At 44.0% G+C, this 72,089-nt stretch overlaps 1 long non-coding RNA gene across 2 annotated transcripts; it reads right to left on the bottom strand.

The window, feature by feature from the left end:
* Nucleotides 1–36,201: 36,201 nt before the first annotated feature.
* LOC129784956 (uncharacterized) lies at nt 36,202–56,395 on the bottom strand. Of its 2 annotated transcripts, none has more exons than XR_008748277.1 (3): nt 56,331–56,395; nt 40,577–40,862; nt 36,202–37,028 (listed from the first exon to the last, which is right to left on the bottom strand). It is a non-coding gene; the product is annotated as an uncharacterized LOC129784956 (long non-coding RNA). The 2 variants fall into 2 exon arrangements; XR_008748276.1 differs by lacking the exon at nt 56,331–56,395 and adding an exon at nt 50,842–51,063.
* Between the last annotated feature and the right edge of the window lie 15,694 nt (nt 56,396–72,089).

Here is a 72,089-nt window from a genome sequence, read left to right as displayed (position 1 = left end):
GGTGTTTTTTTTCTTTTGGGTGATTTAATGAAGCACTGGAGAACACATCCCAGAGAAATTGGCCAAAAAATTTTGGATCTCAGGCAATTCCCTCCTTTCTCTTCCCTCCTTTGCCCAATTATTACATGTCCTTTTAATATTATCATTATTATTACTATTATTATTACTATTACTACTACACTGTTATTATTATTATTATCATTATTATACATTTCCTACAGTTTTCTGCATTGCCATTAGCTGTTTGTGCCTTTTAGGCAATGTTAGTTTAACTCTGCATAGCACATCTATATCTCCTTTGAACAATAGAGTATACTGGGATGACATTTAAACCACCTGACTGATCTTTAGGTGAGCATCGTGATGTGAATAAGGGTGTTTGTGTCTTTCCAAATGAATGCTCCAGGGTCTTAGCCAAGACGAGCATACGCCACTGCATGGATTCTGCTTAGTCTGTATTTAGAAGGACCTCAGAGAGACTTCAAATATAAAAGCAACACTGTGAGAAACAGTGAAGGTGTCTGTTGGCACTGCCAACTGGTGTGTTGCAATTGCCCCCTGAAAGAGACCATGTTTCATTTGTGAAGCACTGGTATGGAAGTGTCTGTCCTGCACTTGGAGGGTGACCTTGGAGGACGTGATCAGCTTGAAGCTGAGTACTCGGTCATGTGAGTCACTGGAGCTGCAAAGTCATTGTACATACCTCCACGGACATCAGATGAAGGTCTGGGCATCAGCTAGGAGAGAAGCGCAGTCCCATATTGCACATTCATGCAATGGGAAGTTATGGGATTACTCCTGGTGAGGAAGGGTGGCATGGTCAGGTCCCTCATACCAGCCTTCCTGCACATGTTGCTGTCTTGCCTGGGTGCTCACTGCTACTCCACAGGCATTAGGGCTTGTAAGAGTGAGTAGGAACTGTTGTGAAACTACACCTGAGAATTATCTGTGTAGGTGACTACAGTGTTAGGTCTCAGATATGTCACATTTCTAAGACAGTTCACACTATCCTTGTTCTTGACCTGTAGGGAAAAATAAGTGCGAAGGCAATGGACCTACAGTGATGGGCACCCGCTGAAATTGCAAGAAGCTTGTTGACTCCATGCTGGTATTTCTTTGGATGCCAAGTTCCCTTTCTTCTTTAGGTTCTATGGGAGAAAAATCTGTCCTTGGTCTTGCACATCAACTGGAAGTACTGTAGCTGTGTTGGCCTCAGGTGAGGCCCAAGAGTCCATCATCGTTTCTTAGTCACAGAATGAGATTCTGAAGATTTAGTGATAATTGTCCTCTGTGTACAAGCTATTTTCAATACCTTTGTTTAAGAAAAATGTCAGCAAAGGACATTGATCAAGGATCAGCAATCATTTTGAGATGCACTTTTTGTACAAATAGTTTTTTAGAAAAATGGTAATGGATTTACTTTACAGTAGCTTACTCCTTTCCAAAGCACTTCCAAGCCCACAGGAAACCTGATGTCTAGTAAAGGTTCTTGAACAGGGATTGAAGGTTTTGACACAATCGTAATAGGAACCTTTGGTCCATGGAGATGAATTAAGTATCTCACTATCGTTATTCAGAAGAGAAGGTCCAAGAGACCTTGGAAATCTCTGAAAATATTTAGGAAAACTATGTCAAGATACACCATAAAATATTAGTATTCAGACCTAAATAGCAAGAATTGTTTTATAGCTGCTGCAGCTGCTGTACCTTAAGTCAAACTTTTTCAGGAGTTTCTTTTCAGGAATATTCCTTTTCACCGTTTGAAATTTATCTTCTTTATTCTCTTGCTGCCTGAAGAGTGGCTGGGAGAAACAGGGCAGTTAATGGAATTGAAGTGAGGCTCACTTCATCCTCTACAGAAATTATTTTTTTTCGCCAGTTGCATTTTTGTCTGCAGTGACTAGTGTGGCATTGCTTGATCCCTCTTGGTGGGGGGGAGGCATAAGAGGGGAATTCCAGGGTTTTTTTGTATTTGGGGTGTTGTCTACCCATCTCACTTCATACATCTCTGCAAAATGTCTTGGCTAAACTTTCTGAAAAGTATGAAAGACCGACACCATCCCATATTTAAGGATTTTAGAAATAAACCCAACCAAAGCAGTTCTCAGCAGTTCCCATTAATATGGAGTTTCTTGGCATTGTCATCACTGGGCTAAATTTGGGTTCTTCTATCTCATTTTGGGTCTACTCACCTAAGCATGCTAGCTTATGTAAACTACTTCTGAAAGCTCAAAATCTAAAGTCAGGTCCTTAAATAAATGTATTCACAGACTAAACAGATGTGAGATGCAGGGCATAAAGGTCAAAGATGAGGCTGGCTAGCCCAGACCTACCCAGAACATGTGCTCAGGAAGAGATCCTGCTGGACCTAGGAGGGGGAAGTCTCATCCTTCCCATTTGCATCCAGGGTATCTTCATTTCTGTCTTCTCTGAGCTCTCTGAGATATTAATTTCTTTTGCTTTAAACAGAGTATCAATTTTAAGCAGGCAATAATGTATTTAAAAAGAAAACATGATAAATAAGACACTGGAAATGGTTTCACAACAAGCAGCCAGGGCACTATGAAGTCAAGGGAGGATCTAAAAATCTGCATGCAAACACACCCTTACTTGCTGTATGTTGTAACTCATCCTAAATATATTCCTGAAAAACTCAACAAGAAATGCTGACTTCTTTAGTGAGAGACATCTAAAATCATGCACTGTTAAATTTTATTCATTAGGCTATCACCTCAAGAGCACTCATTTGCAAGTGTATCCCTGGCCAGCCTGTCATCAGACCTATTACAGAGACAGTTTAGAGCAGCTACAGGAAAAGATGAGAAATACTTTAACCCCTGATTGTGTGTAACCTTTTGAGTTGTCTGGGACACAAAAATTCTACGGGGGCTGAGCTCTCTACAGCAAAGCTGGTGTCTGTAAATGAATTGAGTACAAGTGAACTTCCTGACTTGAAATTTATTTTGACTTTGACAAAGAAAGTGAAAAAATAAATGTAGAAAATATTTTCTTCCAGAATTTTCCCAGTGCCTTTCTCTCCTCCCCAGATTAAGAACCTAGAACATAAAATGCTTCTAGGTAAGGGTTTTATATTCATATTTTTCCTCTCTTGCACCCTCATTTTGCTTGTTTATCAGAGAAAAGAAGCAAAGGAGAACAAAGAGGGATAAAAAGCAAGTGCTGAAATGTAGTGTTTTGTTCCTCTGAAATGGGCTTATGCAAAGGAATTTGTGTGATAATTAATTTCCTACCATATGTGGGAGATTGGGTTAGATCTCTTCCTGGCCTAGCTTCCCATGACACTGGGAATCTATAATACTTTCAGAAGTCTTTTAAATAAGGGCAGTTTCTGGAGCTGGAGAAACCTGGAGGTCTTCCTTTGTGCAGTGAGCATGATATAGGCATGCAAGGAGGAGGTGAGAAAGGAGTAAAGAGGACTATGTTTGGCTTGACATCTTTGACAAGGGGCATATAGACAGTGCTGGGTGTAGGGAGGGAGCCACAGAGTCGTCTTCTTTCTCAGGAGACTACCATGAACCCAGCTCGGGTCATTTCTTCTACTCCCATGAGTTTTTCTGCAGGAATGACATGGTTTCTTTATGAAGGATAGAAAACACCTCTATTTTAGCCCAATTTCTACCCTGAAGGCTAGATCATGTCCCTCTAAGGGCTGATGTGGGTGAGGGTGAAGGACTCCTAGGCCACTGTGCAGAAGGACCCACACGCCTACCAAAGCAAACTCAGTTTTCTGAACTCCTCCTGGAGGAGGGACCTGCTGTTTGCACTTAAGGAACATGCAACACCACCAGTACGCATTGTTCTTGGTATGTCCTTGCTCACCAAGTCACCCTTCAGTTGCCCACAGTGGGCAGACAGATGTAGCTCCTGGAGTCTGCTCAGGAGTGTTGCCAGGAGTCTAGACACCAAATTTGGGTGAGCTGAATCACCCTTGTGATGCCTTACCCATCTAACTTGTACTTGTCCTGCCTAACCAGTTTGGATGCCTAAAGCAGATGGTTTTGGCATCAGCCTGCTGTGGAGATTAGGTGCAAGTCCCTGATCTGGTGAACAGTTAATTGTTTGTACAGAACTGGAAATCTCCAACTGAATGGGCTGAAAAAGCCAGCAGCCTAATGAATGCTTGGTGTCCCTGAGAACCCAGCACCCCAGTTGCCTTTGCAAATCAAATTAAGCACAGCTAATCTGATCCTAAATCTCTTCCATCCTAGGTGAGAGTTCTAACCACAGCCCTGTGGGCTGTCTGCCTGTCTCTCTCCTCTTTCATTTAAAGAAAAACTGTAAAATAACTCTTTTTCTTCTTATGGAAATGGGAGGCATTTCTAAAATCCTAGGAATATTTGCAAGGCAGGAAATGCTTTTCCTGCCCAGCCGCAGTCACAGGTTGTGATCACAGCCTTCTAAGACCAAATACAGGATCTCTATAATTATGTGTTATACTCAAATGGGTTCATTTATGAATATATTATGAATTTTTTTAACCTCTGAAGGGTTATTTCAGTGTGAGAGCAGCCTCAGACCTGATGAATATACCTTTTGTGTGCAGTTCTGTAAGTACAGTATTTCTAGGTTAACAGTCATGGACTTAAAAGCCAGCTGAGATCTTGGAGGAAACTTTATTAAAAATAGTCTATCTGTCTGGAATAAAACCCCAGAGTTTGCAATGTAAAATAGTTGCTTATGAAAAATGCATTCTTCTTAAGTGAAACAGAACATAAGCTTTCTGGCAAAAAGCCATAAGTTCAGTTTCTTTTCCAAATTCTGTCAACAAGCAGACAACAAAAAATGCCTGTCACATTTATAATTTCACATTCTGCACGGCTTTGTGAACAGATTAACTACAGATCAGGAAAAGAAAATTTCCAGCACATTTCAAAGAAGGCAGCCAAAATGGGACAAGGTGTCAAGCCTACCTCAAAAAAAGATGTTTCCACCCCTTTCAGGCACCCAGGGACTTGGACTGTATCTGGGGACCACGTGCGTTTCCACCTGTAGGCAACTGTGTTATGTGTAGCAGTGGAGATGTCAGTGTGTAGACACATTCACAGAGGGTTGTAATTTGAAATTGGGTTTATTTCCCTTCTGTTGTCATGTAACGTTGCTGGGAGTGAGCAGTAAGAAGGTGGGTCCTGGGAAGACTGGTGAGAGGACCAGACTCCACCTTCGTGACAGCAGGCCGCCTAAGCATCCTTCTTGCTGGGAAACCTCCTCCTTTGCCTCTCTGCCATCATCCTTGGCACAGTGCTGCTGCACATGGCAGTGCTGGATCAGGCCTTTCAATAGCTCTTGTTTTCACCTCTGACCACGTTGCAATGGTTGTTTCATCACCTCTGTTTTTAGTAGAGTGTTGGTAAGGTATGGCTGGTTGTTTCTTATACACCTCTGGCATTTTAACTGAGAGGCAGGGGGGTTTTAGTGGTATCTAAAGTTATTCCTTGAACAGCAAGAGTCACTCGGTAGCTTTCATGGGGCAGAGGAAGGCAAAATATCCTTTTCACTCAGAATAGATTTTTACTTTGGCCAAAATCTTATGTTCTTTTCCCTTCTGTTGACTTCTTTTGTTAAAAAAAAAGAAAAAAAGGAACTGGAAAAGCTTTTCAAAGTGCTAAGTTTTGTAGTTTGGATGCTTTGCATCTTCCTTTTTCCCCTGAAGAGAAAAGCGACCCTGGAAACCGTCCTTCTGATGTGCAAACAGCATTTCCTTAGGCCAGGGGATGATGTGAACTCCTGTTTCCTGCATCCTGGGGTTGTGTATTATGGGAAAAAGACACTCCAGCGGTGACTGGGAATGGGGCTCTCCACCCTATGGGGCTGTGAACACTGTCCAAATGTGGTACCCTTGAGTGGAGTGAAGCTTGATGCCACCCTGAGATTTCTCAGTGACTGGCTTATGTGGCTCCTTGCCCACTGGGCTGGTTTGTGGCTCCTGTTTTCAGGAGCCTTTTTTTAGGGAGCCCAAACACCTTGCTCAGCTCTGTTGTATGAGGCAGTGAGTGCCTGGGAACAGAGTGCTGTGCATCTCGGTGCTGTGACGCCTGTGCCCTTTGTGGGTCTTGTCCCAGGTGCCTTAGAAAAAGTCCATCTTGGCTCCAAAAGTGCATAATGTTACTTAGCTCTTCACCAGCACTACTGGAAATGTCGGTTCCCCCCACACATGACGAGGCACATATGGTGTAGAAAATGGGCAACTCAATACAAAACTGCTTCCTCCTTCTGACATACTAAACCAAAAGCAAAATTCAGCTCATTTTGCCCTTTCTTGAAGGCATAGTAAAGAGTACAGGAAGGTTTTATTGCAGGTGCTTAATTGTGAATAGTTCTGGAGGAAAAAAAAATAATTGGTTTTCAGCATCTTGTGTTTCCTGCATATGTTCTTCCACTGCAATTTAATGTCACCTCCCTAGCCTTTACAGTTCCATCAAATTCATTGAGTTATAATAGTGCTATTAGTCCTGATGACTATTTTACTTTTTTTGTTTTATCAGAGTATGGTGTGCAATACTTTAGGCAGTGAGAGTGGATAAGTTAATAGATTGTTAATGAGTAAGGGCATTGCAAAGTCAGCGGTGGGAAAGAAAAGCTTGCGTGGCTGGAGAGTGACCCTTGTGAAGAACACAGAGCAAACCAGCTTCTCATCAGCCACAGAGGATGTAGCTAGGACATATGACATCGAGGGGGCACCAAGATGTTGTAAAACAAGGGTCAGATAGGGAAGAAACCCTAAGAGAGAGATACTCTGACCCTGAGAAGATGGCCTGCAGGCTATCACTCTGATGTTCACTGGATGACTATGTGGAGAGAGGATTGCTTGTCTTTCAGGAAATATCCTTTCTGTTGTGCTTAACAACATTGCACAGGTTTAGGAAGGTGTGGCTTTTAGGACGTGTATGTGAACTAGAGTAACAATGGTAATAAAAAGAAAATTAAAAAATGATTTTTCTGAAAGCAGGACTGCAACAGTGGGCCAGAACCTAAGTGTGTTATTTTGCAGCACGTTTACATGATAGACCTGAACCATGATCCCTCCAGACAGCAATTCTGTATTTCAGAATGATTGTTCTGTAACAAGTGCCACACTATCTTATTCTGCCCTAAGAAGCACTTCTGTCTTTGACAATAACGACTATATCAAAAGCATAGTAAAAAAATCCTTAGATTAACTATATTTAGTATTTCCTAAAAGCAAAACATCATGTTAGGTGATTCACTTCCATTTGTTTTGAGGTATAATTACATGTGCTAAATTGTGCTCAGGAACGTGATTAAAAGAAATTTGCCCTCCAGAGAAAAATGTAGGAAAGATTAAAAGGCTTGGGTTTTTTTTTTCATCTGTAAAACAATGTCCTTTTTTTTTTCTTTTTTTTTTTTTCTTTTTTTAAGAGGGTGGCATTACATTTCGGTGCTAGAGACATAAAACAAAATTAAATAGAAAATATATTTTACAGGGAAGCTGAAACTGATGGTGAGAAAATTTGGTCAGAAAAAAATACAGAGGAAGTAAGTGGAATCACACTCCAGCCTGACTCATTTGAAAGCTCCAGGCCCTTTCCTCTGAGATTAAAGCATACCGCTACGGGGGAGAGGGCCTGCAAGGCGAGGGTTAACCTTATGATAATGAATTAAATTTCAAAAGAAGGTTTGAAACCCCTGAATGTCTGTTTTGATGTTAATTGCAAAGCAAGTTTAGCGCTATTGAAGTATTGGCAACCTAGAAAATTCCCAGAATAATGCTGTTCAGACAATCTTGAGGTACCTTTTTGAAGCTGTTGTGTAAGTGCAACTGACATGGTCTTATTTCTCTTGCAGTAAATGGCAAAATGGACAATAATGATATATTAAAGTTTAATTTTAACAAAGGAGGAGAGAATCAGTAAAATGAAATTCCCTTGTCTGATTTGCACATCCCATTGTAGTAAGAATTTAGTTTGTCCACCCTCTGAATCAAGTGACCATCTTCTCAAATGTGTAGTATGTGGTATGTGGTGTACCTCTCAGGATGGAAGAGATTCATGTTCATATTCAGGATTCAGGTTCCAGCGATAATGATTTTAACTCAGTTATTTCATTTCACAAGGTGAAAGCACGGGTTTCCAGCAGGGCTTTGTTGAAACCTTTTGCAATGCACAAGTGTGAGGGTTGGATTCCAGTGAAGGTGCTCAGTCCTTAGCAGAGAATCCTACATGGTATTCCCATGTCCTCCCAGATCTTCTTCCACACAGCAGCTATGAACAGTTCCTGCTGAGCTTCAAATGCCACTGATTTTATTTACACCTTCTCTGATACTGTGGAGGTACTTTGGAGAGTTTGAAAAAGTATTTTCGCTTACGGAGAAAAAGTTCTCCGTGGCAATATTGCTCCAAGTCACTTGCTTTGAAGAACCCTTTCACCAGTTTTTCCTCAAATATACTCATTTCAGCCTCAGCAAGGATACTGGAAATACAGCATATCTGTGATTTATATCTCCATGCAGTGAGTGCTTCTAGTGTCAGCACTAAAGAAAATGAAATTTCTGCAGAGTAAATGGAGTCATAATATTTTGGTAAGGTGGATGTGTAAAATCATATCATAGAATGGTTTGGGCTGGACAGGACCTTAAAGATCATCTAGTTCCAAACCCCCTGCCATGGGCAGCATTCCGGGGATCTCTTCCTTCCAAATAAGTCAGAAATCTACAGTATATGCCTGGAGTTCTAAGGAGTGGTATGAACTTGAAAATCAAGATTTAAATAAGGGCTAATTTTTTTAGTAGCTATCATCACTGTATAATCTCTATGAAAGAAATTTAATGCATGCTTAGTTTTCAACCAGAAGGTCATGTTTCAACATTAATCTTATACAACAGAACAATATGAAGATGTGAGAGAAGATACACCTGAAATCCAGATTTTACATGAAACACTGAGTATTTCTACTGCCAAATCACCAGAACTATACTGACATTATTTTTTCTTCCTTTGGCAATACGTATCTTGTAAGATCTTCTGTTTTGCATTTGCTGGTGTGGAGTTATCATAAAGATATCCTCATCTTCTAACTAATGTGCAAGAAAATCAGGGGAATTAAGTTAATTATATGCATATGGACAAATTAGTGCCATTCTCATGTTTGGAAAGAGATTGACTCCATGGAAAAATGTCCCAAAGCATATAGTGCTGAATAAGCTGTTTATTTTCCATAGTACTTAGGACGCTTTGAACCCAGACTAACATTTTTGGACTAAAATACACTTTTATTTTGGAGCACAGTTTGCACATAAGGGGATATTCTGGGATACTCATTGTGAAATTGTTTATTTTACAATTAGAAGGCTTCTTCATGGAGACAGACCAAAGGTTTCTCTGTAATTTTTTCATGATGTCAAAAACTTAAAGAGAGGGTAGATGTTATTTATTTCTGTCAATGTGTGTTTTATGCAGCAAAAAAGGGCTCCTTTCTAAAAGGAAAATCATGTCTAAACATATTTAGGATAATTATTTGAGTTTTGAAAGCAAGTCGTGTTAGGAGAGATTTCACAAACTTAATTGATTTAGCATGTAAAGGAGAAGGTTAAGGAGTGGCTTCATCAGATTTTACCCAGAGAAAGTATTTGGTAATACTTTTTTTTTTTTTTTACCAGCTAATGGACAAGCCATTAACAGCAGCCAAATAGCTGGATGTTGAAGCTAGGCATACTCAGACAGAAAGCAAAGCAAACCTTTTTAACAGTTATTAAAACCATTACCTCCTAGAAGAGTTTGCCAAGATGTGATAGAATTATTGTCACTTACATTTAAGTGTGGTATTAATAATACTGAAATGAATTGTGGAACTGCTTGTCAAAGGATGTTGCAGATACTAAAGCTTTCCATGGGTCCAACAGGCATTTGGACAAATTCATGGAAGAAAAATTAATTGAGAACAGCTAAACTCCCAAAAAGACTCTGATTCAGGAAATCACTGAACCACAGGGACTGTTGGCCATGAGGGCAAGAAATACATGGCCTGATTTTCATCCATCTGGCTAGACTCCATCCCCTTTCCTTCCCAAAATGTTGGAGCCTTGTCCATAATCACCAGCTAGGAATGGTCTCTGGCCTGGCTGTCTCCCAAACAATGCCTCAGCATTATTTGGAAGAGCTGGCCAGGGCCAAACCCAAGCCAAGGAGACTGCTAAAAGTCAAGTGGTGTGAATGATCTGGGGCAGCACTGGAGCCAGCATCGCAGTTCTCATCATTTCACTGGTACTGCTATAGTCAAGGAGACTGCTTCTAGTGGGGTTTGTGGAAGATAACTGAAAAAAGCAAGTAGCTGGTCAGGAAACTTAAATTCCATACAGAGTTTGCAATTCTTCCAGAAAACCAGCAACTGTATGCAGGCTGAGTGAGATTCAGACCACTGTTTTTTTTTGACCTCGGGCTGTCCCTGGGGTAAATTTCCATGGCCTTTGTGCCGGTGGTGGCCAGGTAAATGCTCACAGATATCCCTTCTGTCCTTAAAAATCTCTGGCTATAGGGATTTAACATGTTACTGCTGTTGTTGCTTCAGTGGTTTTGGAGGGGCTGCACTGATTAGGTAAACCAGGAAAAAAGCTGCTGCCATGAAGGACCTCATGTAACCAAGTCACACGGTATAGCAATGGCTGTGCATTGTTTGCATTATGAGCTTTCACATAATGAAGAAATGGCCGTAACTAACATCATGTAGACCGATTGCACAAATAAGGAGCATGAGCACTTGGTCAACACATACCTTGTTTTTTGTAAGTCTCATGCTATTATATTATATTATTATTAAGGGTTTAAATCCTTTTGTATTATCTGAGGTATGTGCTTCAGTGATGTATAAAAAGAAAAAAAAAGAAAAAGAAAGCATTAATAATAAAGAACATCAAAATGCAGTAAAATTATGCTCTTTGATAAATTTTAGGCAAAGAAATCATAATGAAAGGACAAGGATACATGATTACCTCACTGTTGGAGAAAGATCTAAAGAACTTATCAGTCTTCTTTGAAATGACAGTCATAATACTTTCCATAGCAGTTTGGGGGTCTCTCTCTCATCAACATTTTTCAACAAATAAATGCAGTAAGAAAAGGCTCCTTTAATGTAATCCTTTAAACAGAGATCCTTTTGTTTTATGGACATGCAAAGAGACTTCAAACAAGCCATTTCAAAGAGAAATCTTGGCTACTGCTTTGAAGAAATTACTGTTTACAGATATCCTAGATTATCTGAATGCCTCTTTGGATTAAATATTATTTAAGTGATACCCTTTATTATTTGAATTTATAGTATTTTCATTTTTACACACCAAGTTTTTCACATCATAGAACTTTCCCATTGTGGAAAGAATAAAACAGTCAGTGCAGAAGTTTTTTTTGTTATACTGCAGACCAACAGTCATAATAGCTAAAGCCTCACCTCATTTTGCTTGGACACACTCCACCTTTACATTTAGGTCATGGCTAATATACTGCCAATTTTGTTTCAAATTCACTGATAAGGCTGTAGGATTCAGTGTGTAATAATTAGTCCTGTGACTGCTTATCAGCATCATTTCTCATCTTGGCATTAGTAAGAATCAAAGAGAGTGAAGAGAAATGGTGTGGAAATAAGAATATCTGCTGGCATTGATTCTGACCAATAGGAACCAGATTCTTTCATAGGAATGAATTTAAAATACCATTTCCAGCACTTCATGGAAAGATATAGGTCCTGTTCTAATGTTTTCTGTATTACAGGCTGATAAAATTCAGTACAATTAAAAGCCTGGATTAGAAACCGTCTACCTTTAGAAACAAAGACAGCACTCTGCCCTTTATTCCAAATCTTTACCACTTTCATTCTGACATATATTCTGACATGCTTACTCTAATCTTTTAAGAAGAACCACCAGCTGTTTAAAGTTCTCATGGGAACTACTGAAGACTAATAATAACTAATCTAATTTCTCTGACAGTTGACTTTGATCATTTTGAAATATATTGTCATCAAATATGTCCAACAGTCATGTGTTTGGGTAAAAGGATGCTTTCCTGTAGATGTGCCATAGGTGACAGTCAAAAGATTGAGTGCAAGTAATTCTGCTTCACTGACAATAGGCATTCAAACATTTTCTTTTGCAAATAATAAAAATAAATTCTTTACAAACTATATGGTCAGGCAGACAATACCAGTGGATCCTAATGCCAAACTGTAATTTAGACCATGATGTTTTGGCATTTCCACTGGCATGATCACTTTTTTTGACCAGAAACCTTGCTCAGACAGTCTTGAGCTTTTTTGTATTTGTCCAGGGTTTCCAGATGTTCTGTCACCAGCTTGGAGTTAACAGGCAATAAATCTATCTGGGCTGCTGTGCATCCAGAAACCTTGGTCATGTCCATGGTGTATGTACAAGAGAAGTCTGATGCCTTTGGAAAACATTGCACTTACTGTGCCTGCACAGCAATAGATCTCACTCCCACTGTGCTGGCCAGTTTTACTGCACATGCATGTATTGGCTGTACACTGCAGGTACAGTAAACTTGCAATTCTGGGAAGCACTGGACTTGCATGATGTGACTGTAGCTGTTTGATGTACATAGTCATCATGAAATGTGTTAAGACCAGCTAGAGGGAGCAGGCTGGGCGTTCCCACCGCAGTAGCTGCAGACTTCCTGGACATGTGGATGTGTATTTTGTATATTTTGTCTTGAGAGATCTCAGATGTGAATATGTCAACCCAGACTTAAGGGGTGACATGAAGAATCATGAATTTACTTGTTGCTGCAAGTGCATAACATAAGCCAAGCAATGTGTGAATAGAAAAAAATATTGTTTCTGTATAGTCCTTAGAGGACCTAAGAAGAAATGGCACAAACTGAGCTGTAGGACTGTGAGCATTCAGTTTTAAAAATACGAAAACTCAGAAAATCCTTAGTTGAGATTCTAATTTTGTGGTTTACCAGCCCTCAAAATTCATCACATATCAACAGAAATCCCTTTCCACCCACCTCCTTTCTTTGCATTCACTCTCAACCAATGAATGTAACTGCATTTCATCAGTTGCAATTCGTGCTATGCAAACTACTTCCTTAGTTTTATGACTGCAGAAATAGACTGGGGAGACAGACTGGCAAATGGAGCACTTTTCCTCTGAGAACTTCATCTACAGTCCTAAAATCATGCCAGCACCTGCCTGTTTAGTGAAGTTCTCTGTAATAACCAAAACATGTTGTTCAAGCTCTTCAGGTCCAAGTGGTAAAGTCAGTATAAGAAGGTAGCCTGGGAAGCCTCAGTGCTGTCTTTCAAGTCTTTACAGTTTTTACCTTTCAAATGTGATTTGAAATAGAGTTCTGGATCTCTCCTAGACACTGGAGAGCATAAAGGCTTTTTTTCCCCCCACCCATTTTCTGATAAATTGCCCGCTCTGTCCCTTCTAGACCAAGACTGAGATTATGCCATTATGGTCCATATCTGCAAGTTCAGGTTGAATTTTTAGTGATGATGACTATATTCAGGTGATGATTTAAAAAATTTAACCATTTTTTCCTATTTTTCAGCAGAAAAGGGAGGCATGGAACAGTACAAATTAATTAGAAGCCAGCAGGCAGAGATATATTAGAGTCTCTTTGAGCAGAATCTCCACATACAGAAAGGAAGGGTCAGGTTTACCTGGGGAGAGGTCCTGGCACGCTAGCAAGAGGTCCTGGCTCAGCTAAGGAGGGAATAAAGGCAGGGATGACAAACATCTGGCTTTCTGTGTGAAAATAAGTGGGTGTTATATTCTGAAGGAGGAGATGTGTCTCTTACTGTCTTAATAAGCTGTATGTGCTTTTGTGCTGTCCATAAGTAAAATAATTATGTGGTGATAAATGTGCATAAACCTTATATTTCCCCCCATTTATTAGACGTAGTGACTGTACAGTTAAAGGGTAATCTAGAAAGATCACACCTCTGGGGAGATGCCAGGGGGGTGCCTTTCAGGCCACCCGAGGAGCCTGAGCTGGTGGGCTGGCTGTGGGTGCACTGATGGCTTCCTCATCATCCTCCATCTGTTTATCCATCATTCCCCTGACCTTTGGAAGAACAGAGCTGTCTGAGGCTTACAAGCCATATCCAAAAGTCTTGGTTAAGAGGTGCTACAGAGACACAAAAAACTGTTACTGTCAAATCATTCCTGAAATGACCAAGATTTTAAATGGTGTGTTTGCCTATACTGAAGATGAGAAGGTTACTGCTTTTGAGTGGGGAGGGTATACTTACCACAGGCTGATCCTATGTCTAGTGTTATTTTTACTCCTTCCCTCCCATTTCAGTAGTTGTTAAAATCTGCCTCAGTGGTAAGTTTTAGGAAAAATTCTGATTTTCACATGCTCAGCAAAGACTCACTTGAAATTTCAATTTGCACCCTGAATGACATATTTGCTCAGAGCATGCTCCAGTGCAGGGATGTACAGGACCTTCCCAGCAATGGCAGTGCACTGCCAGGTCTGAGAGCACAGGACTTGTTCCCACTGTGTCCCTGAATCCCACTGAGCCCAGACAGTACGGATGTTGCTGCCTGAACTGAACTGAAAGAGAAGGGAAAGGAAATTAGGAGAGGGAGCTGGATAGGATGAAGGTGAGTTGTGAGGGAGAGAAGGGGTGGATAAATAAGGGAGAACTGGAAATGCATAGCAAAGAGACTGGGCAAGGGAACTGGGAATGGCTAACAATGAGATAAGGGCTGGGAAAGGAGAGGAATAGGGACAGGGCTGGCAAGATGAGGAGACTAGGACTTTGATAAGTGAAGAAATGATATGACAGGCCCAGAGCAGGGACAGCTTGGAGGGGAAAGGACAGGAGAGCTCCAACAGGGAATAGATGTGAAGGAGAGAATGTGACAACTTAGTCACCAAACACCTGGCTAAAGTCTTGTCTCCCTCAAGCTGTTCTCACTGGGCATGGCAGCCTGGACCACTGCCAGGGACTCAGCTAGCGCCAGGGATGGGGGACACCACCATGACATGGTGTTCATCTTGCTTTTCTAAAAACAAGCAAGCAAATGCCCCCCTCAAATTTAAATACATAAATGTTTTCTGTTAAAAGACTGCTACTGAGGTTGCAAAGTGAGTCACTCAAAAGTCAGGGCTAGCTATGCAGTTGTGGTTCATTTTCCTTGGAGATGGGCACATGAGCAAATCAAAGGCGTCTCCATGTTTGGGCAGTCCTAACTGACATTTCCTAATCTCTGGTTTTGCTTTTGCTTTTCCTGAGAAAACTCTTCAGGAACTTTTACAAATAAAGGCTTGGGGCTTGTTTCCTGTTTTTTTCCCCAAGACTTTAGATAGAAAAAAAAAAAAAAAAGAAGGTATTTGTAATACAAGAAGTGTTCTCTCAGAATGAACAGAGCAGGAATTGTTAGCATAACACTGAAGACAATACTATTATTGCTTAACTCTAATTGTATCAAAATGAACAGGCAGTCTTAATTCTGCCATCCCCTATTCTGTGTGCCTGACTGCTGCCTTTACAAAATATTTTTAGCATGGTTTTGTGTAGGTGACGGCGTGTGTGTAAGAGAAAGATATGTCATCTTTTTTTATTAGCCCACTCATCCACATACTGTGATGAAAAAACATGATGAAAAAGTGTGTTTGTACGTGTACAAGTATGTCTGTCTGCATAAATTAGAGGTTTGGCATCTGAATCAGGCGATGTGTTTCTGCAGCAGAGTTGCCTTTCTCCTCCAAGGCTGTTGAGCCAGTTCCTTGTCCTGAGCTGTGCAGCCGAGAGGCAGTGGTGGTGCTTCTAGCCCTCTTACACCATTAAACATATTTGTTAGTTAGAACAAAGCTATGGAGCCAAACCCAGCTTCAGCCCTGGCTAACTGGAATCTTTCCATTGACCTTAATAGGACTGCGATCAGACCCCAGCTATAAACAGTTCAAAAGAGATAATGTAGAAGCTTATTTTGTTTTCCTTTGGATGGCTTCATGTGTTGTACTTAGCCATGTTTTCTTAGCATTGTGTTCACCCTGTAGTTGGCAGGTGCCACTATTTAACTTTTACCTGCCAACTTTGCAGTCATCATGTCTTTGTGTTGGCCTGAGTGTTGGTAGGCTGTAACAAGACTCTGGGTGTGCTGGTGCTTGCAGGAGAGATCTTCTCCTTATGCTGTTCATCTTTCTTTTCCTCTTTACCAGTCATCTATAACCTGAGCTGCTTATATGAGCTAAGCTTTGCTTTGGGGCTGCAGCTTTTCATGAATGTTGGAGAAGCATCATCATGTGAAGAGGGTGGAACAAGGCACAGTTAAAGGATGAAAAGTGCCTGTTTCTAAGACTTGAAATCTGACAGAAAAGGAAGGAAAAGCCCTCAAGGAATCAGGATGGAGGTTTGTGGATTTGGCATGCAGTTTTGTTGTCATGTGTGCAGCCTGGGGACATGTGCATGAGAGGAAAGGCCATAGACTGTCAGAGCTCAGCTCTCTGCCAAGATGCCAAACCTCAGGTGCTTTGGCAGGTTCAGAGACATCAGCACCCCACGTCCCCCTACTCTGGGGCAGAGAGGCCAGGCAACCCCAACACTAAGCCCTCATGTCCCACTCTGATCTCCCAGGTGGTACAACGGCTGCTCTGTCAGCGAAAGGATACGTTGATCCAAGGAGGCTGAAGATTCCTGTTAGATAAGCCCTTCCTTTTTTTGCCACTCATCTGTAAAAAGGGGTTCAGATGGGTGTCAGTGGCCTGTTTTCTTGGGGTTTGTCCAGGCCTTATCCAGCACTTAGTGTTTCCAGGTGAGCTCCCATCCCAGCATTGTGCAGCCTGCCCTAGGGACAATCCTTATTGCCGCCTCAGGTGGAATTAACTTAAAGAACACCCCTCTGCCCAAGAAGTACATCATGGAATCACAGAATGGTCAGGGTTGGAAGAGACCTCTGAAGATCACCTAGTCCAACCCCCTGCTAAAGCAGGTTCACCAACAGCAGGTTGCACAGAATCGCATCCAGGCAGGTTTTGAATGTCTCCAGAGAAGGAGACTCCACAGCCTCTCTGGGCAGCCTGTCCCAGTGCTCTGTCACCCTCAAGGGAAAGAAGTTCTTCCTCACATTCAGGTGGAGCTGCCTGTGCTGCAATCTGTGCCCGTTGCCCCTTGTCCTGCTGCTGGGCACCACTGAAAAGAGCCTGGCCCCGTCCTCTCGGCACTCACCCTTAAGATATTGGTAAACATTGGTAAGGTCCCCTCTCAGTCTTCTCCAGGTTACAGAGGCCCAGCTCTCTCAGCCTTTCCTCATCAGGGACATGCTCAAGTCCCCTCATCACCTTCGTAGCCCTCCACTGGACCCTCTCCAGCAGTTCCCTGTCTCTCTTGAACTGGGAGCCCAGCACTGGACACAGCACTCCAGATGCAGCCTCAGCATGGCAGAGCAGAGGGGGAAGATCACCTCTCTGGACCTGCTGGCCACACTCCTCCTCAGGTCCCCCAGGACCCCATGGGCTTGCTGGCCCCCAGGGCACACTGCTGGCTCATGGGCAGCTTGCTGCCCACCAGAACTCCCAGGTCCTTCTCCACAGAGCTGCCTCCCAGCAGGTCAGCCCCAGCCTGTGCTGGTGCATGGGGCTGTTCCTCCCCAGGTGTAGGACCTTACACTTTTGTTGAACTTCATTAAGGTTTCTTCACATCCAACTCTCTAGCCCAGGAGTCCTCAAACTTTTTACCAGGGGGCCGGCGCGCGGATGAAGTGGCAGAGGCCATCTGCGGCTGCTTGGTTTCCCCCCCCAACCCCCGGCGGGGGGGGAGCAGGGGGGTCTGTAAATACCGGGGGCTGGATTGAGGACCCCGGGGGGCCATATCCAGCCCGCAGGCCGTAGTTTGAGGACCCCTGCTCTAGCCTGTCCAGGTCTTGCTGAAAGGCAGCACAGCCTTCTGGGGTATCAATACTCCCAAAATGTTCCCAAAACACTTCTGCTTCTCTGTTCCTTGCACTGGGAAGGTGGTGAATTCCTCTGGGTTTGGAAAAGTAAAGCGTTAAACTTCTTGGGCTACAGTTGCTTCTGCAAATGGTGTCACTTAGCCAAGTTTCATGGCATTAGCCTTCTTGGCTTGATATCACCCTTTATAAAATATATATTTTCTTGATAGGTCAAGCACCAGTAATTCCCTTGGTTCCATAAAGAACAATGAAAGAATGTGTTTTGATGCCCCAGGGAACTTGCAGTGTCCAGTGTTTTAAGGAAAAGGCCCTCACTTCATGCAGTGCTTTGGATTATTGTTCTTGAATATACTGTTTCACATTATTTATTGCTGCAGATATTTTTTTTTATTGTCTCACTCCCAGGCAATAAAACATATTGCTGTAGCAAAAGAAAAAGGATCATTTAACTTTAGGGATGTTTTGGCTCTGCTGATGGACTTCATGGTGGCCCCTGGCTCTCCCAGCAAGGGGCAAACTGGAAGTCCAGACCCGCACACTACGGGGAGCATGGCTCTGGCCCCAAGCACCATGGCTTGTTCCTGTTTCTGGTTAGCCTGTCATCAGCTCTTGAGGCAGAGGAAGGTGGACTGTTACTTTCTGAGCAAGATTTTAAGGAAGGCATGTGTGAATTGGATTGTAAATAATAGACACAGGGGGGTCTGGCATTCTTGGGTGCAGTTGTATTGACTTCAAGAGCACTTATCCTGATCGTTGCCCATGCACAAACAGATTTTGGCCCATGTGCAGGCTCTTGACTTGCACAATACAAGGAAAAGTGATGCCAGAACATAAATTAAGAAGCATGAATGGGTAAAACACAAAGGAGCTTATTTTGTGCTAATAGTTTAGCAAAGGCATTCAGACACTTCTAAAGTTAGAATATTGTGCTGCCAAGAGAAACAGTGCAGCAGGGGAAAAATACCTCACTGGATAGCTGTCTACCAGCAGACACGTCCTGTTTTTCAGCCCAGACAAATACACTGTGACTGTGCCAAGTATACATTTTGGGTTTCTTTGCCTTATGTGGGATAAATACTTCCTCCCTTTTCCAAAGTTAGTATAGTAATTAACAAAAAATCAAAGCATTACCTGATAATAATGCGGTGCTTTATCTGTAGTAAAGACTTTCAATCCCAGAAATTACCTTTTCTCATCAATTAGCTGAAACCTTGCTCAGCCTGTAATAGAGAGTGCCTAATTCATGTGTGGCTTCTGATTGTTCTTCCCAGCAATGCTAATAGCTTCAGTTAGCATTGTATCAGAGGTACTGAAAAGCAGAAATGTGAGAAACAAAATAGATTTGGCAAATGTGTATTTTATGAACAAAAATTCTGCTCAAAAATACATTGCCTTGCTGACACTAAGAACTCAGAATTTAGTAAAAACCATGTTTGAAGTTGCCATACAGCTTGGTTTGAGCTTCCCTGTGCTTATTTTATACTACAACTGTAAACATTAGATCATGTAATTAAAGACCTTATCAAGTACATATGCAAAAGTATACTGAATGAAAGACACATTTGCAATCTTACTTCTGGCACTTCTCAACTTCTGAGTGTCTGACACTGCAGTTTCAATGTTCATGCAGTCTAATATTTGTGTGTAACATAGGCAGTATTTAATGTCCCCCAAGTAACAACACCTGTCACTGAGATATCAGAGTCTCAGATGTGCACTGTATATTCTAAGCAATTACCATAAGCAACGAGTCTTCGTCATTTTCCTATTGCACAGGGCCCAAGGTTGGCTGGGTCCCATTGAACAACCCTCCTGTATAACCAGATTACTTGTCCTCTCTGGCATGGAGCTCCTTGCTGCAGGAGCCAGTGGTATAGCCCAGAAATATGGGGTGCTGCTGGGCTCAGCCAGCCTTGGCGCGACTTACTCTGAGCCTGTTTGCGAAAAGAGGGGCTGCCACAAGTGAAATGAACAGGAGGCTCTGCTGAGTGGCTGAAGGATTGACAACAGGGGCAGGTTGATGGTTATTAATGAGTTCATCGCTAATAATAAGCACACTGCCCCAGGTCAGGTCTGGGGTCCCGCTGGGCAGGGTGACAGCAGGGTGAGCAGCACCATAGCCACCACACTGGGGCTGGGGTTGAGCCCCAGGGCAGGTGCTTGCCAGTGCTGTGGTGGAGGAGTTGGAACTAACGGGGCCTCTGGGACAACCCTCTGCTGCCTGCATAAGCCCCTGGGGTTTGAGAGCAAGGCTGAGCTTGGATCTGAGCCTGCCAGGGTTGCAGGAGCTGCCATCACTCGCTGAACTCCTCCTTGTACCTGTTTCAGTAGCATGGCTGGAGCTGGGCATCCAGCTGGGCAACCTTTGCTTCGCTGCCTCCCTGCAGGCACCCACCACCCTGCGGTACATCCAGGAGCATCTCAGCGTCTCAGAGGTGGCAGTGGATTAAGAAGCTTTTCCTCCAAGCAGACTAAGAGCATGCAAAGAGTTAGGTATGTGCAGAGCCTCTGAAGAAACAGGGTCTTTGTTGGCAGTGTGCCCCTTTTACCTTTAGCCTAAGGTTGCCATTTCAGTATATAAATCAGTGAAAGTTTTGGCAGTGGATTAACTTGATATAAACCACATAGCATTCCTCCTCTACCAACATGTCCGGTCTGTAATTTATATTCTTTTTTTGATAGATTTCTTTTCTGAGAACAATTTGCATCATTCATTTTAAAGATAGATTGTTTTGCAGTGTTTGATAGATCAACCCCAGCACTCAGAAAGCTGCCAGCCAGATGTACAGCCTGCAAAAAAATATACTCTTGTTCAAGGCAGTGGTGGTGGTATGAGATCACCTTATATGGAGCTTGCTATCTTCCCCTGCTAGCAGAGAACTGATTTCTTTTGCCATGAAAATTCCTCAAAGCAATCCTTTATCACTTGTGAAAGAAATACAAAATGGGAAAGTACAAGCCAGTGCATTCAGAATGAGGAATTATTAACAGTAATGTAACTTAATGGCATTACAGCAGGGATAAATTTGGATTCTAGGCTCTGGAGTTGAGGTTCAGGAAATAGGAATCTTCATTTAAAGATGCAACACAGAAATTAATTAGGGTGAATAATATGATAATATATGAACAACAGCATTCAGAAATTTCTAAGTGTTTCAAGGCTCTGCTGAACCAAGCACACATCCTAAGAGACAGCGCTGCCTTAGAGAGTCTATAGTCTTGTGAGTCAAGGCTGATGAACAGGGAGATAAAGGAAGGATTAATATGCTCATTTCCAAACAGGGAATCAAGTCACAGCATGATTAGGAGCTAAATTTACAAAAAGAGTGCAGGCTTTCCAATGTTTTGCTGTCAGGTGCTTTTCTTGCTGGGGGCCAACATAGTGCCAGCAAACTCATGGCTCCTGAATGGCTGCATGGAAGAAGTGCCAAAGGATGGGAACTGCTGAAAAAAAAGCTCATGGTGCCCATGAGATGTGATTCATCCTCAGGGAAACAGTGAGAGGAGGGAGAGAGGGATGGGGACATCTCTCTGAGGAGACCTCAGTGCTTGTTGCTGCATTTCAGTGCTTTTATTCAGCCTCTTTGCTCTCAGCAAGTCACTTGTCACACTCAAGGTACCAAATCCTTGAGAATATTTGCTCTGAGGAGCTGATTATGGCCTAGTAGTTAGGTTTTGTGTTTGCCTTGCTCCTCAACAAGTCTCAGCAAATAGCAAAAATAGTTTGGGGAGCAAATCCTGTCACTAGGGCAGGTGGAGAGGCCGGCAAGCCACAGCTCGGTCCTGTCCCTCCTGGCACAGTTGTATCAGCAGGTGTAGGAGCAGGGTGGCGGGTGGGGGTGGGGGGTTGGGGGGCTGCCAGGTACCATGACTGGGTGCAGGAGAAAGTCAGGGAGTCTTTCCCAGCTGTGTAACATGGTGCAGGTCCCACTGCGGCATCCCTCCCTCTGGATCAGGTCCTGCAACTCCTTTTGTTAGAACAACTGAATCTGGCAGACTTAATATAACTAATATTCCTCTGTGTTTTATGCAGTTTGTTAGTGGCACGTCATGGCACAGCTGACGACCACTGCACACACAGCCCCTTTGCAAGGGGGATCACAGAAATCATGTGATTGGAAGAGCCTTCCCCAGAGCTTCACCTGTGCATTGCAGAAGCAAAAGTTTCCCAGCTTTTGTGCCAGTATCTTATCCTTTCACAAGTTCCTTCCCAAAATGCCACCTCTAATATTACAGTGGACTGCTGGGCATTAGTAACAAATAAATGCAGGAATAGGTTTAGCAGAAGAGGTTAAGGATGCCATATCACCCCTGCCTCCCATCCCCTGGAAGAGATGTAGATCTGTTGTGTAACAGCATATCCCTGTCAGAGCTGTGCCCACACTGCTGTGGAAGCAGCCACAGTGTCAGATTTTTAACATCCTCCCCTGGGAAATAACTGGGGCGGTGCCAATGCTGTTCCCAGCAGCTGATTATCAGATATCAACTACAACAAGAGCTGCTTAAGATGAAATGTCATATGCACGTGGTAAAATCCTAGCCTAAAGAAATCTGTGTGCAGGTAGATCCTGCAGGCAGGCAGAAACCTGCTTCAGCTTTATCCTTGTGAGCTGCTGGTGTGGGCTGGGGGGATGCCCGGCGCTGAGGTGCAGGAGAGCTCTTATTCCCAGGTTGCTCCCCATGCGAAGCCACTAATTGCTCTTACATTCAGTACTTACCGGATGTAAAATACAGGAAAGCCAGGCAGGGAGAGATGACTAAATGTCACAGGAAAGTGAAAATGGATCTCAACTCAAATGTAAAGCTAACTGTTCTCAAATGGGGAAGGGGATCCCTGTTTTTCCCTGAGCTACACAGTATTGCAGGGAAAGGCCATAAAAATTTTTGTCTCATAGAAGGCAGAAGTGGTGTTGCCCAGAGCAGGGTCTCTTAGCTGGGTCCTCTTTCAAGCTGAGTATTGATGTCAGTTATATATTTTTCTGCCACCAAAAAAAAAGAGAGTTTTCTGTTCCTGGCAAAAGAACCCAGTAGCCACAATTCCCCTCTGCTCTTTGGACTGAATTACTTAAGCACATTACATTGCAAAGCTCTAAACTGTCCCAAAGCCCACTTTTACACATAAGCAATACTTTATATTCTGTTCTGTTGCTGTCAGACCTTCCTCTACATTTCTGCCTAGCTCTTAATTTTCTTAGATGCTACCTTGATTTATTTATGTTTATTAGGACACAAATAAAACATATGTTCTTAGGGACAAAATGTTGCAGGTTTGCAGACTTCTGCATTTACTTTTTAACGTGCTTTTCTGCTCAGAAAAGATGAAATACTTGAAAAATGTAAATTGGACATGTTTTGTGCTTACAGAATGAAATATATTTTCAAAATAAATGTGTGTCTTTTCAAAACCTTTGAGGTGAGTTATTCAGCTGAGATTGAAGTGCATTATGCCTTACCATCAATAAACATGTCTGTTAAATGAGAGGCAGGGCCATGTTTTCTCAAAGCTGTGTTTTCACATTGCTTTGTTTTATAGCTAGATGTTACTTCTGAGACTGCTCCAGGTTTAAAATGTGCTTGTTTTTTAAATAGACATGAATAACATAATTTTGGCTTTTCAGCTTGTAGAGAAAGGATTTATGTATAGGTTGTGCTTTTTCACCTGTCTGGAAACAGGGTGGCTTTAATTAGGCTTTATAGAGCACACACTTATAAATGAGAAAGAAAGTAAAACCACCCTCTTTTACGTGTTCTGAAACCAAATGTAAGAACAACAAAGCTCCTCTGTGCGCCTCCCCGGAGGTTGCTTGTTACGGTCTGCTGTTCTGTTGTGTCTGTGTACACACATACTTGTGTGCAAGCAACTCTTATTTTCCTCATCATCCTTTTTTCTAGGTCATGATGCCAGCTGTGACAAACGGATATGCTCCTATTGACTACCATAAGCCAGCACATGGGGAAGTGCAAGAGATGGGAAGATCTGTGACTGCATCTCTTTTCCCTCTGATTACAGCAGCTAGCCAGGCAAATGGAACTAATACAGATGAAGAAAGTAATTGAAGCCCAGTTCCTCTAAGGTGTTTAAGAATCTTTTTCAAACCTCTGAGGATCTCAGCACTTCTATGCTCATAACAGAGGGAAGGGGAGGGACTGTGACTATGGATACACCTAAGGATCATGGTCCCTTGTTGATGCCTTCCCTTTCATCCCTGTAGGTGACGGGGTTGACTGCTGTTGCATTTTGGTTGGTGTACCAGAGTGTCTGTAAACCACTGGAGGTGTCTGCAAGGTGTTTTTGGATATAAATGTCATTCAAGGAGGGCATGCTTTGCCTGCAAGAAAATACAGATGTTATGGTAGGGCAGATCATTGGGCTGTTGCAGTTGGTATTGACATTGAGTAGAGAGGCTGGATGGCAAAGCGGTAAAATTTTTCCCTTCTCAGCTCATGTTCTTAATCATCCTTAAAAGTAAACCCAAGAGAAACGAAGTCCCTATGTTCAAGAGAGTTTGGCTACATCAATACTAGTGAACCAAACACTGCCACAGCCTGGTCCCTGCCTGAGGCGGGCGGGCTTGTCTGCCCTGGTCTGTGCTATGGACCTCTGCTCACCTCCAGAGCTGTATGGCTCTGTCCAGATTGCTGCTGGGAATGGTTCCTGCTGTCTGCTATCTCCTGAGCAATGTGTAGGAAACCCATAACACATCCAGGACAAAAGACAGCCCACAGAAAATTGAATTCTCATGCCCGGTCTGGTGTCCTGGCACTTTTAATTTACTAGAATGCTGCACCTCCTATCTCCAGTGTTCACACTGGGTCTATAACATCCTTTTGAAAGAATACGGTTTATTTTGAATGTACATCAAACTAGTGTGTTGAGGCAGACTAGCAACCTTCCCAAAGCACGCCTTGGGTTTTAGAACTGAGGATGCATGTTTGGCTTTTAACACACATTTTTCAAGAGCTCCAGAGAATGTGCCTGCCAAAATTTCCATGCTTATTACATTCATGGATATTTTTATATGTATTTCCTTGCATGTATGGAGTGTGCAGGCTGCAAGCAGGATGTCTGCTATATGAGATAAAAGTCTTTTCTTTTAGCTTGGCCCTTAATTTCAAGTAGATGGACACCAAGCATACCAAGCCATATTGATTGATTTGTCTCAGCCTGAACTGTTAAGGTTTGTCACTGCTGAGAGGACCTTGATAACAGGACTGAGCTCTCACCAGTATCCTGCAACAATCCTCAAGCCTCCTGACATGTAGGCTGAGGCATTGTGAGGGAGCAGAGAAGCTGAGAGCTTCCTGGGCTGTCACAGCCATGGGAGTCACAACTCCACGACATGACTACCAGCTCTCTACACAAACAACAGTGATATCTTAAAATAAGCCTTTCCCCTCTCTCCCCACTGCACATAGATTGCTGAGGTTTGGTAGCTAATAGAAGGAACTGTGATGGCTCCTTCCGCACTTGGTGCAAGGATGGACCATTAGCTGACGTAGCATTTGTATGCAACAGTTCCATGTTGTCATCTGTACCTGTTCTGGAGCCTTTGTTTTCAACATCACATTTGTACTATTTCAGCAAGAGCCTTTGGCCATCTTCCTAATCATGTCTCTGGTCTCTGGGTTGTTTGCCTCTCTGCACTGCTAGGAGACCTAGAAGGAGGTGTGCTCCACAAAATGCAGTGATATTATTTAAAAAGAGAAAGAGAAGAAAACCCAACATGCCAGCTCCTCTTTTACAGAAAAAAAAAAGATGAAGAAGAATGGGGTAGATAGCAAATTTTTGTTTCTATTCTTTGTGTGGATGATACTATTTAAACACAACTGAGCTGACTGACATAGGAGTGATATTTATTTGGATATTCCTGAAACTTCATTACTGTCTAGGATGCCCTTTGTGAGAGATTTCTGAGATCAGTTCTTGGTGACAGAGAGCATTTGTGCTCTTCACTGAGAGGCTGATGAAGAAAGTGAATGTTATCTCTTGCTAACAGGAAGGATATTTGCTCCCTGCCAGTGACCTGATGCTCTATGTGATGGTCAAAGGCTGAGTTAATGTTATGGGGTTGCTTTTCAGTTCCTACATGTGGGTGGCAATCGAGATGCAACAATACAAAGTGTTAGCCTCACACAGGACAGACCAACCAGGATATGGTGTGACAAACAGACTGAAAAATCACAGTGTCTTAAATAAATTTGTCAGTTCTGCTTTTTTTTTAGTGACAAACCAGAACAAACTGTGTACTCCTTGCCCCAGAGAAAATGGGAACTTTTAAAGTGAGACATTTCCCTCTCATATGGCATCCAGTTCCCCATTAGAGCCAGGCAGTAGACTTTATAGTTTTGTTTTGTTGTTTTCTTTTTTCCCCAGGAATCTGCCTCATAGTAACTAATGCCGGGCAAAGGCTCCTTGACAGCATCTCAGGGACTTCAGGCTTGCGTCAGGAGCCAGCAAGGGAGCATTCCCCTGGGGTTGCCTGGAGGTAGCCACACAGTTTTGGAGGCTGGGAGAGTTTAACATGAATGAGGCCAGGCTATGCCATTTGGTCTTAGGGCAGGGCATAGATGCGCCTGGAGCTTCGTGTGTGTGTGCAGGTACACAGAGGCACTGAACAAGATATGTTAGACAAAATGATCGACACAGAAGCAGGTTTGTTGAAACTATGCTCGAAGTCCAGATGGTTAGGACCCTTGCACCTGCAATGTTATTCACTTATTTGTAGTGAAACCAGAACAGGAAAAATTCCCCTGAAGAATCCTGAGCTGTGGCCTGGGCTGGCATCATTTAATGTGCATCAGCAGAACATGGCTGGGTCCAGCCTCAACAGTGCTGACTGAAAAACCCTGGAGAAATGGAAACCCTGTGCTGCAAACGACTGGGTAACCTTCTGAAATGGTGACACAGGCACCTGTTTCCTGGCTGTGCTGCAGGAAAAGCCTTGCTCACCTTTCTAATTACTGTGGGTCTCCCCGAGGAGTGCAGGAGATTTGTGGCCGTTTTACCCAATGGGCTTTCTGTAATTTACTGTTCTCATTACAAAACACAAGATGATTCTTCATAGAAAGTCTGGAGGGAACTGGAACTGCACAAGCAGGGGCCAGGTTCTTATGTTAGAGCCTATTTAACATCTAAGCTGATTAAATGCCTATTGTCTTACAAATCATGTATCATAAAATGGCCTGCTAGTGCTATGAAGGAGGGAAAATTTCATAAAGATGGTGAATCTGAAGTAAAAAATCTGCATGTTCACTTCTAAAAGTTTGAAATCTATAGAAAACAGGGTCTGGAAAAGTTCTTCAGCTTCCTCACCTGTAAACAAGCTTCAGTTCTTCTTGGCACTGCCAAACCCTGGTTACGAGAAACGAGGAGAGGTGTTACCAAATGCATTGACATCCCATGACGTTTAAGGACTGAAATGAGAAGGATACCTCTAGGTACCTTTTTGAGTTGTCCCTCCTCCATGTATCTGATACAGACTAAGTGCTGGGAGAAGACTAAGGCTGGGAGGTGATCATGCTCCCTGGTCTCTTTCCTTGTCTTTCCAAGTGCTGCCCCTTACTCCTAGTGAAGCCACAGCACATCTCCAGCTGCCAGCCCTCCTCCTTCTCTGGTTCTTTGCTTATGGAAATTGGCTTTGTCTTCTCATGCAGCCACAGCTGATGCCACAGAACAGGCCTGGAGAGCAGGGTTAGCCTCTGAAAAATGGCTCCAGAAGTGTCCTCTTGAAAAACAGCTCACACCCTATGTGTACCCAGGGAAAGCCTGTGCTCCAGATTATGATCTGGCTACATTCCTCACCCTCAGGAACACTGACGTAAGTGATATTGCTGAAGATAGTGCTGTAAAAAAATAAATTTACAAGGCTGTGTGTATAAATTGTGCACCCAGTTTGAATCTTCACCTATCCCAGCAAGAGCCAGAAATACACCATGCAAACTGTGTCCTTAGATCGTGGGAGACCAAGACACTCATATTCTGAATTTCAAATACAAGCACTTGTAAGGAATTGACCTTGCAAGACTTGCTGATGCCCTGAAACAAAAGGGTTTATATTGCTTTTAAAATCATATTCTCAGATCTGTTATTCCCATTATCCATATAAATGTCTAATCCTCTTCTGAATTGTGCTAAGCTCTTGGCACTGGTACTGTCTTGTGAAGTAGGTTCCAATGCTGTAATATTTTTTGAGGTCTTTTTTTTTAATACTTTTGACATTGTGTGGTTTCTGGCTTGCAATTTCATTGAATAACTCTCCTTTTTGTATTATGAGAGGAAAAATAAGTGCCCTTCCTTTTCATCACTTTACCTTTGTATTGTTTTGTTTACTTCAACCCCTTCTCTTCTAATCATCCTTTGTCTGAGATAAGGGGTTCTCTTCTTTATGTCTTCTCTCCTCTAGTGATTGCTGCATGCCCCTGAACACATCTCATGTCTTGCTCCAGCAGGATCAAATCAGGGGCTACAAGCAGATAATAATATGATGAGCTTATTTGATGAATACATTCAAGGAGGGCATAAATGTGAGAATATTATAGTCTCCTTATGAACAATAAGCAAGCAGAAAAATGGCTGAATTGAGTAAATTATTCCCTATGAATTACTTGTCCAGTTCTGTCATGAGCACTTAAACATAATGGTGAACAAATAATTAAAAACTGTAGAACCAAATTTATTGTCTTGAATAGAAAGAAACATTGTGTTCAGGCTATTTGAAGGCTGAACTCGGACATTTCCCTTAACTTATACATACTGATGTGATGTATTTGATCACTGATAGTCGTAACAAAGTTTTAAATAAAAACTACTCATTGTTTATGTTCTTTACTTAATGCACTCCTGTATTTTCTGTAAAGATGAAGAATGGATAATCCCTGAAAGGGGAGGATTATTCAGTTTTTCGTCTTACAGTTTCAAAGAGCATTTCAAATCCCAGAATTATTTATGTAACGTTTCTGAAAATGAAAATCTTTGAAATGCTTACAATCACTTAAAAGCATACCATGAAAGGGCTGCAGTGACAGGAACTGCTATTTATGTGGGATGAAAGCCAGCCCTGTTGGTCTGATTTTGTATTGTAATAGACAGGATTATTGATCCTGTGTTTTCATGTTGGATGCTCTAAGTGTTTGGTGCACAACTTTCTCCCAGTTTCACTCAACCTCTCTTCTGTGTTGGTGACCTTTTCTGAGCTTTTTCCACTGCAAAGAATGTGCAGGCAATGATGCTGCCGATGGGCAGCCCAGACATCAATTTTCACTTTGTGGCCATCTGAAACATCTCATGCGGTGCTTTGGAAATTGCTTGAGCCTCACTGATAGCTTTCCTCCTTGCTTTCTTTCCCAGACTGTCCTGAACAGTTTTCTTAACCACATGGAGGTTTCTTATGTCTTGGTAAAACACCTATATAAGTAATCTTCCATGCACAATAAAAGCTGGTGGAGTTTTATATTGAGAACATTATGGGCTGAAATTTTCTGTGTCTTCACAGAAATTTAATTAAATTTTGGCAGGCAATTTATAACTGCTCCAGAAAATCAGAAAGAGCCTTTCTAACTTTCTGGATAGTACTGTAACTTGTGTCTGCATGAAGAACACCATGGACTGGGGCTGGCAGGCTGGTAGATCAGAGCAGACAAACCTCAGAGGGCTTTGGCTCGATGGGAAGGACAAGGAGAGGTTCCGGAACATGGATTCCCACTTGGGTGGCTAGCCAGCAGTGACAGCAGGGATGGAGGGTGGTCTGGCACAGGTATCTACTCCTGCCACATGTGCTGAGCCTTTCTGAGGGCTGGAGGGAGACTTTGCTCAAGCAGATCTTAATGTCCATGAGCAGTGGGTGCAGCTGACTGCGGAATCAGCAGCATGTAAGGAGGCCTGTCAAAATATTTTCCCTCTCCCAAGGCACGAGGTGATACAGTGTCCTTCTCACCTCCCCAAAACCTCATCTGCAGGTTGAGAGGGGCAGTGAGTTTGTAGGGACAGCTTGTTATAACTGGTCCCAGGTGTGTGGTGGAGTCTGGGAGCAGAGGTGATGCCATGCAGCACCCAGAGCTCTGCTTCCTTGGTCAGCTGAGAGTTTGTACAAAACACCTAAATGTTAACTACATTTTTACATTCAGAAAAGGAAATGACAGCCTGCAGTTTCCAAGTATGAGCCAGAAAACTCTGCCTGCAAGCACTGTTATCTTCATTTATAACACATTCTGGCCAATTCAAAAGAAAAAAATATCTCTGTCATAGGGCTCGTCTGTTTACAGGACAAATTCATGGTATAAAAAAGGCACCACATAGGTGAATTTTGGTCTGTGCTGCCCCAAGCTGAGGACAACACTTTTACATGTTCTAATACAGAGAGTCAGCAATTTGATTAGTAGCAGGTTAACATTTTAGACCAAGTATTATAATCAGTATATAAATTGGCAAGCCAGTTTCTCATAATACTCAATAGTTCAATTCCTGGTTTCATCCCATAACGTCCAACAGTAAGAGTAAGAATCCATTTAAGGCAAAGGTGAATGAAGAAATCTGGATTTATGCTGGATTTGTAGCTTTGCTCCTCTGCAACTCTGACTCTTGTTATCACGCAGAGCTGATTACAAAACGTGTAAAATCTAAAAATATGAAAACATAAACCTGTAAATTACCTATCAGAAAAGTCCTCAAGATAGATATTTTTAAAGTGAAGTTACATCTTACTCATAGGAGACAGGAATAAGCAGAAAACCTTAAAAGCAGTAGAATGAACAAGTATTTGAGTGCTGGGGTCTAGCAGGGACCGCAGGCAAGGTCTGCTTGGTAAGAAGGTACAACAAGCAGCTCTTTGCAGAGAAGCAATGGCATTCCTGGGGAGGCACAGGGCCAAACCTGGAGTGACTGAGCAAGGCAGGATGTGAAATCCACCCCATGAAACACATTGCCTGCAGTGTCATATTACGTGGAGAAGTGGAATGTATACCTAAACCATGGAAAATGATTAATTTACAGGGAGTTATAAGCGCAGAGGTTGCGTCACTGACAGCCCATCCAAATCCCCTGATCTTATCCAAGTTCTTAAGTTATTTCCTAATAAACCATATAATTAGAATTTTCAAAGAGCAGTAATTATGCCCATTAAAGTTTTAGCAACAGCATGTTCATATATTATGAAGTAGCATCAGCTGTGTATGAAGCAGATAAACATTTTAATGCAAGTCAAAACTCAGAAACTTTTCTCTCCCTGTTCTAGTTGTCTGCTGAGCTCCAGCCTGCCAGGGCTCTGCTGAACACAGCTGCAAAAAGCTAGCAGCAGAAGGTAGCTTCAGGGGAGCCTAAAGATGCTTACATTGTCCATCTGGAAGGCAAATCGAAGGATGTCATTAATTTTCTGACAAATAATAGTGCTAGAGTAGCTCAAATGCCAAAACAGTTTCCCTGTAAGGCTGGTTTAGTTATCATAATCAATAAGAATCTGATTTTGGGGCAGAAACCATGCCACCAGCAAGCATAATTGTTCAGCGTTGTGTATGTGCTGTGGGATCCTGGCTAGCAGAATAGCTGGATGTTGTAAGAGGAGGGGTAGACATAAAGGGCATGGCAGCAACCTGCATCGATGGGCAGAGGCTGGCTGCCCAGCCAGCATTTTCCTGATGACAATGCATGCCATGCTGAGCAGGACAGCAGGCAGTGCATGGAGAGGGAGTGATGTAGCACTTGGTAATTTTCATTTCCCCCCAGAAATGATGAATTAAGATCTTAATGAAGGACTCTAAATCATGCACAGAGCCAGTAAGGCAGCTGTGGGTTTTGGGAAGCTGTTCTGCCTCTTCCCCTATTGCCTTCTTGTTGTTTCCTCTCTGTGAGCTCTGTGAGTCCCATCATTTCACAGCAGGGGTGGTTTTGAGTTTAGTTGTTGTGACACACATAATCAGCATTAAATTCTTCACTTTCTTATGTTCTTTTACTGCAGCAATACTCTTTTTTTCCCCCCAAACCCAGCCTCCTGCAACGGCCCCTTTGTAGTCCTGGTTGTGTCTTTGGTGATTTGCAGTCTGCTTTCCCCACATGCATATCTGTTTTACTCTTAGAACAATCTCACTTGCTGAAGGTATCTCTGGTCCTTTCTGTCACTGTTTGGGTGTCTGCTCAAAAATGTTCCACAAGGATAAAATCTTGTCTGCCTGAGTAGCTCAACTGGACAGTTATGTAGACATTGAATAGCACAGGCACAAACCCAGTCTCGTGATAAGCCATTTTTTTTAGCTCTGCCTGTGGTGGCTCCATTTCTTGCCTATCCCTTGGTATAAAAACACTGCTTTAATAGCACTTCAAAAATTCTGTGTGATCTTGCAACTGTTAATTGCATTATAATTCATACAAAAGTGGTGACTGTGCGTGTAAAAGTCATTAGACTGATTCCTGCAGCTTCCTCTCTCACTACTTATCTTCTACAGTTTTATCACAGTAGCACTACTGAGCAAAAGCAGAGCAGTGCAACCATTTTGCAAGACCATTGCAAAATATAAACTCTTCTACCAAGGGTTAGCAGTCTGAGTGAGCAAGGGGGTAAAGGAAGTGTGATCATTCCACATTGAGAAAAAAAATATCTTACATAGAAAATCAGTGAGATATAGGTCCAACAGTGCTGAGAAGCTATTTCTGAGGCTCAGGGGAAGGAAGTGTTACCCACAGTGTTCAAGGGCATCACTTGGATTTCTTCATAGCAGATGCCGAGGAAAATATCCAAACACTTTAAATTAATAGTCCTATCAAGGTAGTTATCAGCTTGTACGATCAGCAAGGAATGAAATGTGTGTAGTATAATCAATTAAATGTACAATTTGCCCATGGGAACAGGGTGGACCACAGCAGATTAACACCCTGTCAGGGTAATAGAGTATACATGGAGCCCTCCACACTGTGCATGGAAGCTGTGCTCATCACCACGATGGCAGCAGAGTCAGAGCTGCTTTATCCATTGAAAACCGTTTCCATGTGACTCATATGGACTTATTTATCATATTCCCTCTGGAGCTGGGGATTGTTTGCTTAAATCCCCACGCTGCCTGCGGAGGACGATTCATACCATAAGCAACAGCCACCAAACTTTGCAGGGTTGCAATGCTACCGCAAAAATAGAAGCAGGGCCCTGCTTTAAAATTGTTTGAGACTGCTACATTGCTCAAGCTGTGTGGTGTCATGGGGAGAAGCACAAAAGGGAAAGCAGTCTTTTATCATCAATCAAGGTTTCTTTTCGAGTCCTGTAGGGTCATGGGCTGGAGCACGGCCTCCACTGCTGTGGATGAAAAGGAGTTTCTGTTTAGCGAGCATGCATTGATCTGTGTAAAAAGAGTTGGTGGAGACCAAGCTTCCCTCTCCCTCCCAAGGCTCGTCCTTTCGGGGCTGTGTGGGTGGATGCTCTGAGCACATCTGCTCGTGGGAAGTCTGTTTGTGGCCATACAGAGGACTCAGGCTTCCTCCAGCAGTGGAAACACAAGTTTTTCTTTTAAAAAAAAAGGTCAGGGGCTGCTTTGGCTTGCAGGAAATGTTTCTGTCTCTTGATTACAAAAGCAAGATCAAGTCATTGGTGGTTCAAAGGTGGGAGACGTGGACTGGAGGTTGAGGAGGTGGCCTTGGTCTCTGGAGAGCAGCAGCCAGGCTGTGGCTGTGCCAGATGGCCCTGCCATACGGGCACCTCTTTGTCAGAGTGTTGTGGTACCTGCACTTGCCATCACCAGCCCCAGCCTCTCAGGACACAAAAAATACCAAATGTTGTCATGAGCAGTTCTGCTCCTTGCGTGGTTAGTTTATTTGCTTGGAGCCCTTTGTGTTCCTCCCCCTGCCCTCTGCTCTGGGTTCCAAGACCCAGCTGCTAGGAATTGCCCTGGCTGTTGTTGAGGTGGGGATGTCCACACTGAACCCACAGTCCCCGTGGGAGTCTTGCATCTTTGAGTCTGTAAACGCTGCTCTCCTCTCTCCCCATGCACTTCTGGGATTTAGCTGCACCAGTGTAACTTATATTTAGAAATCCAAATAAGAGAGGCTGTGGGGCACCCGGCTGCTGTGGTAGTGTGGGAACTCTGGAAATAAAACATCCCAGTTGTTTCCAGACCTTTCACTTGTATTTGCTCTTTTGTTTTCCACATTACTTTGATCTCTATCTATAAGGCTCTGTTTGTCTCAAAAGCTGCAGCCCAGTTGCAAGTTACCCGAAGAAACATGCAGATAGCCTGAACATTGCAAAGTTTCTCCAGCTCAGCTCCTGGGTTTCAAGTGTCCCAGGACACTGAGCAGTTAGTTAATTTCCAAACTCTTTGTGTAACACATCTAACTCTTCACCTTGGCACTGTCATCTCATTCTGGGGCAAAAAGTGGATTTTCTCCCTTGCTTCTGGAACTGCTATTCACCCAGGCATTTGTTGTTTCAATGGCTGTGATCTGCAAAGCTTTGCAATCCATATTATTTCAGATGGCTCATAGGAAACCAATTTTAGCTGTGACAAAATGTTCTGAACTTGCTACCACATTTTTATTGCTCTTTGGCTCTGGATTGATTTTCTCTTATTAGCTGGAGCTGACTGTAGCTTTTTTTATCAGACAATCCTGGAAAGCAGCAAATCAGTCTGGAGCTCAGCTGCACAAAGTGAAGTTGCTTTGCTTATTGATGCATGCTTTTAGATCACTTAAAGTGTAACAAGAGTCAGCAATTTAGCTGAATTGGTTTGGTTTTCAGCTTTGATTGAAATTCACAGTTTAGAACATTAGCAGAATTAATTTGCTGGAGATTCTTATCTTTCCTAGTTAATTTGAATGAAGTGAGGTATGTAAATGTATGTACTTTGCAAGCTGTTATCTTTACCATTTCAAAACAAGATTGATTCAGGCAAAACCCTTTAAAATCCAAGCAGAGGATGATTGCTGGAGGCCTTGACTGGGGAAAAGGGTTGTGATTTTGCCTAGAGTTTATAGAGACAGCTTGATTTGGTGTTTTTGCAGAGGTGAGGAGGGAGATGAAGGCAATTTTGAAAGCAGTGAATGTCATTTAAAGACAGAGAGAGCAAGGATGCCTGGCTGCAGGAGGTAGATAATCCTGGCTAATATATTTAATGGAAACTCCTTGAGTGGGAAACAGCATCTGAGGAACCTATGGGAGACAAGATGCATCGGGGAGACAAAGCTGAAGAAGATCCTGGAGTTCAGACAGGGCTTTGAAGAGGCTGTGGAGGGTGTATTAGACAGCTGAATATTTTGAGGTGTATGTTGAATTAGACGATTAATCCACAGGAAGAAAAATGACCCAGAGGACCCTGCAGGGGTCAGGCAAAGCAGCTGAACCAAACTTAAAGCATGTACTGGCTGATCTGGGAAAGGGAAAGGAGAAACAGAGGAAAGAAAGAGAAGGCAGCAGGAGAGCAACCAGCTCTACACAGGGAGAGGTGGAGAAGCAGAGGTAGCCATGGGATGTATTTGGGAACAAGATACCCCATCATGGAGGCAGAGCTGAAATACCTTTACCTCCTCCTGGACCTTGGTTTCATGCTGGTACGAGTGCAAGTGTTTGTTTTGTGTCCAGGCAGGCAACAATCAGACAAGTCAGATGTCAACTCAATAGCCAGGAACCCAGTGAAGCCCATGAGAGAGGCCTGAGCTTTGCTCGCAGGGTTGCTGAGCAGCCAGTGCCAGTGCTGGGGGAGTCTCCAGATGACCCCCTGGGGAAAAGGGGCCACCAGACACCACATCATCAGGCTGCAGCATCTGATGACCATCTTTAAATCCATAAAAACATGGCATGCTGTTGTAGGAGACCCGGGAAAGCAAACATCTCTATGGGCTGAGGGGTAATAGCCCATATAGAAGAGGATTTTTAACTAATAACATTTTCTGGAATAACCTCATAGAATCACAGAACGGTTTGGGTTGGAAAGGTCCTTTAAAGATCATCTAGGCCCTGCCATGGGCAGGGACATCTTCCGCTAGATCAGGTTGCTCAGAACCTTGTCCAACCTGACCTTGAACACTTCCATTGATGGAGCATGTACAACTTTTCTGGGAAACATGTTTCAGTGCCTCACCATCCTCACCGTAAAATTTTTCTTCCTTATATCCAATCTAAATCTACCTTCTTTCAGTTTAAAAGCCTTGCTCCTTGTCCTATCACAATGAGCCCTGGTAAGAAGTCTCTCCATCTCCCTCCTTACCCCTTTTCAGTCCCATATATCTCCCTGTGGTTTTGTTTGGTGGGATTTTTTACCCCCGGAAGGAAATGTGATCGTTGTTTATTGCTAGACAATGATTTATTTTTAGTCTTGCAGTATACATATTTACTTCTTGGGCTGAAAGTCATAACATGACACAGTTTGCTATTACAGTGGAGGCTCATGTTAGCATGATTAATTTTCAGGATTGAATAGTCCAGCGCTCAAGGCAGGTGCTCATATTTTTGAGATAGGTTGTCCATCTTTTATTATTAGCTAGTATTTCCTTGCTTAGCATTTATGCCTGTGAAAAGAGCTTTACTACAATACAAAGTTACTAAAAAATTTTTCAGCAAGAGGGAAATAAGCATCTAAATACAGCCTCTTTCAAATACAGTTTCAAATCTTCCCTGCTTGGAAAGGGGGGACCTCTGTAGTTAAGTAAGGAATGGCAGTGATCCCACTAGGGAAAAGGATACAGCAAGCGTCATTGGGAAAAGCTTTGCTTTCTCATGCACGTGGATCTGTGCCACCATCACCAGTATTTGTCCTCCAGCAATGCCTGGGCTCGCTAGGCATCCTGCCAGCAGAGGCAGAGAGATGGTCAACTCTGTTCTACAGACAAGATGCTGAGGAAGAACTGCAGACAGCAGCAGGGCGGCATACAGACCCCAACTTTCAATGCCCTGACATCGCCCGTCCTCTGGCTGATGCTGCATCTCCACTGGCTGTGGGAGCTCTAGCACTGGTCATCATTGCCTGGTCATCAGCACTAGCTTCCCTCTCATCTGGTAAGATTTAAGGATGAAAGCAGGCTGCCTCCCTCAGCTCACCCTTAAAAGGAAAGGAAACATTGCTGTGCAGCTTTAGTGGCCTTCGGGGTCTTCCCTTAGGAGAAACAAAGAGAGCTTTGCCACCAGTTCCCCGGAACAGGCTGCAACATCAATGTCTTTAAAAGCTGCAAGATATGAAAGATAATAAAACTGTCAAAGAAAACTTTAAAGTCCGGTGTGTGGGAGTAACACAGAGGGCACCAAGCAACACAAATAAATACATGGCTGCAAAGACTTTTTTTGCTGTACCACAAATTACACAGAACACTGTGGGCATGGGGAGAAGCCTTAAGGTTTCACGCTCAGCGGTGGTTTTCTGCTGCGGGTGATAAGTATGTCACATCAATTGTCATTTGGATCTTGTTTCCTCAAAGCATTTAAAACATGTTCCAAGTTACATTTCCAATTTATTTTACTGAACACCTCACCCCCCCCACCAGAATAAGTGATTTAACAGCAGTACCTCACATTTAGAAGCTCTAAGGATCACAGAAAACTTATGATTACAGAATGCTTACGCACTACAAGCAAATCCTCTGTTTCTGAACATTTAAATTAGCTTTTTTATCCAAAGCTGGGCACGAGAAAATCAGACTCATTTTTAAAATACTGAGCACTCAACAACTCCGATTTCTGAAAAACTGATAGGCTCTTAGATGCATTTGAAGATCAAGCCGTTTATTGCAGTGCTTACTCATTTCCAAAAACTTTGCCGTAAATGACTTGCCAGGAACAAAAAACATCATAGGATAGATGTAAACCAGGAGAAAGCCAGGGATGTGATTTCTGATTTTGTTCCCAATCACAGTAAGTTTATCCCTGCTCTCCCAAAATCTATTGTGAATCTTAAAAGTTCCACCACTAGTACTGTGCCACCAGGCATGAATCCCAGGATTTTTGGAAGCCCTGAGAATGTAGCCTGTTAATACCATATCCTGAAGGATGGCAAAGAGGTTCTATATTGAAGATTTGTGCAGAACATTTGATTTCCTGGTTGTGCAGCCAGACAGAAAAGTAGGGAGAAAAATTAGCTGTCAATCAAACACAATGTATTGTGCAGCTTTGTAGGCATATCTCTCTGGATTGGAAGTCCTTTTGAAAAATAGTGTTTGATTTCAGCCAAACCAGCCAACTTAGCCCTGCTATGAAATGTCTCATGTTTGGCATCTGTGGGAAAAACAAAGAGCAGAGTAGGAGCATAGGTGTAAAAAGTGGGGCTGTGTTTGTTCCTTTTTACAGTGTAGTTTAGGCTTTTCGGGGTTCTTCCAAGGTAGAAGCAATCCAAGCTGAAAATTCCTTTCTTCTGCCTGATGGTGTGTGAACCTGTGTTCAGGAAAAGGCTGTAACTGGGAGATTTGTTTGGAATTGTAGGGGGTAGTGGGGGTGGTGGTAAAACAGTCCTTCCTGCTGAAGATGCCCAGGTAAATCCCTTCAGATCCCTCAGGAGCTGCAGGTCGCAGCTCTGTGCTGCTCCCCTGACACCACGCCCAGGGTGAGGCATGAGCTGCTGTCTCTTCCCAACAACCAACCTTCATTGTCCCAAAATGGGACCCCAGCAGCTGGTTGGTGCCGTACTGTGCAAATCCACTTGCATCACGTCATGAGAGCACAGGATTACTGCTATGTATGGTTGAGCTCCAAAAATCCAATTTGCCTGCCATGTTTCTGCTTAAAAGGGTAGGAAATTTCTACTGGATAGGAATTAAACTAAAAATAAAAGTGATATCCCCCACGCAAAATAGGAAAATTGTAGAAGTTTGATTTTTCCAGGATGAAAGTGTACTTATTCAAGTGCTTTACTGGGTACTTGTAGCAGAAGAATTCTCATTGATTAAAATGTAATTAAGCAGTGAGATAAACACACACATGATAATTTTATCAGCCAACGTATAACTTCTTCAGGGATCAAGTCTGGTAAGGAATTAACTCTAGTTAGTGTGTATGTATTGCTGCTCTCTGTTGGGTGCTGTGAGAACTGCCCAGTTATGAATAAGTTGAACAGGACTGTTCAAGTGCGGGTAGGATGGATTGAAAAATAAATGATTATTCCTGGCAAAGTGTTAAGTCTCCAGAAGTTTTAATTCTGTGCTTTTTAGAATGGATATTCCATTATTTAAACCAAAGCAAAACATCATTAGCATCTGAGCATTGTCAACATCCATTTTGGCACATTTCCAGTAATAATTTGGAGAAATGCAATTGCCTAAATGAAGATTTGGGGATCTCGTGAGGAGCTGGGGGATCTCACAAGGAGCTGAGGAGCTGGGATGGGAAAGGCTGAGCTGACAGCCTGGCAGCAAGAAAAGAAGAAATGAAAACCAAGTCCCACATGGTAACAGAGGGATTGTGCATGGGAACCAGAGCTTTGGAGGGGACATTTTCTCTGAGGCACATCTTCACTGCTTATTGGAGTTTGGACACCTACCTCATATACAAACCCCCTTCTCTTCGAAGAACTGCAGTTTGGGGAGGGAAGATGACTATGAAGGAATGGCTGAAACAATTTCTCATGGGGAAGACAGCCTCAAATGTATTTCAGATTGCTTTCTCCCGAAGGATTGTTCTGGCCTCTTGTTCCAGCTAACAGTTTGTAGTCTCAGGCTTGTGTGAAAATGATGCTTGTACATCTTAATACAGCTCCCGAGTGACCACATCTTCTGCAAATGTTGCCCAGCCATTTTTGCAAAAGGCTAATGTATTTTTATGCACTTAATAGAAAGTATAAAAGTCAAGTACAGTCTTCCACAAATAAATTATTTTACAGAACAGCTTTTCTGAGAGCTGGGCCATTATTATGTAAGTGGTTTTTTTTTCCAAAGGGTTTTCTAATTTGCATGCATACACTGTTTATTCTGGGCAGCTTAGTGAGCTGCCATCCCTGGGCAGCACACTACAACCACACTTCTATTCTTTTAGGCATCACCCGTTCAATACTAAATCTTTACTAAGCAGATTTATCCGGAGATTACACTTCCCTTACAGTAAAATAAATGCAACTGCTGAATATGTTGGAGATTGCTAAGGCTGAAACAATGGATGCTGGATCTTTCTTTTCTCTCCTCCCTCTGTAGATCACCTTATTTTTTGTCAGATATTTATTTTTAACCCTAAAAATCTAAAATTGGATTCATACACTGAGAAGGCGGCTTTATGAAATAACCTTGTGGGCTAAAGTGATTCCGGCTTTATAGGGAGAAGGGCAAAGGAGTAGAACAATCCTAAAATAGCAGGCATCAAAGAGGGGAGTGTGAGAGGCTGTGAGCAACTTCCTCTCTAAGAACAAATTCAGGATACAGCTTTTTGGGAAAAAAAAACCCCAACATATCTGTTTGTCTGATGATTATTTTAGTGTAAATACAGCAGCATGTTTTACAACTGAGTGGGAGATTTGCATTAGAATTTATAGTCCTCCTTTATTCTCCTAAAGTAATGACATTAGGATTCCTACAAACCAGCTTGTCTATCTATGCATTAAGTATTTCTGCCTTCTTTTTGTCTTTGGTTTTATTTAATGTAATGCCCAGTTTTTGCTGGCAATATTTGTACAATGTTGAGTCATGGAGATGGTGCAAGGTCCAAGGGACAAGGTAGAGAGAAAAGCAGAGAGAGGAAGAGAGAAGAAAGAGAGGTGAAGGTCTGGAGGAGGTAGGAGCAGCGTGTGGGTTTCACCTACCTGTATAAGCTCAGAAAAAGATCCAGATAGACAGTGTGACTAAGAGGATCTTTTGGACAGAGTCCGCCCAGGGGTTTATGGTAGGTTAGCAATATCACTGTGCAAACCCACTTAATAATAGTTGTAACATCTGCAGTCGTGGACAAACACTGGAGAGAGTGGCAGCTGGTGGACTAGCCATCTGTTGAAGATGAGTTCTTCAGCAATTGTCCACCTTAGGTCAAGCTAAAATCGCTTCTTTCAGTTGTGGTGGCAAGTAGATTAGTGGGGTCCAGGCACCTTGCTCCTGTAAAACAAGACCCACAAGACCATGTAAACATTGAATGATCCAGATGCCTTTGCTTTCCCAAATGATACTCTGTGCCACTGACTTGAACAAGGGACATCTTTTGACGTTCACACAGAACTGAGCTTAACATTAAATGGGGCCATGATGGGCCTGTCAGAAGAAAGGGAGCACTAGGGTACCTCTTTAATGCTGTAAGGTAACAGAGGCTCCTATCAGTTGCAGTTTTAAATCCCACATTTTTGCTGTTTTCCTCACTGAGGGGAGACCTCAGTTCTTGCTGTCGGTGTTGTTTGGAGACAAGTTCTTTTCCTGCTCTGTTCCCCTTATCTCAGTGTTTGCATTTGTTGCCTAATCTGCTTATGGAAGGCTGCATATTTTTCCCCATGAAGCGCAGTCTGGTGCTAGCGTAGAGCATTAGTACCCAAACCATGTGCCCCCAAGAGCAGCTGGGGGGAAGGAAGACTCTACAGATCCAGTAAATGCCCACAGAGGAGGACAGTTAACCACTGAAAGAACTTCCAAGGGCATGTATGGGCTCTTTGCTATCTGAAACCATCAAAGCAAGATTACATAGCTTTCTAAGAGATGTCTCTGAGATCAGCAGCCTTCCATCCATAACAGGCAGGTATCTTTGTCATAAAAGGCATGACATTGCTTATGCCCTAGTAAATAAAAAAACAGACCTGAGGCTATGAGGAGAGCAAGATGTATTGTTTCTCTCAGAGTCTGACTTGCTGTTGTGTAGCCCAAGGACAAGGGAAGCTGGGTACTGCTGCTGTGGGCATGAGATGCTGAACTGCTGTTGCTCTTGGGAGTTTTAGACAAGGCTTTTAGCAGTCTGCTTCAGCTTTGAAATCTAAGGATCAATAACTGAGTCCATTAAAACCAATAGGAGTTTTGCTTTGGATTTGGCAGGAGCCAGCATTTCACCCTTTGACATCTGTCCCTGTCTCTGGCTTTCCTATGGACTTCTGAGGAGCATGAAGAAGAGTCTGTGCTCTTTTGTTAGACAACATGACCAGTGAGTGCTGATACCCACAAGATGGACTGGTTCCTGTTTGGCTCAAAGCCCTTCATGCTGCACAGACACCTTCACCACTGTGCCAGTGAGTACGGGGCAGGTGTAAACCCTCTCTGAGGAGTGGGACCAAAATGGTCCTTGCTGGCTTGGCTTCACCATCCTGCAGAGCAAAAGCACTTGCACAATATGCCATACTTTCAACCATCACGGAATATTTACTAGTCTTGTATGCAGCACAATTCTTTTATCCAGACATTGTCACATCTTTGACCTTCCTGTTTGGTAGACTTGCTCCCTATGAAGAGAGCTTGGTGGCTTTGTTTCAGCACCTGTCAAATAGGGGATTGCTTCTGCTAACGACGACGACGTGTGCTGTTGCTTTCTGTTTACAAATACAGCCCTTTCTTCTGGAGGCTGTGTACTGCACAGCCCTGGGGTCATGCTTTCTGGGAAGCCAGCTGGATTGTCCGTTACTCACTCTCAAGGAAATCGACTCAGCTTGAGTTCGTGTTTCTCAGAGCCAGGGCACAATGCTTCTAATGAGACAGAGATTAAACAAAGCTTATATTTTTCCCTATGCAGACTGTGACATTTGTGTTTCCTAGTGCAGTGTCTTACCCTTCCCTGGAACATGTTCAAGACTCTGCAGTTATTTATTTTAACAAAGGAGTGTTTGGAAGGATAGACAGGAGGGAAGGCAAACAGGTTACTATTAAAGGTGTTGCAAGAGAAAGTTTGCGGGTTAGGTAGGACTGGTGTAAGTACAACATGAAAACCTATTAATCCCGAGTAAAATGTGATTCTTGAGGAAATAAATAAAAAAGAAAAAAAGAAACTGGGACACAAAGACTTGCCAAGAAACGATGATGAAGTATTTAGACTCAAACTTACACCACTTGTCTAATCAGGTCTTAATTTCTAGATGTCCCAGTTCTCTTGTCTGAAAAAACAAGACTTTTTGGAGGTGGATTTGAAACAAAGTCCTATTTCAGACAACCAAAGGATGTGAAAAACTGGGGGGGTTTGTCCAGCCTAACAACACAGCCTGAGGGCAGAGCAAGCTCTGACCGAATAAGAGGGGAAGGGAACTTCATATCCATGCCACCTACCCAGTGCAGGGAGGCTGGCCTCCCTACCTTGCCGTTGGGAGGCTGGAGTTAGCTGAACCTGCATTTATAGCCTCTAGATACGAGTGTGTAAGTATGACCATTTATTGTGCTAGTAATGGAAATAACTACCAGTAATAAATCTTCTATATGTGCCATGTTAGAAAGCACTCAAGTCAACAAATAAACATTAAGAATTGACCCTGAAGTGAGGAGCTGTGAAGATGTACTCTGCATGTCTATTGCCCTGTGGGAATAAGGGAATTGTGCATATCCACGAGCTGATGCTTGGTTGAGCTTGCAAAGCTTGTGAGAGTCCTCTGTTGTGATCAAAGATTCAGCTCATCTAAGGGTCAAGCCATGGGCCCTCGAGTATTTTCAGCTGTGCCCTTCTTCCCACAGGCACAGCTTGTCCTCCCTCTCATTTGCCTGACACGTTCACAGCAGTTAGGATTGTCTGTGTGTTGGTTGCCCCTTGTGACTCCTGAAGCATCACCATTTTCATGGGACCCACACACACATCTGTGCATCTTTATCTGTGTTAAAAATGATGTTACTGCAAAGAAAATTCCCAAATCCAACCCACCCAACCCACAACAGTCATGCATCTGCCTCAGGGATGCACACTGGAGTCCTTCTGTCATGGCCCAGTTGGAGATTACATGCAGTTCCGTCTAGCATGCGGCCAGCTTCATTCTGCCTGGACTAAATTCCTCAGTACGTGAAGCAAGGAGTTCATATTACTATTTTAACTAGTATAACATGTGAAAATGATCCTGTATCCCTGCTCAGTGATGCAATAGGACACTAACGCAGCTACAAGTTTTTAGACTTCTTTTGGGATGTGCATGGCATTGAGGATATTTGTCTGCCTCAACCTGGGCAACACTGAGCCTGGTCTTAAGGAGAACAAGCTCTCCTGGGCATGGGTGAAAAAGAGTCCAATACTGCCAGGGTAAAGAAGTGCCCAATGAGAACATGTGCTTACAGGGTCAGGGGTAGGGTCACTATCTGCAGGCAGGAGGCAGAGGCAGGTCTCTCAGGCAGCCCTGGAGAGCATCCTATATACGAGACTGTTGTCAGAGTGTGGCTTTCTAAATCCTGGGGTTTGTGGATCTTTCACTTTACATAAAACAATTAATTCTTCTTTGGGCCAGTAACAGCTATATTGTACTAGGGGTTTTGAGTCTCAGGGCTGGTGGATGAGATGTCCAGTGTCTGCCTCAATAAATGTGTACTCATTTTATAATACTAGAACTCCTTCAGCAGCAGACACAAAGTGAGCCCTATCCTTGCACATCATATAGTTTGCACTCTCTGTAGTGATGGAAGACTTGAATCTAAGGGAATCGAAACCAGATCTCTAGTGTTTGATGTTGCACCTGTACTAATGAGTAAATAAAGCAGTCCAAACCCTGCTTTCTCATTATGATGCCAACATCATGGCCTAGCTTGCTTCCATGAAAATGCCTCTTCCAGATAAGGAGCTGCTTTCTGTGCTGGGAAAAACTATACTGGAGACTGTGCTGAGTCCTGCAGGATGGACAAGGGCTGTGTGAAGTACCAGGGCCATGGCCCAGCCCTCTTCCTGCTCACCTTACTGGTATAGGTACAGTCTGGTTGTGCACTGCTACTCTGTGCATCTTTCTTTTTGCCAGAAAGAAAGGACTGACCAGGCTTAGGTGTCTAATTCTGGCAGAAGGGAAGTGACTTTCTCTTGCAGAGGCAGAGTCAAATCTTTGCTCCTCTGCTTAGCCTTAGTGGATAATTTGGGCAGTTCTCCTGTATCTTCTGTAAATCTCTTTTTAACGGCCTCTCTCACCATGAATCACAACCTTCAGTGAACTGTAAAATCTAAGCCTTACCACAAGGACCGTGGGTAGTACCAAGATAAATCCCAGTTGTGAATCAAAGTCCCTGGTGTTTCACATTTCCTATGAAATGCCAAACTTTGTGCACTTTCCATAGGAGGCAGCTGAAGTATAAACACAGGGATGTCTGACTTCCAGCAGCCACCCTCAGCCCAAGTCAGGGATAATAGCTTCTCCTTTGCATCTTTTCTGGCAGCTTGAGAGTCAGTCCAAACATTTCTCTCTCCTGCTCACCAGTCCTGGTGGTCCAGAGCAAAGACCTCAATGCTTTCCCCTTCATTTCACATGCCATATGCACTCAGTAGGCTCCATCACTACACTCTTCATTGTCAAGTGACAGGTTGCTGGCAGTGGTATGTACACTTGATGCATAACAGCACCCCTGCACTCCTTCTTCCTTTCCTATCTCCGTTAAACAGATCATGTGTTAAGACTGGAGTTATGAGAACAATCCCAGCAGGCCAGAGCTAAGCTCCTGAGTTCATAGCCCCCATCATTTCGCATTATTTCTAGTTCCTCTGTGTGGCTTCCCACACCCAGAGCAAGTGTTTTAAGAGCTAGTTGCTTTGCTTATGGCATCAATCCTTATCATCTGGCTCTGAGCAGGACCATATTTGCACTTGGGCTTTATCTAATAAGAGGTTGAAAGTCATTCTGAGGCATGGAGCACGCTCAGTTTCTGCTGCGTGCTTCATAGCCCTTCCTTCCTTTTTCACTTGGGAGTGGGCCAGAGAACCCTGCCCTTGGCTTTTGTGGTGGTGGTGTTTAGGGACCTGCTGGAGCTGGGACACTCCACCTAAGCAGGCTCATGAAGGAGACAGCCTCCACACAGGGCCTGCACAGATCTGGGCTGCAGCCTGCCCTACCCACTGCCTTTGCCCAGCCCCGCAAGCATGAGGGAGCCGCGGAGAGCAGCCCCAGGCAGACACCTGTGCTGGGTTTGGCTGGGATAGAGTTAGTTATCTTCATAATAGCTGATATGGGGCTGTGTTTTGGATTTGTGCTGAAAACAGTGCTGATAATACAGAGATTTTTTGTTATTGCTGAGCAGCGCGTACACAGAGCCAAGGCTTTTGCTGCCTCTCACCCTATCCCACCAGCGAGAAGCTGGGAGAGGAGAGAGCTGGGACAGCTGACCCCAACTGATGAAAGGGGTATTCCATGTCACATGATGTCATGCTCAGCACATAAACCTGGGGGAAGAAGAAGGAAGGGGGGGATGTTTGAAGTTACAGTGTTTGCCTTCCCAAGTAACCATTACGTGTGACGGAGCCCTGCTTTCCTGGGGATGGGTAAGCATCTGCCTGCTGGTGGGGAGCAGTAAATTAATTCCTTGTTTTGTTTAGCTTGCGTGTGCAGCTTTTGCTTTACCTCTTTAACTGTCTTTATCTCAACCTACAAGTTTTCTCACTTTTACCCTCCCGATTCTCTCCCCCATCCCACTGTGCAGGGGGTGAGCGAGCGGCTGTGTGGGGCTTAGTTACCAGCTGGGGTTAAACCATGACAAGACCCCACCAGCACTTTGGGGCAAATCCAGCCTAGTTCACCAGTCCACCAGGGTCTGCAAGACAGCTAGCAGGGACAAGGAGGAGTGCACTCAGGACACAGGAGAGCAGAGGTGCTGTGACTACACAGCTCTTCCCCTGGGGACAAGCAGAGCAGGGGATACCAGCCCTTTGCAAACATGGTTACTACTGCCCACCAGCAAAAACACAAGGATGAGCTTGGCATCTGTCCCTGCCAGGGCAGAAGACAAACTCCACACATGCAATTACCTTATGTCTGTGCTCCACCAAGAACAGTGGTTAAAATGGAGCACATGTTTGAATGCTTCACTGAGTCAGGGTCCAAATTCACTTGAACAGTGGTAGGGGGGGTATACAGTTTAACTGAAGACAGGCTGGAGGTGCAGAGGGTTAGTTATTTATTTCCAGATCTGGAACCTGTAAGCAATGTAGCGCACGTGCTGGCCACACTGATGACCCCAAACGGCTGTGCATAGCCTTTCCCTGCTGTCTGCAGGGAGTTTCACTAGTGCTGCCGTGGCACAGCGTTCTGCTGGCTGTTGTTATGCCAGCAATACTGTCACAGGGCCGCTGCTAGCTTGGGAGATGTGATCCAAACTGTGTGACCAAATGCCTTTGCAGGAATGGCGAAGTACTAACCCAGCTGTTTTGTGCCCCTATAATCAACCAATTAAGGTCTGGTGGCCAGGCCAAAGAATTTTGACCTCCTGGGCTCTGCTTCTTGATCTAGAAGTGATATAGAAAGTGCTTCTGCTCCAACAGAAACCAAGTTACACTCTTCATTTTAGTGGGCTTGCAGCAGGCAATTTAAGCTCCATCAGTTAAGCCTGCCGTTGCTGAGTTGCAACTTCTTGTTTGTTTTGGGACACTGCCTAGGAACATCATGTATTAATTAAAGTACTGCTGTGCTAGGTACTGTAGAAATACAGAACAAAATAGAGACCTGGGTACATCTAACTTGCAAAATGTTAGGCTGGTTCTACTCAGTGATGAAGACACAGCACTGTTTGCTTTAACTCTTGCGTGACACCTGTTTGGATTGTAGCATGCCCTGAAATCATAGAATCGTAGAATTACTTAGTTTGGAGAAGGCCTCTCAGATTATATAGTCCAAACATTAACCTAGCACTGCCGAATCTACCACTAAGCCATGTCCCTAACTGCCATATCCACATGTCTTTTTTCCAGGGATGGTGACTCAACTGCTTCCCTGGGCAGCTGGTTCCAATGCTTGACCACCCTTTCGGTGATGACATTTTTCCTCATATACCATCTAAACCTCCCCTGGCACAACTTGAGCCCACTTCCTCTTGTTCTATTGCTTGTTACTTGGGAGAAGAGACCTACCCACACCTTGCTACCCACTCCTTTCAGATAGTTGTAGAGACCGATAAAGTCTTCCCTGAGCTTCCTTTTCTCCAGGCTAAACAATTCCAGTTCCCTCAGCTGCTCCTCATAGACTTGTGCTCTAGATCCTTGCCCTTCTCTGGACACACTCCAGCACCTCAGTGTCTGAGGGGTGAGTCTTTTCCAGCACACATTAGGCAGCCACCATGTATCATCACCAGTGCATTCTAGCTGGGACAGATTGCTTCAATGCTCACTGTAGGACTTGCGTTAGGCAGGTTAGCCTGCCCTCGTGGTGTTGGCATGCAGCAGGCATGGCAGTAATGACCAGAGAGGTGGCCATGCTCTCTCTCTTATTTCTAAACAGAGTTTCTACCTGTTGGAGGAGTAGGGGTGGATGAGGATGCATTTGTGACCATCTTGTGGCCTGGGTATAAGAGAAACGGAGGAGAGGGGCAACATGGAATGTTACTGCTTTATGGACTGAAAAGCTCCCCAACAAGCTTCTGTGAGATGTTAAATCAGCAGGAACATATAAGTGAATGAAATAGGGCTGTTTTCTAAAAAAATCTTGACTGCATTCAACAAGAATGCAGGCTGAAGCTTTCATTTTCTTAAATCTTTATTAGTATTTGCAGCCCTTGAAGCTGCAGATGCCCACACAGTGAATAAGCACAAAACACGCCTAGGGCAGAGACAGAGGGAGGGAAAGGAGAGAAAGCATTGCTCCACATTCACACTTCCCAGGTGCTAGGGAACCAACCAGTGCCAGATGGTGATTCTGTGCCACCTTAAGGGGAGGTTGCAGCTGATGCACAAATCTCTCTAGCCCCAGTGATCCTAGTGATCCAGTGATCAGGACTGTCTGGAGGATGTAGAGGTCTCAGTCCTATCTCTTCTCACCATAGAAATACCAGACAGTACCATAGAATGAATGCCATCTCTGTGGCAGAGAGATCCTGCAAACTGGGGGCATTTTCATGTGACAAGTACCACTCAGTTATGATCCTTGCAGGTGATGTGAGAGCAGGATGGAGAGCCGGGCCACCATTTGTTGTGTCCCCCCATTATTTGAGTAGCAATAATGCCAGGGACACCAGCCAGGGAGCTTTACGCCATCCTGACCTGCTGTTCAGGGAACCATTACAGTTGCTACTGCAGTGTTTTGCTTTTAGTAGAGAGCATATTTATGGAAAAAGCAGCTGGAGCACATTCTAGATTTCTTTTTTAAGATGAAGATACCCCATGCTCAGTGCCTGCAGTGACTGCAGACCTGCTGGTGACACAGAAAGCACTGCCACAGCTGGAGGCTGCTGCTCTGTGTGGGTTGAAACAATTCAGAGCACAGCAGCTTGTTGGTACCCCTCCCAGTGAGTACCCAGGTGTGGGTGTGGGCTGCTGTCTGATAGCCATGTGTGACTGCTTGGGCTGGGAAAAGTAATTATAAGACAGTCTGTGTCCTTGTGGAAGCAGTCATCATTTTAGGAGAAAGCCACAAGAGGTGAGGATGCTGGTCCCAGCTCTTTTCTTAAGGCTGCAGGTTTTTTCTACCTAGATCCTGATGACCTAGTTCTGAGCAAGTGCCTTTTACATTGTGGGTGTGCTCCAGATTCTTTTCTCTGACATTCACAGAATCACGTAATGGTTTGGGTTGGAAAGGACCTTTAAAGACCATCTAGTTCAACTCCCCTGCCAGGGACAAGGACACCTTCAACTAGAACAGGTTGTTTAAAGCCCCATCCAGCCTGGCCTTGATCATTCCAGGGATAGGACATCATTCACAACTTCTCTGGGCAGCCTATTCCACTGTCTCACCACCCTCTTTAATTTAATTAAATTAAAGCTTAATGGCACAAAAAGAAAGAAATATTTAAAGTCCAAGCAAGTGCCTCTTCTTCTCTCTCCCTCTCTCCCTTGCTGTCCTGCTTGAAAAGCAAGAAGGCTTTTGGGCATCCTCACTGGGGCTGCCTCTGTGGGGTGCCTGGCTTCCCAGCTGTTGAGACACCTCTTGAGGCCCAGGATTTCTACCCTGCTGAATGACAGCAAAAAAATGGAGCCGGTGTCATGGGGACAGGGTGGTCTGTCTGGGGCCAGGTCCTTCCTCAGCAGGCTGTGGGCTGGTGGGGCCAGTTTTCCTCAGTGGGGCTCAGGCAGCCCCCAGGAGCCTGGAGGAATGGCTGGAATTTGTTATGCCCTGTTGGCAGCCCCCATGGGTCTTGCCGACAAGAAATGCCCTTGCTTTGTCTATCTGCTGGGTGGTTTTGAACAATTGGTAGGAAATGGGCAGAATAAATAGTGCTGCTTGACCTCTGGCCTTTCCCCTTTTGTCCACAGAAGTTCAAGAAATTCCAGGGACTGGGAGCCAAACATCTGTGTTTCCCCTCAGGAGGTGCCAAACACTGTGTTCCCCCCATGAATCAGGCAAGTTATATTTAGAAAATGAGATTCAGAAACCACCGGTGAGTGGGTGAGTACATCTGAGCTGTTGCTCTCCTGGCAGAAAGTTTGCGTAAGCTTGGGCGCATATTTTTATCTTCATCCACATGCACTGGATCCTACACACACAAACACGAACTGACAGGCACTCTACTTTGTACGTCTGGGCTTGTTTTGTTGATGCTGATAATTTTTTAAAAAACAGGGATTTGAGGACTGTGGGCCAGGTTTCCAAGCTGAAATGTAGGCACCCTGTGTCATGTGGGACATCCCAGGGGAGCCAAAATGTCTGCAGTGGTTAGGAGAAGAACAGAGAGTTTGCAGCAGTAAGGGAACAAAGGCCAAAGGGCATCTTAAATAGCACTGGGCACTGCTGGTTGGGCAACTGCATTGAGCCTAATGCCACTTTTTCCTCTGCATGCATGGGCTTCACAACCCGCTTGCATCTGAACTTCTGAGGGGTCCTCAGTGGTGGACTGAGACCTTCCTCTGGGCTGAGAATAACTAACCCACCTGGTCTGTTCAAGCAGGGGACTTTCCTCCAGGCTCGCTGCCTGCGGAGACAGTAGATTCAACCTTCCAGCAGCCTTTAGGGGACGGCAGTGGGTGACCTGGGTGGGTCCTGTGTCTTTTCCAAAGAATGCAATAAAGGGTGAATCTAGCACGTACCTGGAGCCTCGTCTCTGCAGCAGTTGCCTTGGTAGCTTGAACAGAGCATTTCCAGCACCAAAACTCAGAGCAGGGCCAGAAAATTACTTTTTTTTCAGGACCACTTTGTGTTCCTACTCTCAACTATGTGAAAACATTGCATGTCAAGAGGGCTGCTTCTCTTACCGCCAACAACACCTAAACTGATAACAGCATTGGAGAAGGACACCAGCATGCAGTTTGAGGTTGGATTTTGACGTATCTGAGGTGGGGAGCCTTGTGTAGACTTCTGCCTGCTTCTGCAGAACAAGGTCTTGTCTTAATTGCATCAGCTGCCAACAGTATCTGTCGTGTTTTCAGCCTAGGACCTTGTTTTCCCTGCCAGCAGAGATGTGAGAGCTCAGAGATGGTGGCAGCGCTGACAGCAGAAAAAATGTACCACCTCTTCCTCCTGAGAGGCTGAAGGCCAAAGAAGTGGGAAAGTCCAGAAGGAGCTCACAGAGCAAAGAACTGCAAAGGTTCCAAAACCTTTGGAATGGCTTGTTCCTCATGGAATTGCATGTGCTGAGACCAAGTGCATGGAGTTAGGCACCTCTTGGGTGAACAGCTTGGACTCACATTGCATAATGGCTGGAGAAAGGAGAAGCCTGGAGTTAAATAAAAGCTTCAGAGAAATTCTGTCTTATCACAGTTTATTTCCCAGGCTGTAAAAATAGGAAAATTCCCTGTTCTGTTATGGACCAGGCTTAGTAATGTCTGAGAGAAGCTACTGGGAGAAATGCTTCATGGATACTGGCAAATGAAAAATAATAATAAGATTAGTTACAGCAATCTGTTGTTTAGACACACCAATTCATCCTTCTGCCCTTTGGAGGGCAGATGGGAAAACAGAGTACTTGAGGTCTCCTGATGGCTTACTGGGGACAGTTTGTGTCCAGGATATTGCCAAATTCCAGCAGAATTTCTCCTGCAGAGCCCAGGAACTCCTCGTGACAAACAAGATCCCTACCAATTTGTCTTTTGTCCACTCTTGCATGTGTTTTGGATCCTGATGATACATGTGGGATGACTGTAAGGTGGTTGTTACAAACTGTTCCCTGAGACATTTCACTATGACACTCAGGACAGGATATACAATACCATTAAAATAACTTGTTACGGAGTCGCTTATGCTGATCCATTGCCAACTTGTTTAGCAATACCTCCCTGTGCACTCTCAATTTGCCATAAACAGGCACTCCTGCAGCAGAGTGCATCTGGAATCTCAAGTATATTTTTGCAAGCCATAAAGAAAAGCTGTGTGTCTCCGTAGCAGATTATAATATTTTGATATTTCCCAGATCGCTTGTGCTCTCATGCTTTAACACTGCCCAGAGTCTTTCAGAAGAACACTCATCACACACGTGCCCTAAATAATGTAAGCTCTGTGCTTGTGGTATTTATAGCCACACAAACTTGCCCATTTCTGCCTGTGTTGTTTAAAAAAAAAATCTTGAGTGATGGCATTTTTCATCTTTAGTGTATTTTTCTTCAGTTCTGAACACTGCACAGATTTGTAATTGCTGCTATTATTGCTGCTGGTTGCCTTATTAAGCCTGCAAAGTGCACTCAGATTTAAAGGTAGAATTCTAATTACAGCACAGGCCTGGGGAGAAAGGGCACCTTTTGGAGGTAAAAAGCACTTACATGAAGACCAGTATGCTTCCCAGAGAAGAGGCAGTGCCTATTGCAGTCACTTCCATTTCACAGAACTGATGCTGTTTTAAGTTCTTGTATCTGAGCATCCCTCTCTGAAGCTCAGGAAAGGATGCATGACATCTTGTGCTGCTGTTCATGTGGGATCACAATGGCTATTCATAGCAGGGAATTGTTTCAGGGGTCATCCAGCTCCCCTCTAATGGCTGCAATGAATCAAGCTGCCTGCAGCCATCAGATAATCCCACGGAAGAATTCAAAATAGGCTTATCTCCAAAATACAGTGAGAAAATAGGAGTATGTGAGTGTCATTGTAAGTGGTTTGCTGGAGTGACAGAAGTGTGCAAACTCTTTGCATTGTTGTGTAACATTGCTCTGCACATGTTGTTCTCCTCCTTCCGCTTCTGCAAATCAACCATTTAATGTAATTATAGCTGCTATTGGCAGAAGGCTCTAATAGCACTAGCAAGCTTCTGAAGAAAACTGCTGCTGAGGCAGGAGAGCTTTCAGCTCAGAGACATTTAGAAAGAGATTAAGAGGACGCTCATCTTTCAGCCATATGCAGTCCAGTGATAAATGATCTTACTGTCCCCTTGATGGTGTTTGCCTCTAAATTATAAATAACGAATATACCTTTGTAAGGAACCGTGTTATCACTGTCTCTGGTCACATTCTGTCCATATTTGGGATCCCAGAGACTGAATCCAGAGCATCATTTACAAGGTTATGGAAACTAGACTCACATGGACGCCCATTTATGTGGGAGCTTCCTTAGGACAGGTACTCAACTGATGTCAGAACTCAGATCCAACCAGAAGATGCGCATGTATGTCTATGAATGTATTCACTTATTATGTACATATATCTGACTACTCTCTGTAAAGAAATTCTAGGATGTCTAGCAAAATTGTTGCTTCGGTTGGTTTTTACCTATTGCTGCATGCAAGAGAGACAGGGTTACCGCCTGGGTTTAGGTGGCTTTCAAGGGAATTTAACTTGGATATTGTTACTGATTGTCCCAACTGACTGCAGGGAGCCGTGGGCTGGCAGTCCTGGGCAGCAGATGGTCTTAATTCTCTTGAATTTACTGCTTGATTCCTCTGGCTCTCTCCTGCAATAGTTATCGGTGACAACACAAGTGTTGGGGATAGGGTTTGGCACGAAACCTGAGCAAAACCTTTGGATTCCCAAATCACAACAAACTAACCCCCTGGCTCAGCGGCAGGAGAGTTGTGCACCTTTGCCTAGCACAGGTACTCTCCGCGCATGCTGAGCGAGGGCAGTGGAACCGTGCTGGAGGATTTACTGCCTCCTATCCCAGAGGGTAGCAGTGGCCATTCTCTGCCCATCCTCACTGTACCTTACACTATTGGTAGGCCAGGCAGCGGTACGAAGCTCAAGCAGGAGAGTGTGATTCACATTATGAACCTGTAAAGGGGAAACTGCTGCCTGACTCGTGTGCCAACTCTTTTCATAAAACCACCTTCAAAACCAAAGGGGAGTGGAAATGTATTTCTGAATTTTATAAAAAAAGAAAGAGGAAGTATTATTTTAATTTATCCTGCAGGGTTTGCTCTTCAGTGACAAACCATGATAGATTAAGTTACAGAAAGCAGCATTTTCATGGTGCCATGCCCATGGCCACTCAGAGGATAGAGGAGCTTGCAACTGAATGCAGCAAGGACACAGTTAAGACTTGGGGCTTCTTCTGCTGGGTGCTGTACAAACACAGAGCAAAACCAGGGCTCTGCTCTAGAGAGAGGCAAACAGTAGAAGGAAGAAAGGATTAATCTCACCCTTGAACATGTGGGCACCAAAAGCACAGTACAAGGAATAGGAGTTAAACAATTAACCCAGCACCTGGTTTAGCTCCTGCCAAAGAAAGGATGCTGTGTTAATGGGACATTTAGCCTGACTGGTCTGATATTTTGGGTTTATTTTCAACATCACCCAGAAAGTCTGAGGCAGTGCCAGCAACTGAACTGAGATATTTTCAGCCTCAGCACCGAGCACTCACCAGAAGACAACATGAGCATGTATTATGATGATGGTATGTTTCTCATCCCTACAATTCCTCAAGAAACTTCAGAAATTTCAGGAAGTTTTTCAGCACATTTAGAAAATGTTCATAGACTCGGGATAATTCAGATCAGCCTCCCACCCTTGTCTAAAGCAGGGCTGAAAGCCTTAAGCATCAGGGTCTAAGCCTGGAGCGTCCCCTCAAACACTGCTGTTGCAGGGCCCTCCTTCACACCTGGTCAAGTTGCCCTGTCTGTTCCCAGTGGCTTAAAATCTACCAGTATCTGGCCTTTTATTAGCATTACTTCTGTCAAATCTGATCATACAGCACTTTAAAAGGCTTGACCCACCCTGCTTAAGCCCTTATATCTCTCTGGACTGTGGTTTCATCTTTTTCCCCTAAGAGCAGGTGGTTTCTGTTGTTATTGTCCCCATGCTGGACCAGGGAGCCTGACGTGGCACAGCACCATGTGCTGGGCTCGGGGCTGACTGTCAGGATGCGCAGTCACGTTGCCAGAGCAAAGCATGCTCAGAAACCCTGGCAGGCATTTTGGTGGCTGAGCAAGCAAAGCAGCCCCCTGACACTGTGCAGGAATGCCCCCTGCTTTGTGGGATTTACACAAGGATAATCTGAGCTGACAAGCTGAGATCCTAACCTCAGGGGCATTTCTGCCATCCATTTGGGTTCAAGCGACAGCTAACTCTGTTTAGATAAAGCAGGTATGAGCTTCCTTCCTTGTGCTTTGCTGTTTCATGCCTGTGTTTGTGGGTTTCCCTTTTCAGGTTTCTGAATAGCAGTGAGCTGACAGGCTCTTTAGCCCAGAAACCAGTCCGATGCAGACAGCACCCTGGCAAGTCCCTTCATGCCCCTTGCCCCTTCTCCAGCACCCTCAGCTGACACCCGGGGTTGTCACAAAGGGCTCTGCATTTTCATGCTTTTCCTGCTGGGTCTGAGACGTGCCAGCTGTGGTAGTTATTTTATTGTTGCAGTTACCTGGAGAAGGGCTATTTTGACACATGACCGCTCATGCTGTGCTTATTTGAAATGTTTGCCTGAGTGCCTCACACTGGGCTTGACTTTGAAGGAATTTTGATTTGAGAAACTTTGCATTATTCCAAGATTTCACTCTTTGTTATGCCTTATACGCCAAATTACAGCACAAAAAGTGCAAAGAGGAGACTTTGCGGTAGCCCTTACAGATTGGTCAGGGATCTAAGAAGGCCGATTGCCCCTTCCCAGCCATGGGAGAAGCCATCGTGGGACATTAAGGTCCTTCCAAGGGAGCCCACAGCACTACCAGCTCCCAGACATCCCAGAGTATAAACCACACCATGGCATTAGTGAGAGCAGTATAAATCTGGCATAAATCAAAGTGCTTTGACACCTTTTCCCATTGTGTACATAAACACCACACTCAAGTGAATTAGTGAAATCAAAGCAGCATGATGAGAGAGGTCAATTCAGGTTTCATGCATATGTCACTAGCAGCAGAATCTGTCTACTGACATTAAAAACTAAAACAAAAATCAATTTGCAATTTTTCTGAAATATTTAAGCCTTGGATAAATAACTGTCTCAAGATCATTCAGATGTGGTTTTGCTACAGCACCATAAGCATTTAAAAAATCAGTTTATCTCTGTGAGCATCTGTATCTAGTGAAAGATGGTCGTAACTGCACGTTGGGACAAGTACACAGAAGGAGACTGGTGGAAATCCTGTACAGGAAGTGTTCAGCAGTTAAAAATGTGACTGGAAAATAATAGTAATGTTAAGCAAAAACAAATTTATACTCACCCATGGTGTTCAGTAGCTTCATTTTTTTAACTTCCTCCTGCTGAGAAACAAGTGTCATACCAAACACTCTAATTAAGAAAACCTTGTTTTCTTGGATACTCAGCAAAAAAGAGGAAACTTGGTTTGTTTTGTCATACTTTGCAACATGCAGTGAAACACACTGCCCTGCACATTCCCCTGATCTTTGCATAGTTGATGTAAAAGACATTTATCACTTAACAAGGGCATGAAAATATTGGTGTCATTAATTGCTTTTCCTATTAGGAACAAGGTAAGAAGGATATGTGTAAAAGAAGTGACAATTCATACATGCATTTACTAATGAAGACACAGACCTGCAGAGAGACATATTCAAATGATAAACCTGAAGGGTTTAACTTTGGCTTTGCAAGCTAACAGAGAGCTTTAGGGCAAAAGACAGAGGCCAACCCAGATGAGGAGCCAGGCAGAAGTGGGTTCTGGCTTCCCACGCAGTCACCAAGAGCAGACCAACAGTGCAACTGCTTAGCTCCATCAGCTGTGCAGGACTGGGCCAGGCAGGGGAGAGTGAACTTTCAAATTTACACCATTAGCAAGCAATTATGATGGCAAAGGCCACAGCATCTTACATCTTTTTAAATCAGGGCTGCCTGTGCTGGCCTTGGTGCTCCTGCAGGGAGCCAGGGCAGGGACATGAGGAGCCTGAAAACTGATCACGTTTTTGTCCTGGCTGCATTTGCAGCTGCAGCAGCTGGCTGACCCACTGCTCCATGCAGTTTCAGGAGAGCCCTTACCAGCTCTGTGATGCTGCAGGCTGTGGGGAGGACTAGTCCTGCATTGTTGCTCCCCAAGTCAGCAGCTGATCCTACCACTGCGCACAGCTTTAGCCCCAGGGACATCCTTCATCCTGTGGCCGAGGACTGGGCATGGAGCCACACTTTGACAGCTTGCGTGACACAGAGGCAGCAGCTCCCAGTGCTCATGTGGGGTTTCAGCCGCTGGATGGAAAAGCTGGTTTAACTGGCCACATCTTCACTAGAGTTCAAGCTCCATTTGGTGGTAGCAACCAAAACATGCAGCGTCAGGGTTTTTTCATGCACTGTGCTACTTAAATATCTTGCTAAATACCTGGTTAGGGGATTTGAATAGGCCAGCTGAAATAGTTCATCCAGCTCATAGGCCTAGCTGCTGGTAGGGGACACAGGAAGGCAGGGCTAAGCAGCAAAAACTTAGTATTAGCCAGTCGTAGCCTTGACTTATTTTCCCTTTGACTTTATGGCTGCTCTTGCAGTCAGACTTTGTGTTCCTGACTTGCTGAAGCAGAAGGCACAGCAGGCTCAGCACATAAACACAGTGCTTCCTCCAGAAGCTTTTGTTTAGAGAAGTGCTAATAATGGATAAGGAGGTTACTTGGTCATGAACATGTTTCAAAGGTTGGGCCTGCATGACCTGAAAACCTTTCATCTCTTGTAAAAGCCAGATTTGGGCTGCTGCGGGGAGGGAAACAGAGTTCAAAGTGTGAGGTCCTATTTGAGTTTCAGGGCTTATTCTTATCTCTGCACTGGACAAGCCACAGCAGCAAACCCTCCAGATCTGGGGGGTGGGCAAGGGCTGGAGGCCACCGTCAGGCAGGACAGCAAGATGGGGCAGCCCTAGGGCTCAGCCTTTCCCCAGAGCAGATCTGCAACAGTAGTGATGCCCTGGGGAGAGTGAGGAGGGGAGGCAGGTGCCCGGGAGGGGCACAGCCCAGGCCCCTGCTCATCTCCAGCTATTGAACTCCCCCCCATCCACAGTGCCTCTTTAATAGTATGGCAAGCCTGGTCCCAAAAACTCCTGGGGCCCATCAGGTGAGGCGTTGAAACATTGATAGAAATCTGCATGCAATGATGCTGTGTGTGGTATGAAACCTGCTGCAGGGGAGGTATGTGGAGAGAGAGGGAGGGAGACAAATGCTTAGGATTATTTCTGGTTTGTACCCAAGGTTGCCATTTGTTCATATAAGTATCCTTAGCAGAATAAAATACTTTTTATTGAAACATTTGTTTTGGCTTGCTGGCAGCCACTCCGCTCCAATTATCACTTCCATCGTATCCCTTGAAGCCAGTCTCCAAGGTAAACAAGTAAAAACCTGACAGCTGGAATGCAAAGCCTCAGCTGAGATTGAAAGCTTTTACAGGATCACATTCTGCACATTTATATTGTCTGGGGTATCAGCAATGGAAAGGAAAAAAAAGACATTTCCTAATCTCACCAGAGACAACACCTCACTGCCCCACCTTTGAGAAAATTTCCAGTCCACAGCAAAACCTTAATTCATTTCAGTTAGCAAAGAGCCCAACTAGGCACACTCACACCTTGCTCCTGATCTGGAGTTCCCACATTCCAGAGTTTTGGGATGTAACTCACTGAGAAATTATTTTGCATTAGAAAAAGAGTCCCATGCAATGAAAATGCTTTGCAAAGCTGTGTTGATTTAGTGTGAAGTTTTACTTCAAATAGAAGAAGGTTCCAATCATGTAGGTGTGTTTGGTCTCAGCATAATTTCAGACTAAAACATCTTTTTAATTATTATTTTGAAGTGGGGGTTTTGATTTGCTTTTACAGCACTGGTCAATATCACAGTTTAAAATCTAAAAATTAAGTCTTAGCAAAACAATAGTTTTGAGAAATTTCAGGATGATCTGTAACCGATGAGAAAACAAACTCAAATCGCCATACCCCTTGCAACACCAAATTTTGATCTTGGGTGTGTGTCTCCTTGAAGACCTGTTGTACAGATGGGAGGGAGAGAGAAAACCATCATTGATTTTTTCCCCTGATAAGGACAGCATCTGAACAACTTACTCCAGACATGTGTTAGTGCAGCCTTCTGCATATAAAACCACAGAAAGGCTTTGAATTTCTTCTACAGGTTTTTGGATAGAGGAATAAAACCTTGGTGTCTCTGCGATCATTTCTGCGAGAAATCTAGGTTGTTTTCTCACCCCCTTCAGAACAAGTCAGATTTTACATTTCTCCAGAGAAAGACACAAACTCCGGGCTAAGGCTTGCCTGGAAGATGGTTCTTTGAGGGAAAGTCTTCTCCTGCATAGCTGTGAACCTCTACTGCAGCAACACCATCAGCATACTGACACACAGTGCAAGGCACTGCATGAAAAATGTAACAGTGCCAGGTTGTAGTGTCCATACCAATGACACCTTGTCTGCTCTTTGGCTTTGCTTGCGCGGACAAGGCAATTCTCTTTTCATATGTTTTAAACTCCATTCCTTGGGTCAGCTCAGTGCCTGCCCTTGTGCCTGCTCAGTATATCAGATCAGGTCAGTGGTCAGGCTTGAAAATCAGCCCATCAAAAAACACTAAAACAAGAACTAAGCTAATTCCCAGCCAAATCAACAAAGCCATTCCACAAAACTTCCAGTGTCGCTCAGCAAAAATGACGAGGGAGGAGTAGGCTGCAGGGATGGGATAATGGAAGAGCAGGACCACTCCTTTTACTGGCAGCTAATCCACTAGGGTTAAGCCATTCATAAGCTGCATTCTTAGAAGGGCACAGTTTGTTTGCAAAGTCTTCTGCAACTCTCCAGTTTCAAGTGGTAAAAAATTCTTATATTGATGCCATCATCTGTGCTCAATGCACATCTCTAAGTGCCATGAACATATCTAGGCATGTGCACATCCCAGCGACCCTCCCCTGGGCCCGACAGACACATGGAAGAGGTATAGCCTGGCTGTGCAGAGCTGTTTCCCATGCAGTCAGCCGTTCCTCAGCCAGGGTCATCTACCATTTGTGTTATAAAAAGCCCCCATTTTTCATTGATGACTTTCAGCGAGCTCCACATTTGTCCTATGTAATTCATCAGCCCCTTCTTTGCTGACCTTGCCTGCCTGGCCAGGGCTGTGCCCCTGCTCCTGTTGCTTTTCGATGACTCTCAGATGATTGCTGCTATTTCATTCCTCCCAGCCTGACAGGCTTCCCACCAAAGGCAGAGCACAGCACTTCTGTGAGCTGGGCTGGGTGTAACCACAAGCAGCTGTTCAGTCTGTGCAGAGACGAAAATCCCCAGCTGTAGCTGTCTGTTCAAATAAATGTTTAGAGGCCAAGGCAATGCAATATGAGAAACACATTTTTAGAGGGCATGGATTCAAAGGGGGTGACATGTAAGGGGATTAGGAGAGACCAGCCCTATGGCCGTTGACATGGTACCATGTAGCAACAAAAGTGCTGAGCTATGCCCATACAGCAGGATGCAACAGATGACACAAACTTGATTTTATAACTTAAATATTAAACAAGCTGCACAGAAAATGCTTGTATTGAATATATGCTAATGTTTCTGGGTGAAAATCTGAGGCTTAGCATTCAGCTAGGCCTCTTGAACAAACTGGGGACCTGGGAAATGCGAGGAGGGTGGGTCAAAACTATTTTCCTGATCTCCTCTCCCAATCCTAAGGCTACTGAGTGCTAAAAAAACCCTTGGCATAATTTAGAAGGCCTTTTGACTTCTCTAAACTGGGTATTTTTCACAGCACTCTCCAGACTATCATGCCCCAACAAAGTCTTTCACCACCTCATACCAGCATACTCTTCATACAGTCCCTCTGCTGCCTCACCTCATCCAGGGCATGCGTTCTCCCTCCTCTTGCTTCTTCCTCAGCTGCTCTCTCCTCATTGGCTCACAACCCCTTAACAGAACAGCCACAGCTGCACCTTATCTACATCAGCCAACCCACCGCCCCTGAAGCCAGCCCACAGCTGTATATTATCGATGCTAATTAACCCAGCTTCATTACTCTACAGGTATTGACTCCACCTCTGCAGGCTGCCTCCCATTTGGAAATGAACCAAAGTGATCTCTGCTGGTGCCGCCGTGGTGTGGCACAGGAAGCAGAAAAAATGAGGGAAAAGTGGCTGGGGAGGGCTTAGTACAGAGCTGGAGCCCAGTCCCAGATGTCCCCTTTCTGCAGAACAGCTTCAGTGATCTCCAGGCAGCTCTAGGCATGCTGGAGGAGTGGGAAGGAGCAGGGCTTTACTTCTCATTGGCAGCTGGCCCAGAGCAGTGGATCCAAATATCCGAGTGTGGGCATCTGTAGAGCTGATGCCCGTGATCCAGCTGTCTGGGGCTTCCAGTAAAGTCAACAGAGAGAAACAGTCTGTTTGAGGATGTAATTCATCTGTGATACTGTGGGAGCCTGAGTCAGGGCAGAGGAGCTGCTTCTGTTGCAGTCTAGAGGAATGATGCCTACACCAAGGGGCTCTGAGGGAACTCATAGACTTAACAACATTTGTTTTTTCTTGTTTATTTTCTGCTACAGGGTCAGTATATTAGGCTCATGACCAACTGGGGTGCCTTCTCGAAGGTCATTCTTAAAGAGTCCAGAAGGTGTTGAGTGATGTGCCTGGGCAAAGGCAGTGGCAAGAGGCAGGAGCCTGATGCACACCTTCGACTGACCTTGAAGCCCTTGCTGGGAAGCCTTCACTGCATGGTTCACAGTGATAGGTTAAGTTCCCTGCCAGCTTGCTTTGGTTTCGAGTTGAAAGGTGGATGCTACGTTGTGCCAAAGGGTTACGCTTGACACATGGTGTGTCAGCGCAAACAGAGATCACAGCCCCACAGAGCTGCCCTCATGGTTCTGGTTGTGGGGCTTGGCCATGCCCGGGGCATGGGTTTGAGACTGCAGTGCTGCAGCTTCTCGGGGCTGGCAGGTCTGGGACTGCAGAGAACTGGCTACGCTGGGGCACAGGAGGGTGAGGCAGTAGGTGCTGCAGCTCTCCAGGTGTTGAATCTACTGCAGAATATTTTTCATGTGTGCCATAGCTGGGGTCTGTGATGGAGCAGCATGCAGGCTGTTGCTGTGGGAGCCAGGAAGGTTGGGATGTGACAAGGAGGGGCTGGGGAGGCAGGAATTACACGGAACCGTGGTGTCAGCTGTGCTGGAGATGTGAGGGGGATTTTCAAAAAATGAAAAATTTCTCAACATGACTTCTGATGACAGGAATTTTGGCCATGCCCCAAAGAAGGCATGATGATTAAAATAGGTACAAGACCATGATTCTACCCTGAGGGTCATCAGCTCAGTTTGGGCACCTATATGTCTTAAGGTAAGAGCTACATGGTCTTTGTACATATAAGCATGTATATGTGGTTGTCCAGACTCAGAAATAAGAACAGATGGTGTGGTAAAATGTTTGGAAGGTGGATTTGGAGGAGGAGCTGCTGGGTGAGTTCTGTTTTGATCCAAGGGAGCATGGCACTGAAAGGGTTCTGGTCCTTTCTCCAGTTCAAAAGTGGAAAGAAAACACTGATACTCTTGTCAGACCTATACAATGTTATGATCTTCATCTTGCCTTCTTGTGTTGGCCAAGGCTAAAGAACACCAGCTGCTTTTACAATCTCTGCTCCTTCTTCCAGGGCAAGTTCTTTGCCATGGGGACCTCACCCGAAGAAGGGCTTTTGGCACAGTGCACAGATGAGCCTTTTTGTGCAACTTGTGCTGTTTCTCATGACTTCTGGCCACTACAACCTTGATGGCACTTCTCATCCTGCTCCAGAGGAAGTCAAGCAGTACTCAAAAGGCAGGCAGGGATGATGCTGTGCATCCAAGCTGTGAGATCCTCATGAGGAAAGCTGCTATGCACAAATAAAGTATGTTAGCGAAAGTATAGGATATGGCAGGTGTGTGTAGGCTGAAATGGAAAGCCAGGGGTTGGTGTGACAGATTTATGATAAGACTGGAGGAGAGGCTGAGGAGATCTACTTATTATAGTGTAAAAAATGGTCCCATCAGAAGACTGTCATGAGTGCTCTACTGTGCAAATTTATGACATGCAATGGCAATGATCATGTCTTCTGTATGAGCTGGTTAGAAAAAAACAACGTTTTGCCATGAATAATGTTCACAAGAGTGCAATAGAACTTTTTTACTCAAGAAAGTTGTTTGCCCATTGATGGCAAAAAAGCTGCTACATCAATGATAACCAAAAACTGACCCTTTTTTTGGTTGAAAATTGGAATTCTAATGTTTGTTTGAAGAATTTTTCACCTCCAGGTTTTAATTTTAGAGCAAGCAGATTTTTTTCAGAAATACATTTAAGCCCTTGAAAACCTACTTTTTTTCTGCTTGAAAATATTTTGCAGTGAGATATGTCATTTTATCTTCCTAACCATTATTGCCACCTACCCACAAAAGTAGCTCCCATATGCTGGCAGATAGTCTAAGCTGTGCATGGTTTAATCATAAGAAATAAATATTTCAGGATGCTGCATGTAAACAATTCTTCATTTTAGGCAAATTGTGGATTTGAAGCTTTCTGGTAGGTACTTTAAGAGTGTGGCCATGGAGTATTCTTCAGGTCAGTGTTGCCAGTGCCATCGGTCAGGGACCATGGCCAGAACACTTGTCCTGTGAGGAAAGACTAAGTGGCATGATTTTCTTTAGTCTGGAAATGAGGTGCTTTGGGGGAATCTAATGACAACTTGCCAGTGTCTGCCAGAGGAGACAGAGCTAGGCTCTTTTTGGAGGTTTGCAGCAACAAGTAGAGAGACAGTGGTCATAAAATGTTCCTGGGAGGTTCAAACATGATGTGGGGAAAAGGTTTCTATCATAAGCACAGTCAAGCCCTGGAGCAGGTTGCCTAGAGAGGTTGTGCAGTCTGCTGGGCTGGCCTGCATGCAAATGAGAAATACAGTCCTTTCCAGCTGAAGGGTTATTGACTGAGAAGAAGCTCAGTGGCACGTTCTGCATTAATGAGTTTTCAGGAGAGAAGTGTCAAAAGGCAGCAGTAAAAGTCCCACACAAATGCCAGTAGTTTTGCAGTTGGGGACTTCCCTGTAGCATTATGTCCCACCAGGCAGGAAAAGGAGTTGTACATCTGCCAGCAAGATAAGTATCTCTACAACTGAAAAAAACATGAATAAAATTCAGGCAGGTCACCTTTATCTCATGTGTAATAAGATGAATGTACTGAAATGACTGAAACTTCATTTTGGGGAACAAATCTACTGTTTCCCAAAATGTCTCATATCTCTGTCTTCCCCTCTTCATCAGGTGACAAGATCAGATGGTGAATTTTTCTCACTTTTGATTAAAGATAACCATTCTTCTTGTAAGAGGTAATAGGTAAATTCTAAATCTGTGGGTATAGAGCAACACAATAGTAAGTTAGGGGAGAGTTTATCCTTAAGAAGCTTTATTGATGGTGGAGGTTCACAAATTGGAAGCTAACTTTTAGCTCCTGAGAGGAGTTGCTCCTCTAAATGTAGCCCATTTTTTGTAAGCTAAAGCAAGGTGTTTTATGTACAACAACGGGATCATACAATCTTTTGCACAATGGTCCTTCTAGAACTAGTGGCAATTATAAGCTGTCTTTTTCAAGCTTGGATTTTATATATGAGAGGCACACATATTGATAACATTTTGTAAAAGCTGCCCTCCCTTGACCAGCCAGGGAAGTAGACATTTTTAATTTTTTATTTGCTTATGTTTTTGTTAGTGTGTCTTTGGTTATCATTTTGTAAGCATCCATTCAGCTTAAAAGTTTCTTCAAATCCCCAAGCACAAAACTAGGAAACAATGACTAGATCTTTGAAGAAACCAACTATTTTGACATCCGTTTATTGTCTGCTATAAGGAATAACTTCCCCTACATTTTGAGACACAGAATTGAAAAATCTCTCCAAGATTTCAAATGATCTCCTGATACCAAGAAATGGGCAGTAATAAATTGTCTTGTGCTTTTCTTCCACAGCCCATGAGTACAGAAGAGGTTCAAGGACCCCTTTGCATAACTTTCTTCGAGCTTAGAAGCTTTCCTCCACTTTAAAGGTACCTGGATTTTGAGGCTAATGCAGGTAACAGGGTCAAGTAGTGAATAGTATGATATTAGACTCACTGAAATTATAAATCAGCAGGTTAGACTGGAGAATTTGCTGTCATGCTTCAGAGCATTCATTGGTTCTCAGGAGGGCAGGCAAGAATTTGTCCCTTCTCCTTTCTTTTTATTATAATTACAGGGAATACTTTAGGATAATAAATAAGCTGCACTTTTTCTTGCTGTCTCTTTTAGATGTAATTGACTAATGACCAGACTGGAGATACTCTTCTGATTTACATTACCTAATGTTGGTTATGCTATGGCTATGACAGAGAAATGATTGTAGGAAATGGCCTCAGCTTGCATGACTGTAAGTGGATTTGATTCAAACTGCATGAAGAGTAAACCAAAATATATAATTTGCCAAGGTTGTCAGTATTCAGAAGGATGACTTTTGATAAATTAAGGAAACAACAAAGTCACCTGGACTGAGAAGCTCAGAGCCTGGAGAGTGGAAAGGATGGATTTCTCTAAGGCACAGCTACTAAAACTATCCAGATATGGTATTCCAAAGAAGAAAATATGCAGGGAAGGGCAATGCTAGAGTAAGTAGACAATTAATGAGGTTTAGAAAAAAAAAAAAAAAAAAGACTGACAGACACAGCTGTGTCAGAGCTAGGGAAAAAGAGATGTAAAATGAGAACTGCTGAGTGGGGAGATGAGTTAGACCTGACAGATATGAAGTAGCAAAATGTTCTTTCCCATATGAATAGAACAAGGAGAATGAAAGAAGTGAAGATCAAGTATAGACTGAGATGCAATTCCTAGAATAGAGATCCTCACTTGAGCACCTAATGTAGGACTTAAGCAGAACCTAGGCCCCAACACCAGCTGCCTCCTTTTCTGTAATGACTTGGTTAGAGTTCAGGAGTGCTGTTTGGTTTGCATGCTCCCATGCTCCCTTTGTGACATGCTCTTACTTGCAAATGGCTGTGCAAATCACTGTTTAGGAAGGATTGCTGAGGTAGAGATTATATGTTGCAGGCAGGTTTGCTCAAGATGGCACTTGACGGCGTAATAACAAAAAGTAATGTACCACTATCCCTACAGTGGAAAAACGGGGTGAGTGAGCAGAGGAGGCAGTGAAAGTACAGAGGGATTCATGAGATAATACCAGCATAACTGCACAGACTGCACATGAGGTCAAGACTGCAGCAATGGGGGTGGGGAAAGGAGAGCTGCTATTTAGGCTAAGAGGAGCCGAGTTTTTAGCAAATGCAGTACAGTCAGGACTTAAAGGTCTTCTTAAAGGTTGGTCTAGAGAAAAAACATTTACTGTGGTTGGCTAAATCTGCCTGCATTGCGCTCTTCCAGACTTTACGGTGTAAACCTTACCCTCTTATCATTTTAGGAGATTGACTAAATAGCTCTTATATTGCGATATGCAGATAAAATATCCTTCTTCCATTGCTCCTGACAGTTTTTCCCCTTTTATTCTGGTAATCAATGACCTGGAGGTGAATGAGCATTTGGGGAGATCCAATTCCCAGCGTGTCACTTCACAGGAAGATAGGGACAGTCGGGTAAACTGAGTCAGAGCCACTTGTACAGACACCACATCTGCTCTGTTGCTTCTAAGGGCTGGGGCATAAGTAGAGCTCATGCTCTCATTGGGGTTGATGTGCTGGAGAAAATAGTGGTCACACAAGTAAGACTGAGTTTGGATTCAGATGATCTGAAATCAGTTCTCAACCGAGATTTTACTTGTCCCTGTCTAAATGAAAAAAACCCCCGGGCCATTCATTTGTTACTTATTGTAAAGCGTCTGGAGAGAGGAAATGTATAAATTATCTTGTGAACAGCAAGACCTGCTAGGAAACTATATAATATTCCTCTCTGTTCAACAGGCTGAAGTCTTAATGTTTCCTGTCATGTTAAACTTAATCTATGCTTATAAATAATTTCTGGATGCAAAACATTTTCTAGTGCCTCGGCCCTATTCTCAAGCATGCATGCTGAGGCAAGCTCTCTGATACAAAAAAAATGACTGTCCTTTTGATACATTGCCAAGTGCTGTAGATTTTCAAAGCTTCCATAGCAGGTCCTGCATATTGAAATGCAGTTATGCAGATTATCATCACCTGGAAAAAGTGAAAATTGCTTTACTGGAGGGAGGGATTGCAAAAGTGGTGAAAAGAATTCTCTATGTTTCATACTGATTTGAACCAAGAAACTGAGCTAAATTGCCATTTGTCTCTGTTTAGGGCAGCAAATGTGGAAAAGCAAGGAATACTGCAGAATACCTTCTCTTGTGCTCCCAGTGCTAGGGAAAGGTCACCACTGGATCCTCCCAGAGAACATCCAGGACCCATGCTGGGGACAAGGAAGAAAAGAAGGCTCAGTTCCTCATTTCACTTTCTGCTCCTTGAGCAATTCTAATCAAGAGGTAGGTGAAGCTGCTAACACCTGATGTAACCTGCCCAGATCAGCAGGACTTCCAGGCATTTGCTCCTGGGCATTGCAACTCTGCTCATTATCTGTGGGCAGGGCTGGATCACCACAGCTTGCACCCAAGAAAACACTCTGAATCCATCACAAACCAAGCTAAATGTGCTCACTGCAACAATCCTGCTGCTATTTCATCAGGTCAATATGTAATTGTTTCTGTTGCTGGAGGGCTCCATCACCCTCTTCATTAAAATGCAAATTTTACATTAATTAAAATTGCTGGGAGCATTTGCAAAATTTATGACTGAATCTTAGAGTCCAGCAACCCCCACGCTGGGGAGGATCAGCAAGAGTTTTGAAATTGCTGAAATAAATCCTTATCTCAGAACACTGGGGATGTTTTAGCTGATAAAAGAGCTTCTTCTTGGACTTTTAAAATTAATTTGTTCTCCCTAGATTGGAAAACAGACAAAGCAGAAGGCACTTGAGCAGAGTTTTATTCTTACAGATAAATGTACCATATAAAACTATTCACATGCAAGAGAAAGGAAGAAGAAATACCCCAGCTTATGCTCCGATACAGCATTGTCGGTGATCTCATTTCGGCCCAGCCTTCCTTTCCCAACCAGAAATTTTACATTTTGCCCTTTACAAACAGTGTACTCTTACAGCACTAGGAAGCTGGCTGCTGGGACTCCTCAGTTTCAATTGGAGTAAATTCCATCTGCTCCTAACTTGTCAGTAACAGTAAAATATCTCTTGTGATGTGTTGGGGTGAATGGGGAGCTGCTCCTTTCTGGCACATACCAGTTCAGCAAGACAAGACTCTCCAGGCTGTGGCTGCCTGATTTTCATGTGTTGAGCTGAGACCTTTCTGCCTGGTCTTTCATCCGGGAAAGCCTGGCCTTACTGGTGCTCTGCACCTTGCGCAGTTACCGGTACAGCTGCAGTGGGGTCCCTGTCTGACAGCTGGGAGGATGGGATCAGTTAGGGGGGTGAAACTTTCCATGTAACCTCGTGACAGATTCGTGGCATGTGAAATCACCCTTCACATCTTGGTAGTGCATCCCTGGGTGACTGCAGCCCTTTCACTCTGCCCAAGGGGAGCACGGTACATGATCTCCCTGGTGGGAAGAACCTGGGGTGAAGGATCAGGCTGTAGAAAGTCTTTGCTGTCCCACAGGACACCTCATGGCTACAGCTGGAGGCTCTACCTCCTACCTGGATTCAGCTAACCCAGTTTGAATTTCCAGTACTTTCACTTACCAAGATGTAATCTTTCTCTTTATATTCCTACAAGCCATTAGCAATTCCCAGCTGGTTTACATCCCTCTGCCTCCAGGGAAGCATGTGACAAACCTGGTCCTTACTTCTTCTGAGCAGAAGCAAATCACAGTATGTCACTGGGGGAAGAAAACATCCCTACAGCTGCAAAAATTAACCTGACGTGAAAATACCTTCCTGCTTGGAAGTGAAATAAGTAACAATTGAGGGTAGTGCTTGTTGCACTCCCTGGCCTCCTTGCAGGTGCAGGAGAAGCAGCAGCATGACTGGTGTGCACCACCCATGCATGCCCAACTGTGCCCAGGGTGTGTAGGGAGAGCAGGTCAGGCTGGCACAGGGCTCACTCCACATCTGCATTTGTAAGCGCCTGTCTCCGCAGCCTCTCATGCCTGTGTTTGAGTTTTCTGTTTCTGTTCTTCATCTCCTGGAAAGGATAATCACATGTACCCAGTTCCAGCAATATCTGTCTAGTGCCTATTTCTGGTTCATGTATAAATCAACAGCAATTTCTATCAAGGTAAATTTTGTTACTCATAAAATTGGCGTAAGTTAGGTCAGACTCAAGCCTCCTGAGGGGCTGTTAATGGGTCCTGGAGAGCCTGGGTATGTGCATGCATATGTGAGCAAAAGGAACTTGAGCAAGAGGAGGCAGGAACTCAAAATACAGCTATTATTCACACTGCAATGCTACCATAACAAGCCCTGCCTGGAATGAGACAGGCTCCTGTAGCGCCAAGTGCTGTACAAGCCAGGAATAAAGTAAATGTTCCTTCTGCAAAGAGCCCATTCTCTTGTTTAGCGAAAGATGTAACAAGTGAATGAAATGAAAATGTGGGAGTGTGGAAGGATGGGATAATTCTAGATGCTTGCCTTTGCCAAGCTTCACTGTGGGCACGATACTGCTGGGGGCCTAGATCATGTGTGACTTTCTGCACAGTTTAGGGCATTGCCAGGTCTGGTCTGTTATGCAGTGGCTGAACACAGGCATTAATTTCTGTGAGGCAAGGCTCTTTATGGTTCCCTGTAGATCATGCAGCAGACACCGAATCTGTCCTTCTGGTCATAGATAAATCATTTGCAAGAATTCAGTATCATCTGAGACGACATTATATTGGGATTGCTTCCACATTTTCAGCCCTGGTAGTTAAATGCATTAAATAAAAGAAATGAAAGATGATTGTTTTTCATTCGGTTGAACTGTTCCAAGATTTCAGGGAAAAAAACCCCAAAACATCTTGATAGGTCCAGGGTTATAAATAGCAGCACTGCATGTACTGGGGTAAATACTGCATTCCTCCAGGTATTGTAAGAAAAAAGATCAAGAGAATGTGAAATATTTAAAATTTATGGTAGTCCTTGGATGGATGTGATATGTCAGTAGAGGCAAGGCACATACCAGACATGAAGTTGACTAGCCACTGAAGATTTATATCTCCCAGCATCTCCAACCCAACGGCACCATATGTTTATATGGACTGTAGGCTTATTATTGGAAATTGAAGGTCTGCTTCATTGCTTCTTACGGGAATCTCTTGGAACTTTTTTTTTTTCTTGAAGGATACCAGGAGTAATCCATGGTCCCATTTATATCCTGGGTCTATTTTGGTTTAAAGTAAAATATAAAATATGTGTTCTTTTTCCTTAGCAAGGAACAGGATTCCTGAAACTAGAGAAGAGGAACAGGCAGTAGCCAGCCACCTCATTTCCATATCTGTTGCTATAAAACCTTGCCTTCATATGTAAGGCTTTTATAAAAATTTACATTCCCCTGATACTGTACACATCCCAACATCTCATCATTCAAGCTGGGTGTAAAATAACTCCCCCACCTGAAAAGCTGCCAAAAATCCAGGACCATGCCCGGTCTGCAGCAGGAATATCCCTGAAAAGCTGTCAAAACAGAGGAAGTGAGAGAGGAGGACTGGAGCGGGTGCATTTCCCAAGCAGCCTGGGATCCCAGGCCAGGCTGAAGGCAGTGCCCCAGTGCTCTGCTCTGCCCCATCACTGGCAGGGATGTGGCGGTGAGGCAGAGCTGCTGCCTGGCAGAACTCGGTGTGACTGCACTAGGCTGGTGAGGACATGCATGGGAAATGCAATGGGCTAGAGAAGGTCCAAACACGTCGTGGGACCTGACAGGTGAGGGGGGCTCGGTGGGAGCTGGCTAGGACAGAGGGACTGCCCAGCTCAATGCCCTACCCTGAGCATGCAGGGAGCTGAAAGCACACACTGTCATTTTGGCTGCTTGTCCTTTGCAGCTGGGGGGATACGAGCCATCATTTTCTAGAGGAAAACAAGCTGTTTTCCCAGGCACTCATTCCCAGGAGCTGGTGGCAGGTGGCGATGCCCCTGGGATAGTGGCTGACCCAGCCAGGGAAGGGAGGGTCCCTTGCACCTCCTGCTGAGACTTCAGCCCCGCTAGTAGCAGGAAATATCTAATATAAGCACACCCTCAGGTAGTTATGTTAACTAAAATAATATTATGTACTCCATGGAGATGTGATTGCTGTGGTTAACCGATGTGTAACCCACACTATTAAGCAGTTCCTGCTCACAGTGAGGGCTACGTTATATTTAATGTAATTTTACTTATTTATGGTCTAAGGTATTGCTTTCTTGCAGTATCACCCAGGACGGTGTGAGTTTGTCTCTTCTGCCCTGCAGGGTAGCTCTCAGGTTGCAGTTATCCCAAGGACAGAAACATAAACGTTTAGGGTATATCCTCACTGGTGAATTTAAACAGCCAGAAAGAGTTCTCCAGCCGCAGGCACGTGGCCTGCCCACAAGTGTCATCCCCGCACCTCCAGTCAGGCTGGCCACATCCAAACAGCCAGCTAGGAATAACCTCTGGCCCCTGCTAAATCCTAAACTGTCCACAGGGATTGCGAGGACAGTACTGACAGCTCAGACCTAAACTGTGCTATGTCAGCACTGCCAATTTAACAGTACCTGTGAGCAAGTTTGGGGGCCTAAACCTGCAATCCCGGACCTTCAGGCTGAGTTTGTTAGTATGGATGTAACCTCTGTTTTCTCCATGGGGAAGAAGAGGAAACAGGAAAAACTTCTCACTTATTTACATAAATTATTATGCCGCTTACCCACAATGCTGCTTACTAATACATTAGCTTGGCTGAAGTCTGTTTAGGTTTTGATTACACAAGTGATAAGAGGCTTTCTACATCACCACTGCTGTGAAAGGACACACAAAAGGCGGCAGAATGCCACAGGCATCATCACC

This window comes from Falco peregrinus, chromosome 7 (genome assembly GCF_023634155.1).
Source record: "Falco peregrinus isolate bFalPer1 chromosome 7, bFalPer1.pri, whole genome shotgun sequence".
NCBI classification, from domain to species: domain Eukaryota; kingdom Metazoa; phylum Chordata; class Aves; order Falconiformes; family Falconidae; genus Falco; species Falco peregrinus.
This window is presented reverse-complemented; position numbering and strand designations above follow the sequence as displayed.